The 71,640-nt window shown below is 36.3% G+C and overlaps 4 protein-coding genes, 1 long non-coding RNA gene and 1 pseudogene across 9 annotated transcripts; 4 read left to right on the top strand and 2 right to left on the bottom strand.

Moving 5' to 3' along the window:
- Window positions 1-844: 844 nt before the first annotated feature.
- Window positions 845-3,324, bottom strand: LOC103965665. Its single transcript, XR_007255515.1, has 4 exons — window positions 2,924-3,324; window positions 2,601-2,690; window positions 2,130-2,406; window positions 845-2,013 (listed from the first exon to the last, which is right to left on the bottom strand). It is a non-coding gene; the product is annotated as an uncharacterized LOC103965665 (long non-coding RNA).
- An 18,350-nt stretch (window positions 3,325-21,674) lies between these two features.
- Window positions 21,675-27,299, top strand: LOC103965651 (WD repeat-containing protein 26 homolog). 3 transcript variants are annotated; one of them, XM_009378729.3, is made up of 5 exons: window positions 21,675-21,828; window positions 23,099-23,980; window positions 24,783-24,884; window positions 25,671-26,300; window positions 26,921-27,299. In XM_009378729.3, exons 2-5 carry the CDS (start codon window positions 23,192-23,194, stop codon window positions 27,134-27,136), a joined length of 1,737 nt encoding a protein of 578 aa, XP_009377004.2. In that variant the 5' UTR covers window positions 21,675-21,828; window positions 23,099-23,191; the 3' UTR covers window positions 27,137-27,299. The 3 variants fall into 3 exon arrangements, with proteins under 3 accessions (XP_009377004.2, XP_048432846.1, XP_009377000.2); XM_048576889.1 differs by having other exon boundaries at window positions 21,707-21,835; XM_009378725.3 differs by having other exon boundaries at window positions 21,711-22,221.
- Window positions 27,300-27,846: 547 nt separating this feature from the next.
- On the bottom strand, window positions 27,847-29,136 carry LOC103965639 (oxygen-evolving enhancer protein 2, chloroplastic). Its single transcript, XM_009378713.2, has 4 exons — window positions 28,853-29,136; window positions 28,440-28,672; window positions 28,295-28,345; window positions 27,847-28,171 (listed from the first exon to the last, which is right to left on the bottom strand). The coding sequence occupies exons 1-4, from the start codon at window positions 29,112-29,114 to the stop codon at window positions 27,911-27,913; spliced, it is 807 nt and encodes a 268-aa protein (XP_009376988.2). The 5' UTR covers window positions 29,115-29,136; the 3' UTR covers window positions 27,847-27,910.
- Window positions 29,137-45,784: 16,648 nt separating this feature from the next.
- On the top strand, window positions 45,785-48,915 carry LOC103965606 (reticulon-like protein B8). The gene is made up of 6 exons (XM_009378685.3): window positions 45,785-45,942; window positions 46,874-47,069; window positions 47,185-47,365; window positions 47,475-47,616; window positions 47,854-47,923; window positions 48,548-48,915. The coding sequence occupies exons 2-6, from the start codon at window positions 46,886-46,888 to the stop codon at window positions 48,715-48,717; spliced, it is 747 nt and encodes a 248-aa protein (XP_009376960.2). The 5' UTR covers window positions 45,785-45,942; window positions 46,874-46,885; the 3' UTR covers window positions 48,718-48,915.
- A 1,721-nt stretch (window positions 48,916-50,636) lies between these two features.
- On the top strand, window positions 50,637-58,963 carry LOC103965629 (annotated as a pseudogene).
- Window positions 58,964-61,540: 2,577 nt separating this feature from the next.
- LOC103965596 (transcription factor PIF4) lies at window positions 61,541-65,543 on the top strand. 3 transcript variants are annotated; one of them, XM_048576931.1, is made up of 9 exons: window positions 61,541-62,042; window positions 62,215-62,307; window positions 62,454-63,345; window positions 63,434-63,538; window positions 63,624-63,689; window positions 63,781-63,846; window positions 63,929-64,222; window positions 64,336-64,462; window positions 65,110-65,543. In XM_048576931.1, the coding sequence occupies exons 2-9, from the start codon at window positions 62,237-62,239 to the stop codon at window positions 65,112-65,114; spliced, it is 1,626 nt and encodes a 541-aa protein (XP_048432888.1). In that variant the 5' UTR covers window positions 61,541-62,042; window positions 62,215-62,236; the 3' UTR covers window positions 65,115-65,543. The 3 variants fall into 3 exon arrangements, with proteins under 3 accessions (XP_048432888.1, XP_048432891.1, XP_048432889.1); XM_048576934.1 differs by having other exon boundaries at window positions 61,541-61,747; XM_048576932.1 differs by having other exon boundaries at window positions 61,541-61,721.
- Window positions 65,544-71,640: the final 6,097 nt, after the last annotated feature.

A 71,640-nucleotide genomic window follows, 5' to 3' on the forward strand; every position in this document is an offset into this window, starting at 1 on the left:
AAGTGTATTTTTCTTTCTAATTATAGAAAGTTTGGAGCGCCAAATGAGATTTTTGAAGTGCTAATAACAGTTCCCTATAATTTAGCCACAATATTAGAAGTGCGAGTTTAGAAGTATCTAGGTTGTAACATTAAAAGTGAGCCGTTTTAATCCTATGGTAAGCCTAACTAAATATAGCAAACTTTTGTCCTACTCAATTTAAGACCTTTAGACTACAAATCTCCCCATAGTTCTAACAAGCAACCCCTACTGGTTTACATTGTTCTGTCATCACTACGGCTCATCCAGAAAAACACCAAGAGATTTCTTTCTTATTTTATAGATTTTATTTTAGCCACTGAATAGAAGGCTCAGTGTCAATTAGCCAACATGTATCATTCATCAAGACTATATCAAACACGCAACAACCCTTGTATCGAAACATCAAGCTTTCCAAAGCAATAGGTTCAATACCCAATTAATGCTAGCTTGATACTCCATATTCATTTAACATATATTGAAAGTTCAGGAATTAACTTCCACATTAGTAGCCAACCACGTCATACAAGTAGTATCAACCCCATCCCCTTTAGCAGTCACTAATAAATGAGGCAATTCCCACATCACCAATAAAAGGACCAAAGTCTAGATTGTGTCATCCAAAGTTCAAAGTTCAATTCAATCATCCAAAATGAGTTATAGGACCAAAGTCTAGTGCAGAATCAGGTCAAACAATTAAATACGTGCCAGATTCAGGAACATTAAATATATATATTCGATGTAGCATACTGTACCATATATAGAAATTGAGGAGCTTGGATTTTAACCTATCATGCATCAGTGTCTGTTTTTTTTTCTTTTTTTCTTTTTGTGTGTCAGATATCATGCATGAGTGTCTAAGCATTCAACCCACAACTATGTGGTACGAGTATCTCATCACATATAAATTTACAAGTTCATAAGTATCCTGCTAACAGTGGTGTTCATGTTCCTCAAGTGCTCTAAACCAGATAAATCTGCCTCCAAATTCATGACTGAAGATAAATCCCACTATTATATGAGCAGCTTACCAACCAAATAGGGTTTTCTTGCAAGGGCAGTACATGCACTCCACAAATGCCTTAAGACAGTAAAACATCCTTAATTTTTTTTCTTTTTTTTTTCTTTTTTGAAACTAGTGTATCCGAGTCTTTAACCCAAATAATCACTTGGCCCTCTACCTCGCCCACAACATTTGGGGAGCGAGGAACTCTAGCATTTTCTAGGTGGGTACCGTGGGAGAGGGTCGATCCCCAGACCACTTGGGAGCAAAACCAAGGACCTGACTGCTAGACCAACAACTCTTAGGTAAAACATCCTTACTTATCAAGCTCTAAGTTGCTTTTCTTATCTATCAATTTTTTTCCAATCTTGCTACTCCCCGAGTGATTTCAACAGAAATCCTACTAAAAAGTAAATGAACAACTGCAGCTCTAAAACAACTATACACTTCATTGCATATCATTGCTAAGACGCAGAGAAATTTGTGAGAGTGGCCTAAATAGAAAGAAAAAGATATGAAATGAAATTCCTTTGAAACAAAGGTTCAGGACACATTGTGATAAATATACCATAACGAACACAAAGCAAAGAAATCGTAACCTGTGCTGTCTTTCCGCACCCAGTCTTACCAGATACAAGAATTACCTGTTTTCAAACATAGAACAAACATTAAGCCCCAAAAAGTTATGTACGAAATACATTCAAGTCAAATGAAGGTTAAATGCCGTAGGCAAAACAGAGATTCTAGTAAACAGTAACAGACCCAATCATTTTCAGGTAAGGTACTATCACATATTTAACTTAAAGTAGGGAATGTAAAAATAATGTCGTGCTTAATGTGATCATAGCTGTTAACTTTTATTTGTTACAAATAGCTAATAACTTTTAAAGCACCAAGTATGTAAATTTCAAATTATCCTGATGAGATTCAACCGTCGATGTAATGACATCCTTGTAGGATATAAGTGGAAGCTTGGACTTGTCTTAAAAAATCTGCATGCATAAAGCCACAAAAACCTTGTCATGCTGAGACTACTATTTTGAAAAATATGACTTCAAATTTGTGTAGAATGATAATATGGGTACAACATCGGTGAGATCAGAAGAACCTTTCACAAGTCAACGTTGTTCTTTATTTTAGAAGCAAGTGATGCCACTTCTTTGCAATTTCTTCCTTGTTCATCAAGGGCTTGCGAAACTTTGTGTCCCTCTTCCATCTGGGCGCTCTCATTCTTATCACTACTTTTCCCAGACACTTCTAAGTCCTCCACATGAGCACAGGGTGGGTAACGTATGAACAAGTCACTTAATACTTCTTTTGTGCCTTCGGAAAATGTCAAGCGAGTGACAGGGTGGGTAACGGAGATACACTGCTGTTCCCCTTTCCTATACAGAGTTCAGGTTCATTATCAGTAAAACAAGTAGAAAAGGGCCAAAAGGCTAGCTGTGCAGATAACAAAGGTGAAAATTTTCTCTTTTCTTTCAGTTCCTGAAAATATGTGAGCATGTAAGATTCTCTCAAATTGAAATAAACCACATTTTGGCACAATCACAGAGGGCATAGCTACAAGCACACTCACCCTCAATCTTGGATTTCATACTCCATCTCCTGCATTGTTCATGCACTTAATCTCGTTCAAAGCTCGAGAGACCGGCCTCGAATGTGTAAACTGCAAGCAGATTCCCATATTACTCAAAAATAAATAAAAAAAAGCATTCATACAAACATCAAAAGCACCCTAATTTCAAAAAATAAAACAAAATTAAAAACTGGGTATTTTTGAATCACAAAAACCCAGCAAGCAACAGAAGCGAACATGGTTTAAAACGCAATCGATCGCAAAAATTGATTAGCACGCAGATTAACCCAGGAACTTAATGTTAATAAAAAATAAAACTTTACCTTCATCAGTTGAAACGTTGAACCGCTGGAGTGCATTAAGTAATCGGTTCTTTGTGGGTTCATCAACCTGAGAATGTTTCTTCTTCTTCTTCGCCATCCCTCTTCTTTTTGCTTCCCTGTTCGTTAAATTCCGACTCTGGGTCTGAGTTTTGGCGCCCAGAGAAATGCAAAGGCTCGAGGAAGAAAAGAAGATTGACAGAGAGAGAGAGAGAGGGGGAGAGAGGGGGAGAGAGAGAAAGAGAGCGAGAGAGTCGGTGGTGTTATGAAAGGTTGGGGTATCAGCGTCTGGCTCTGCCCTGAATAGTTGGCGACTGCCGCTGTTTCCGAATGGTGGTGTTTTAAGTTGGGCTCTGTGTTTCGTCAAGTTAGTTGTGTTTTTGCCTTCCTCGGCATCTAACTTTTTTTTTTTATTATTTTTTATTTAGGGTTGGTTTGGTATTGTTGTGCTTTGAAAAAATGTTGTTGTGAGAATAAATGGATGTGGTCTAAGAATAAGCGGTTGTGAAATAAAGCTACAAGGTGTTTGGTAAACTTTTTTGTAAAAGTGCTTTTGGAAAAGAAAAAAAAAGGCAGTATGATAGTGTTTAGTAAACTTTTATGTAAAACAGCTGTGATTGTGTGAAATGATAAAAAATGATATAATACTAGATGTGCTATTAATTTAATTTTCTTAACAAATAAAAGTGAATTACTAAATATATTTTATTTTTAGAAGAAAAATATTTATAAACTTTATCTTAAATATTAATTAGTATGACAAACTACTTCAATTGAAATATTTTAAACTGAATAGCTGGGATTCATTAGTACAATATTGTTAATGTACTTGAAACTAGTCTAATTAGATGCATTCATCAAACTTGTTACTATTCTATTTCTTAATGTCTCTATCTCATGTGATCATTCAACTTGATAATTTTGATATTCATCATCATCATCATTACTACTATCATTTTCTTCACAAAAGTCCATGGGATCATCAAAATGGCAATCACATTCAGAATACCTCCATATGTAGTTATGAAGAACCATTGTAGCAATGACAATCTTCACTTGCTTATTGAACGGGTAATTAGGCATATCCCTTAAAATTGCCCATCTTTTCTTCCATACCCCAAAAGTTCTTTCAATGATGCTCCTAAGAGAAGAATGTTTATGGTTGAATACCTCTTTATGACCATTGGTTCAGCACCCCTATGAAAGTCCGGGAGATGATATCTTTCATCTTTATATGGTCCAAAATAACCTCTCATTTGTGGGTACCCCACATCTACCAAGTAATATTTTCCTGACAAATGAAAATTTTGTTTTGTATTGTAATAATTATGCAAAACAAGTATGTAAAATGTTATAATAAAAGTATGAAGATTACCATTTGGAGGCTTAGAAAAGTTTAAATTTGGATTCCGTAGCACGGATAGAAAAACCTTGTATCATGTGCAGTGCTTTCCCATCTGACACAAGCAAATGTGAATTGCATATCAAAATTACATGCATCCATAACATTTTGAGTTGGTATTCCTTTCCTACCAATGTATGAAACTTGATCCGGAGGTGGTATTAAGCCTCATCATGCACTCCATCTATGGCACCAATACAATCCTAAAAATAATAACATAGAAGAAAACCGTCAACCTACACTTATAGTTTGCAAATAAGTTAGAAGACGAGTCAAACTTTACCTTAAAATAAGGCATGTATCTTGTATCTCTCCTTATTTCTTGGGGAATGCAATGAAACTCCGAATTCATCGGTTTGATAATATATATTGCCATCTTACATACGATATCCAACATAGCACCAAAATATCTACTAACAGTCTCACTAGAATGTTGAAATCTCTCTTGAGCTAATCTATTTTTCACACCATGTCCCAACATATGCAAGAACATTCATAATATTTCAGTTGCATTCATTTTCCTTGAACTTTTCAATCCATAATTAGTTTGCAAGTCATTAGATACTCTATAAAAGACATCTTTGTTCATCCTAAACATTCAGCATCGCACATCATTTCATTGTAGTACTTCCATCAACCAAATATTAACTGTATGGGAAGAATTCATACATGGAGTTTTGTGGACATATTTTAAATAATATGTTTCAACAACTCTCGCTACAGCGCATATAATTAGACCATTATCCAACTCCTCAACATCATCATCAGAGGTGTTCATATTGAATATACATGTAACCTAACACATAATTCAACATTCCACAAGTCATAATCCGACATTCAAGAACAAGTCAATCCAATGTTTAACAAGAAATCATAATGCAACATTCAATAAACACAAAATACAAGCAACATTCAACACATAGTCTTAATGCAAAGTACAAACCACACAATGTCCTAATTCATAGTTATAGCTTCTTATTGTTCTTTGTTGAACATATATTTCAACCAAGTCAGCTAGACTTCAGGATCTTGTATAGTGGTAAACACATCTCGCTTCTCTGCAGAACAAAATAAACATGTAACAAACAACCATAACTCGCTAGGTGGCTCACAACCAAGTAATTGTGCAACAACCGCTAACACTTCCGGAATACTACTACCTATATGCAGCGACCTCATCAATAAGTTTGCAAAACTCCTAGTTTCATAAGCTTCAACAAAACGGTCAATTTGACCACAAAGTTTTGCAGCATCTCCAATTTTTTTCCCTTTCTTATCAACCTTTTTTTTTCGCAATTCTCCTTGGTTAGCTGCTTTTTTTTTTCCCTTCCTACTTGCTTGCCTTAGATCCTGCATAGTCTCAGTTTCTTCCTCATCATATGAATCAATTTGTCCTCCAGATTCCTCTCTTGACTCTGGTGGTAGTACTCCAGATGAAGGTGCCCAGACATGTTCACCGGTAGCAACTGTACTCGAAAACATCCTATCTAACTTGTCATCCATCTCAGGACTAATGCCTTTTTCTCGCAATTTTCCATATTCTTTGTTTATTTACAAGTAAGAAAGAATATGGTTAATACACATTGCATGATATCATAATACATATCAAAAGATAAATATACAAACCTAAATTTTATTATTCCACCACTACTCAGAGGCATCAATGATACCCTTGCTTGAATTCCACCCTAGGCCAGTTTCTTTACCAACTAGCACTTTCCACAACTTCCACTCATTTTTAAGTGCATCCCACTTGTTTTTCAATTGCTTTCTTTCATAATCATACCCTGTCTCTGCCTTGAAGTTAGCTCTAATATTTGCATATCCATCTTTGTCAAAGTGAGTGCCCAGACGATGTCCGACCTCAACCTCCTTGATGCAAACATCGCAAAATATAGATATATTGTGCACATTCCATGCAGCTACAGGATTTGACGAAGATGCCCCCTTCTTTGCCATCGATACCAACTACTGATTTGTGTATATACGTATATATATATATATATATATATATATATATATATATATATATTAAAACAAGAACAAACGATATTGTAATATAACCAAGAAATAACCAATAAACGATCCACATACAACTACAAAAGATTACTTCACAGTTTGTGTTCAAAAAGTTTGGCCTAGCCAATCTCAAGACAGAATTCTACCATCCACAATAGATCAGTTTCCAACCAAAGGTCATTATTAGTTTAAAACAAGTAGACCTATATAGCATAAAGAGCAAGATTTTGCAGCATAATTCGTGAGAAATAGCAGGTCTGTATGAGAATGGACAAGAACATTTTCTCCTTACTCAAAAGAAACTAGATCAAGCTAAAGGAAAGACAACACATTTTCTCCTACTAAACAAACAAAGAGATGATGATGATAAATGTTATGGTACATGATGAAATCGAAAATTACTAGTTAATGCTATTGAGAAATGACTTCTCTCTCTTTCTCTCTCTCTCTCTCTCTCAATTTTAGTCATTGCCATCTGTTACACATATGCACCATATTTGTTGAAAAAATATATTATGTATCATACCTTTAACATATACATTTTCCTAGCTACAACATCCACCACAATGTGTTGAGCTAGCTAGCTGCAAATTTATATGCGAAGCAAAGTGGGGAATTTGCATGAAACCATGACCAAGTCTTCAAAAATGTGATACCCGACAAGGTGTTGGTCCAGTTTTAATTTCCTTATCCAACAACATCACAAAGATCTTCATGCAAATGAATTGAATGGTTTCCAATTTTCCAGCTCACAAATATGAAAATGGTAGAGATGGATGTGAAAAGCACTTCAGAAATCTTTCATGTGGCCCATCACAATTTACATGAATTTATGGGCAGAGCTCCACTAGTTTTGAAGCAACCTTATGGACCAAATTGTAATTAAATACATAATCTTATATTTAACACAATATCCATTCACATTGAATATGGACAAGGATGAGCTTATCCTAGTTCAAGTTTTTTATACAAGAACAATGACATTGGAAATTGATGAATTGATTTTGGAGATTGACTTAAACTGGGTTCAGGTTCTATCCAGTACACAACTCATTAACATTGGAAACTGGGTTCAGGATAATGACATTGGAAATTGATGAATTGATAGCTAAACAGTACACAACTCATTAACATGACTTTACACTGGAAACTATGGTGTGCATCCATTTTCCAGGTACATTTATGTTTGTACCACAACCATATGCGTCTACATCGGTGTATCTATAGTAGCTACAACAATGACATATACTTACTGGGTGCTGGGGTTGAGGAAAAAGATGCAATCTAAGCTTGGCCATCACCATTTAAGATAGAGCTCGACTGCGGGAGTAACGCTAGTTTTGTTTGTGGTAAACCAACAACACACATAGACCATAATAGACACATTTGGCAAAAGTGTAATCCTCACTATAATGGTGATCTGTTAGACAACTACCAAACCAAGTTTGCGGGAGAATTCAGAAACTCTCCATAACCAAGTTTCTTGTAATGGTGGAATGAAGAATTCAGAAGAAAAAAAAATGACACATAGCATAAATGAAGAATTCAGAAAAAAATATATATATAAAACACGAAAACAGACTGAGAGAGAGATAAGATACGAGCACTGGCCTGGAGGTTGGAGTTTCAGAAGAGACTGCGAGAGCTTGAAAAAGACAATGAAACGGCGTCGTAAAGGGGTGAGCTAAATCACAAGAGACATATGACAAATCAGAAGCACAGTTCACATATCAGAAGCAGAGCAAAGCTTTATAAGAAATTATCCCTTACCTAAACCCAAATCAGAAGCAGACCTTCTAAAAATATGAATAGAGAAATAATCATTTCTCTCTCAATTTTTCTTATTTCCTCCACAAACCCTAATTTTTTCCACAAACCATATCATCTTCCCCAATTAATTTTTTCCCCACCTTCCACCCCCAATTGTTTTCCCCAACACCCTACCCTCATCCCTTTGCTCTTCCCACCCCTTTTTCCCTCTCAATCTCCCATCCCCAAATTGAAAAATCCAAACAAATAAATAACAAATTTTTACAAGAGAAGCTTACCAAAGGAACTTGGAGAAACCTAGAGAATGAGAGAGATCGCTGGTTTTTGGAACTAGAGAACGAGATAGTGGTTTTCCTGGTTCGGGTATGCGAGAGCGCTAAAGGCGAGAGCGCTGAAGGCGAGAGGGAAAGGAGGGCAATTTTGGGTTATTGAAAAATTCATTAAACGCACACTTTTCACCCGTGTTTTCGAAAATAAATTGTTTTTGGAAGCTGCTATTTGTAGCTTTAGGTCAGCTTTAGATTTTGGGCTTTTTTTCACCCCCAAACTTTGAAATAAAGCTGTTAGAAGATTGAGGTGATTAAAAAAAAAAAAAGTTGGTATGAAAAAAAGCTATGAGGATTTTTGGTGTTTGGGTAACTCTGAAAAGCAACTTTATTTCAAAGTTTGGGGTGAAAAGAAGCCCAAAACCTGAAACTGACTTGAAGCTGCAAATAGTAGCTTCCAAAAACAGCTACAGTGTGCGTTTAATGAACTTTTCAATAACCCAAAATTGCCCTCCTTTCCCTCTCGCCTTTAGCGCTTTTGCCTTCAGCACTCTCGCATACTCGAACCAGGAAAACAACTCTCTTGTTCTCTCATTCCAAAAGCCAGCGATCTCTCTCGTTCCAAAAACTAGCGATCTTTCTCGTTCTCTAGGTTTCTCCAGGTTCCTCTGGTAAGCTTCTCTTGTAAAAATTTGTTATTTATTTGTTTGGATTTTTCAATTTGGGGATGGGAGATTGAGAGGGAAAGAGGGGTGGGAAGAGCAAAGGGATGAGGGTATGGGTGTTGGGAAAAACAAATGGGGATGGAGGGTGGGGAAAAAATTAATTGGGGAAGGTGATATGGTTTGTGGAAAAAAATTAATTGGGGAAAAAAGTAGGGTTTGTGGAGTAAACAAGAAAAATTGAGAGAGAAGTTTGATTACTTCTCTATTCATATTTTTAGAAGGTATGCTTATGATTTGGGTTTAGGTAAGGATAATTTCTTATAAAGCTTTGCTCTACTTCTGATATGTGAACTATGTTTTTGATTTGTCATGCGTCTCTTATGATTCAACTCACCCCTCTACGACGCTGTTTCATTGTCTTCTTCAAGCTCTCGTAGTCTTTTCTGAAACTCCAACCTCCAGGTCAGTGCTCGTATCTTATCTCTCTCTTTGTCTGCTATCATGTTTTATATTTTTATTTTTATTTTCTAAATTCTTCATTTATGCTATATGTTTTTTTTTTCTTCTGAATTCTTCATTCCACCATTACATGAAACTTGGTTATGGAGAGTTTCTGAATTCTCCTGCAAACTTGGTTCGGTAGTTGTCTAACAAATCACCATTATAGTGAGGATTACACTTTTGCCAAATGTGTCTATTATGGTTTGTGTGTGTTGTTGGTTTACCGCGAACAAAACTAGCATTACTCCCGCAATCGAGCTCTATCTTAAATGGTGATGGCCAAGCTTAGATTGCATCTTTTTCCTCAACCCCAGCACAAAGTAAGTATATGTCACTATTGTAGCTACTAAAGATACACCGATGTAGACGCATATGGTTGTGGTACAAACATAAATGTACTCGGAAAATGGATGCACACCATAGTTTCCAGTGTAAAGTCATGTTAATGAGTTGTGTACTGTTTAGCTATCAATTCATCAATTTCCAATGTCATTGTCCTGAATCCAGTTTCCAATGTTAATGAGTTGTGTACTGGATAGAACTTGAACCCAATTTGAGTCAATCTCCAAAATCAATTCATCAATTTCCAATGTCATTGTCCTTGTATAAAAAACTTGAACTAGGATAAGCTCATCCTGGTCCATATTCAACGTGAATGGATATTGTGTTAAATATAAAATTATGTATTTAATTACAATTTGTTCCATGAGGTTACTTCAAAATTAGTGGAGCTCTACCCATAAATTCATGTAAATTGCGATGGGCCAAATGAAAGATTTCTGAAGTGCTTTTCACATCCATCTCTACCATTTTCATATTTGTGAGCTGGAAAATTGGAAACCATTCAATTCATTTGCATGAAGATCTTTGTGATGTTTTTGGATAAGGAAATTAAAACTGGACCAACACCTTGTCGGGTATCACATTTTTGAAGACTTGGTCATGATTTCTTTCAAATTCCCCACTTTGCTCCGCATATAAATTTGCAGCTAGCTAGCTCAACGCATTGTGGTGGATGTTGTAGCTAGGAAAATGTATATGTTAAAGGTATGGTACATAATATATTTTTTCAACAAATATGGTACATGTGTGTAATAGATGGCAATGACTAAAATTGAGAGAGAGAGAGAAAGAGAGAGAAAGAGAGAGAAGTCATTTCTCAATAGCATTAACTAGTAATTTTCGATTTCATCATGTACCATAGCATTTATCATCATCATCATCTCTTTGTTTGTTTAGTAGGAGAAAATGTGTTGTCTTTCCTTTAGCTTGATCCAGTTTCTTTTAAGTAAGGAGAAAATGTCCTTGCCCATTCTCATACAGACCTGTTATTTCTCACGAATTATGCTGCAAAATCTTGCTCTTTATGCTATATAGGTCTACTTGTTTTAACTAATAATGACCTTTGGTTGGAAACTGATCTATTGTGAACAGTAAAATTCCGTCTTGAGACTGGCTAGGCCAAACTTTTTGAACCCAAACTATGAAGTAATCTTTTGTAGTTGTATGTGGATCGTTTATTGGTTATTTCTTGGTTATATTACAATATCGTTTGTTCTTGTTTTAATATATATATATATATATATATATATATATATGTATATACACAAATCAGTAGTTGGTATCGATGGCAAAGAAGGGGGCATCTTCGTCAAATTCTATAGCTACATGGAATGCGCACAATATATCTATATTTTGTGATGTTTGCATCAAGGAGGTTGAGGTCGGACATCGTCCGGGCACTCACTTTGACAAAGATGGATATGCAAATATTAGAGCTAACTTCAAGGCAGAGGCATGGCATGATTATGAAAGCAATCAACTGAAAAACAAGTGGGATGCACTTAAAAATGAGTGGAAGTTGTGGAAAGAGCTAGTTGGTAAAGAAACTGGCCTAGGGTGGAATTCGAGTATAGGTACCATTGATGCCTCTGAGGACTGGTGGAATAATAAAATTCAGATTTATGTATTTATCTTTTAATATGTATTATGATATCATGCAATATGTATTAACCATATTCTTTGTTACTTGTAGATAAACAAATAATATGGAAAATTGCGAAAAAAAGGCATTAGTCCTGAGATGGAGGACAAGTTAGATAGGATGTTCTCGAGTACAGTTGCTACTGGTGAACATGCCTGAGCACCTTCATCTGGAGTATTACCACCAGAGTCAAGAGAGGAATCTATAGGACAAATTGATTCATATGATGAGGAAGAAACTGAGACTATGTAGGATCTAAGGCAAGCAAGTAGGAAGGGAAAAAAAAAAGCAACTAACCAAGGATAATTGCGAAAGAAGAAGGTTGATAAGAAAGGGAAAAAAATTGGAGGTGTTGCAAAACTTTGTGGTCAAATTGATCGTTTTGTTGAGCTTATGAAACTCGGAGTTCTACAAACTTATTGATGAGGTCGTTGCATATAGGTAGTAGTATTCCGGAAGTGTTAGCGGTTGTTGCATAATTGCCTGGTTGTTAGCCACCTAGCGAGTTATGGTTGTTTGCTACATGTTTATTTTGTTCTGCAGACAAGTGAGAGGTGTTTACCACAATGCAAGATCCTGAAGTCTAGCTAACTTGGTTGAAATATTTGTTCAACAAAGAACAATAAGAAGGTATAACTATGAATTTGGACATTGTGTGGTTTGTACTTTGCATTAAGACAATGTGTTGAATGTTGCTTGTATTTTGTGTTTATTGAATGTTGGATTATGATTTCTTGTTAAACGTTGGATTGACTTATTCTTGAATGTTGGATTATGACTTCTTAGTGATTGTTGGATTATGACTTGTGGAATGTTGAATTATGTGTTAGGTTCCAAGTATATTCAATATGAACACCTCTGATGATGATGTTGAGGAGTTGGAGGATGGTCTAATTATATGTGCTGTAGCGAGAGTTGTTGAAACATATTATTTAAAATATGTCCACAAAACTCTATGTATGAATTCTTCCCATACAGATAATATTTGGTTTATGGAAGTACTACGATGAAATGATGTGCGATGCTATAGAACGTTTAGGATGAACAAATATGTTTTTTATAGATTATCCAATGACTTGCAAACTAATTATGGATTGAAAGGTTCAAGGAAAATGAATGCAACTGAAATATTAGGAATGTTCTTGCATATGTTGGTACATGGTGTGAAAAATATATTAGCTCAAGAGAGATTTCAACATTCTAGTGAGACTGTTAGTAGATATTTTGGTGCTATGTTGGATATCGTATATAAGATGGCAATATATATTATCAAACCGATGGATTCGGAGTTTCCTGGCATTCCCCAAGAAACAAGGAGAGATACAAGATACATGCCTTATTTTAAGGCAAAGTTTGATTTGTCTTCTAACTTATTTGCAAACTATAAGTGTAGGTTGACGGTTTTCTTCTATGTTATTATTTTTAGGATTGTATTGGTGCTATAGATGGAGTGCATGTTGAGGCTTCAATACCACCTCCGGATCAAGTTCCACACATTGGTAGGAAAGGAATACCGACTCAAAATGTTATGGCTGCATGTAATTTTGACATGCAATTCACATTTGCTTGTGCCGGATGGGAAGGCATTGCACATGATACAAGGGTTTTTTCTATCCGTGCTACGGAATCCAAATTTAAACTTTTTTAAGCCTCCAAATGGTAATCTTCATACTTTTATTATAACATTTTACATACTTGCTTTGTATAATTATTACAATACAAAACAAAATTTTCAATTGTCAGGAAAATATTACTTGGTAGATGTGGGGTACCCACAATTGAGAGGTTATTTGGGACCATATAAAGGTGAAAGATATCATCTTCCGGACTTTCGTAGGGGTGTCGAACCAACGGATCATAAAGAGGTATTCAACCACAGACAAGCTTCTCTTAGGAGCATTATTGAATGAACTTTTGGGGTATGGAAGAAAATATGGGCAATTTTAAGGGATATGCCTAATTACCTGTTCAATAAGCAAGTGAAGATTGTCATTGCTACAATGGCTCTTCATAACTACATACGGAGGTATTCTGAACGTGATCGTCATTTTGATGACCCCTTGGACTTTTGTGAAGAAAGCGATAGTAGTGATGATGATGTTGAATACCAAAATTATCAAGTTGAAGGATCACATGAGATAGAGGCATTAAGAAATAGAATAACAACAAGTTTGATGAATGCATTTAATTAGACTACTTTCAAGTACATTAACAATATTATACTAATGAATCCTAGTTATTCAGTCTAAAATATTTCAATTGAAGTAGTTTGTCATACTAATTAATATTTAAGAAAAAGTTTATAAATATTTTTCTTCTAAAAATAAAATATATTTAGTAATTAACTTTTATTTGTTAAGAAAATTAAATTAATAGCATATCTAGTATTATACCCTTTTTGGTCATTTCACACAGTTACATCTGTTTTACATAAAAGTTTACCAAACACTATCATATTGTTTTTTTTTTCTTTCCAAAAGAACTTTTACAAAAAAGTTTCCTAAACACTTTGCTGCTTTATTTCACAGCCGCTTATTCTCACAGCACAGTCGCTTATTCTCATAGCAGTTTTTTTTCAAAGCACAACAATACCAAACCAGCCTTTACACTAACGGGGGGCGTGCTGCACTAACCCTTCATTTTGGCCATGACTGTAGCTTAGCCTGCATTGTACCTATCACTTAAGTTCAAATCTCATTATTTATAAGAGTATTGTTGACTAATTTATCCAAATGTATAATTTTATGTGCAAATATGTTTTTGACAACGTATAGATTGTGATTATGATGAATGAATCTCATCAAGCGTATAGTTGAAATCCATGACTCATATTGAGAAAGTCATATTGTGTTTTATTGTTGAAAGTTATTTAGTTATGTTTAATTAGTTTTTAATTAAATAAAGCTAACATGGCAACATAGAGTCCAAATCAAGCTGGAGTCCTAGATTGTAGGAGTTGTGGTTGAGTCTGTTCACCATGTTCAAATTTTCTTCTGTTGCTTAAGGTAGTTAAACTCCCCAAAATCTGCACATGTTGTGCTAGTGGTTATCGTGGAGATTGTTATTTTCTATTTAAGTTGTAAACATTGTTTTTAGATAGATGAGAAGAGAAAAGCTGCAGTTTCCATTATCTGGTATCAGAGCCCCTTCTAGGCCTGAACAAACTTGAGAAAAAGGGTGAAAGATTGTGTCTTGCAGTAGTAAAAAAACAATGGCAACTGACAAAGCCACTGAGAGTTTTGTTCAACCAACGATTCCAAGGTTTGATGGTCACTACGACTATTGGAGCATTCTGATAGAGAATTTCCTCAGGTCAAATGAGTACTGGAATCTTGTGGAATTAGGGATTGACGCCCCAGCAGAGGGAGTTGTGTTGACTGAACAACAACAAAAGTGGGTTGCTGAACAGAAGCTGAAGGACTTGAAGGTGAAAAACTACCTTTTTTCAGGCACTTGATTGATTTATCTTGGAGACTACTCGAGAGGGAGACCTCCAAACAAATATTGGATTCTTTGAAGAAGAAATATGAAGGGTCTGAGAGGGTGAAGCGTGCACTGCTTCAAACTTTTACAAGGGACTTTGAAACTTTACAAATGAAATCAGGTGAGTCCATCACTAATTTCTTTGATAGAACTCTGGGAATAGCAAGCAAGATGAGATCCAATGGTGGCACCATGGAAGAAGTCAAAGTTATGGAGAAAATTATGAGATCATTGACTCTAAAATTTGACTACATTGTTTGTTCAATTGAGGAGGCAAAGTATGTTGCTAAGTTACGAGTTGATGAACTACAAAGCTCTTTGTTAGTGCATGAACAAAAACTTAACTGCACCATTGCCAGTGAAGAACAAACAACGTTGAAAGCTTCCACTTTTTTCTAAGTCCTCAAGTTCTCGATGAGGAAGAGGTCGTGAAAGAGGTGGATGAAGTAGAAGAAGAGGTGGCCGAGGCCATCGAGGTGGTGGACGATCTGGATATCGAGACAATAGCAAGTCACCTCGTGTTTTCAAAAGAGATGATGACTCTGAAGAAAAAGGAGCATACCACTTTGATAAGTCAAAAGTGGAGTGCTATAGGTGTGGAAATTTTGGCCACTACAAGAATGAGTGCTACACTAAGTCACCAAAAGAAAAAGGAGAAAAGTCAAAACTTTGTGGAGAAAAAGGAGGAAGAGACATTTTTGATGGCTTTTCATGCACTTATAGAGACTCATCAGGGGACATGGTATGTGGACACAAATTGCAACAATTGCATGAGTGGATATAAGTCTTCCTTTATTAATTTGGATTTAAGCTTTCACACGGTGGTAAGTTTTGGTGACAAATCAACAATGAAAATGATGGGTAAGGGAGATATTCAAATCAAAACCAAAAATTACTTTATTGAAACTATTTCAAATGTTTTTTATATTCAGGATTTGACGACAAATTTGTTGAGTGCTGGGTCAATTACAAGATAAAGGTTACAAGATTATAATATATAAAAGAGTGTGTGAAGTGTACGATCCAAAAAGAGGCTTCATTGCTTTTGTAAAAATGTCTTCCAATAAATTGTTTCCTTTGAAAATCAAGATTGTGCAGGCTTGCTTGCTTGCCAAAGAAGATGACCCGTGGAGATGGCACTACAGATATGGCCATTTGAACTTTAATGGCTTGAGAACACTTCACCAGAAAGGGATGGTCACTGGCTTACCTGAGATAACTCTTCCATCAAGGGTGTGTGAAGAATGCATCACTAGGAAACATCAAAGAGATTTTTTTTCCAAGTGGCAAGGCAACAAGGGCTCAATCAATCTTGGAGATGGTTCACTTTGATCTATGTAGACCAATAAATCCCATCTCAAATGGTAACAAGAAATATTTCATCTCCTTTATTGATGATTTTAGTAGGAAGACATGGGTCTATTTCTTGCAGGAAAAATCAGAAGCATTTGAAGCATTCAAAAGCTTCAAAACTCTAGTTGAAAATGAATCAGACAAGAAGATTAAAACACTAAGAACTGACCATGGATGTGAGTACTGTTTAAAGGAGTTTGATGCATTTTGCAAAGGGAAAGGCATCAAGAGACAGTTGACCACTACTTATAAACCACAACAAAATGGTGTAAGTGAAATGAAGAATCACACCATTCTTAACATAGTTCAAAGTCTGCTAGTCAAAGGAAGCATTCCCAAGAAGTTTTGGCCTGAAACCATGCTATGGTCAATTCATATTTTAAACAGAAGTCCGATATTTTCTGTTAAGAATATAACTCATCAAGAAGCTTGGAGTGGATTAAAGCCTGCAGTTGATCACTTTAGGGTGTTTGGGTGCATAACATATACACACATCCCTGATGAGAAAAGAAAGAAGTTGGATGACAAAAGTGAAAAATGTGTTTTCTTTGGTGTAAGTGAAGTCTCAAAAGCTTATAAACTGTACAATCTAGTGACAAAGAAGATAGTGGTAAGCAGGGATGTAATATTTGATGAAGACACCATGTGGAATTAGTCTGAAAACAGATCAGTTCAACAAAAAATTCCAGTCGATGATGATTCAGACAAGGAAGATGTTGCAACTCCTAAAACTCAAGCCAAGCAGCCATCTCAACCTAAAGTTCAGTCATCTCAACAATTTGAAGAATAGGGATACAATCTGAGAAATGAGAACTCAAGGAAGAGGCCAACATAGATGATGGATTACGATGTAAGTTATTCAAGTTGTGATGATGAAAATGTTCACTTTGCATTATTTGTAGACAGTGATCCAATCACATATAATGAGGAGAAATGGAGGGAAGCAATGGACAATGAAATCAAGTCCACTAAGAAGAATCAAACCTAGGAGTTAACTGATCTTCCAAAGGGAAAGAAAACCATTGGTGTTAAATGGGTGTTTAGAACAAAGTTGAACGAAAAAGGTGAAGTTGACAAGCATAAAGCTCGTTTGGTAGACAATGAAATCAAGTCCATTGAGAAGAATCAAACCTGGGAGTTAACTGATCTTCCAAAGGGAAAGAAAACCATTGGTGTTAAATGGGTGTTTAGAACAAAGTTGAACGAAAAAGATAAAGTTGACAAGCACAAAGCTCATTTGGTAGCTAAAGGCTACAGGCAGAAACATGGCATTGATTACAAAAAGGTGTTTACCCTAGTTACAAGGTATGACACGATCAGGTTAGTGATCTCTCTCGCAACTCAAAATTCTTGGTCAATTTTTCAGTTAAACATAAAGTCAGCATTCTTGCATGGCAACCTGCAAGAGGAGGTGTACATTGATCAACCACCTAGCTATGAGAGAAAAAGAAGAAGAAAATGTGTTCAAATTGAAGAAAGCACTCTATGGACTGAAACAAGCACCTCGAGCTTGGTATAGTCGCATATATGCTCACTTTGCTAAGCTTGGATTTCACTATGTCCTTTCGAGCACTCTTTATGTCAAGATTAAGGAAGGAGGTAAACTACTCATGATGTGCTTGTATGTTGATGACTTGATATTCATTGAAAATGATGCTAAAATGTTTAATGAATTTAAGAAGTCTATGATGAAGGAGTTTGAAATGACTGATCTAGGATTAATGCACTATTATCTTCGATTGGAAGTCATTCAAACTACTGCTGGTAATTTCATCTACTAGAAAAAGTATGCGCATGACATTCTTAAAAGGTTTCAGATGGATGATTGCAAGCCATTTGGAACTCCAGTTGAAGTCGGTTTAAAGTTATGCAAAGACAAAGGTGGGAAGGAGGTTAACAGTACTTTCTACAAACAAATCATTAGCAGTCTCATGTACTTAACCTCCACGAGGCTCGACATCATGTATGCAGTACGTCTAGTAAGCCGATATATGTAAAAACAATTGAAATGCATCTCAATGCAGTGAAGAGAATTCTCAGGTATGTAAAAGGGACAACTGATTATGGTGTGTTTTATAAAAGGGAAGATGGTTATGGTTTTATTGGGTACACAGATAGTGATTATGCAGGTGATATAGATGATCGTAAAAGCACTTTTGGGCACACATTTCTGCTCAACTCTGGTGCAGTATCGTGGTACTAAAACGCAATAGATTGTGACACTTTCCTCAATAGAAGCAGCAGCAGCTTCGAGCTCCTGTTAAGCCATGTGGCTGAAAAAAATGCTTGAAGTGCTTAGTGATGTTCAAAATAGACCAACAACCATTTACTGCGAAAATATGTCAACTATCAAGCTATCAAGGAATCCAGTCATGCATGGGAGAAGTAAACACATTGATGTTCATTTTCATTTTCCACGTGATCTGTGTAGAGATGGGAAGATTGAACTAGAATATTGCAAGAGTGGGGAGCAGGTTGCAAACATCTTAACTAAGCCTTTTGAAGCAGCCTGCATTCGAGAAGCTGAGAAGCATGTTAGAAGTTTGTTCACTTCGAAGCATTGATCAGGAAGATGATTATGTGATGGTGGAGAAACCCTAAACTGTTTTTTTTTTTTTTCTGTAAAAATCAATCTAAGGGAGGGTGTTGAAAGTTATTTAGATATGTTTAATTAGTTTTTAATTAAATAAAGCTGACATACCAACGTAGAGTCCAAGTCAAGCTGGAATCTTAGATTGTAAGAGTTTGTGGTTGAGTGAAGGAAAAATTTTGTCCTAGCTAAGAACATGTAAGAACATTTGAATACATATGCAAACTAATAACACTTTAAAGTAGGCATGCATTAAAAAACAATTCATAAAACCCATGGCTTTCAAAGCCTAGTATATGGTGAACCATAAGACTCTTTAACAATATTAAAGAGAATAAGAATTTTAGAGATTCTTTACCCTTGAAGCTCATCCTTGATTGCACAAGGGATTCACCCAAGTGGAGGGCCTTCAAGTCACCTCCTTGCTCCTTGGATCTTCCTTGTGATTTTCTCCCTTTTAGTGCTCCTTTTCTTCTTTGAGGATTTGAGGATTTGTTCTCCAAAACACCAAAAGTTTGGTGTCTCTAAGTCTCCACACCAAAGATGTTGTGTGAAGATGAAATGGATGACTTAGGGAAGAAAGATTGCTAGATGTTCCTCACCTAAGGTGGCCGGCCTCTATGCAGAAAATGAGAGAATAGGTTTCACCCAAATTCAATTAGAAAACCCTAAGGATGAAATGGCTATAAAGATGTCTTTATACCACCTCACAATGGAGTGGCAAATTTGCAATTAAGCCAAGTTCACTACCCTCCACCCTTATGGCCGGCCATATGTTGTTATTGGGCTTAATTGCCCATTTTGTTTTTAGTTGTCATACAACTTAAACATAATGGGCCTTGTGGACCAAAACATTTTTGTGCCCTGAAGCCCAAAACTAACTTAAACGCCCAATACGAACGTTTCGTATAATTAATTAACTATTTAATTAATCTTGACCATTCTTTAATTAAACCATTTAATTGCTTATCCATTTCATATAATTTCTTCATATATATCTTTACTCGGTGTACGATCCATTAGGTTCCATTTAGCGAGGTAGTGGGCGATGTTACTCTTAACGATCGATTGTGAATTGAAACCACATTGCAATTCTCCCTTAAATTAGTGTTTGCTAATCTTTAGGGCTTCCACAAACCATGGGTGACGCCTAGCAGCATGTCATGGTTACCCAAGCTAAGTAGAAGTGGTTGGAGAACCTATCCAGTTACAACTACAATGCAATACGGTCCTTCTCTAATACAATACTCTTAATCACATTGTTTAAGTGATAGTTTGTTTCATGTCTACTATCCAATGTGATACTTCTCTATATGATTCAATTGAATAAGATTTGGAACATCTTCCTTAGTCATATTCATATGCTTTGGCCAAAGACTCTCGAATCATATCTTAGAGTATTCTCCTTCCATCATGGAAGGTTAGAGATCCCTTGTTGTGCATTCATATGCCTACATGACTAGATAGCTTGACCCCAACAATGCCGCGGACACTCCAATGGAATGCCGTTGACATAATCAAAGATCAAGGACCTAACCATTAGACATCAATGATGCCTCAGGTCAAAGGACTACTTTGCATATTGCAACTATTGAGTTCTCACATGACATGTATGTTCGAACTCTCGTTTGATCGTTGTTCAGTGTACTCGATTACTCTTTCGAGCACCTATGTGTTTGCCTTAGTGTCCAACACCAAATGACTTGAGACTAGTTCATACTCACGCTTGAGTCGACATAACACATACTAACCTTAGCGGATTGTCAATGCCCAATTGGCAATCCTATGGCTAGGAACGTTTTAGGAATGAACATAAGAGAAAGGTCTCGTTAATTTAACTAACTTAAATCACTTGTCTCTTAGATCAAATACATTCCTTGGATTCCCTTATTGCTTAAACACAAGATACTATAAATAGTGATTAACAATAAGCTTTGCCCTCTATTAAACATATAAAAGTTTAACACAATAAGTATTCCAAAAAGCTATTACATCAAATGAGTGGCTTTGTGGGCATACTTCCAACATTGAGTCTGTTCACCACGTTCAAATTTGCTTCCGTTGCTTAAGGTAGTTGAACTCCACAAAATCTGCACATGTTGTGCTAAGGGTTATCATGGAGATTGTTATTTTCTATTTAAGTTGTAAGCTTTGTTTTTAGATATATGAGAAGAGAAAAACTACAGTATTGAAGCACTATGAAATGCTTTTGTTCAAGTATCCTTTTACGTTTAAGATAATTCCAGTTTCCAACATTTATTACTTTAGTTTCTCATATTAAATTATTATCGTCCAATGATTCATTACTAATTAAGTTGAAATTTTGATGCAGGACTTTACATTCTTCAATAGAATAGGCATGAAAATTTTTGTCAATGTATATATAATGGGACAATCTTAATAGTAAAGTATTGAAGTTGTCATTCCTTGAGTCGAACTTAAAATCTCTTATTAGACTATGGTGTTTAGTTGTCTAGTAACTTCCGTATATCACCTTTTGATCTACGAAAAAAATATAATTGCGTTCAAATATGGTATAGTTTAGTGGAATTAATGTATCGATTCGTATTTAATAATTAATAAAGTAAGTTTGTCGTATGAAAATAAAAGATATGTTAACATGAAAGCCCAGCCCAACTTACAGCAAATCACAATGATATTGGCCCAAATTTGAACTGTGGTCAACAGCCAAGTCAGCAAATCTGCAGTTTAGGCCGAAAAGCCTCTAAATGTGAAGATTGTGAAGGCAGCACAAGTAGAACTTGCAAGGCTCATCTCTCTGATTCTCTCTCCTCTCTCTCTCTCTAAAATATAGCCCCATTGAGGTGGTTTCCTCCACGCAAAAGAGAAACTCTCAGTGTGTTATACGACAAAGGTACCTGGTATATCTAAATACTTTATTCATCCCTTCAAAATCCCCAAATCCCATAAACCCATTTGCCATTGATTATAATCTGCAATCTGCTCTTTCTTTTTTAACATAATTTTGGCATAATTATCGCCTTAATCTGCTGCTTTCTCGCCTATATTACTTTTAATCTGCCGACAGTTGGAGAAAAGCAAGTCTTGGTTTTGGATGCTTTGCTCTCCTGTTCTTCCTCATACCCATCATTGATTTCTTCAATTCTGAGGGCGTTTCTGTATTGGGTTTTTCTTCTTTTGATCGGAATCGGTTCCAAAACCCCGAATCGGTTTCTGGGTATCTTGGATTTTGCTTTGTTTGTGCTTCTTAATTGGGTTATTCTTGTGACGGCTTCTAATCCTCTTGGTTGGTTCTCATTTCTTGCTGAACTTAATGGGTTTTTGTTCTTATGTGTTCATATGTTTTTTCATATCCACAATTTTCGATGTCAGATTTCGTGTTTCGGTTTGTTTTGATTGCTAAGATAGCAGGATTCTGCTATTTTGATTGTATCTGATGTGGGTTTTGATCTATTATCACTAAGATGTCATTTTTTTTAGGTGTTGAAAACGTTGTCTTTACATTTCTTGGTAAATGTTAGCATTTCTTGAGCATATTATGGATTGTAATCGGATTGATTCTGTTTCCTTAAGTGGTATATCATCAGTTTAGTGTGTTGTTGTTAAGTTCTTCACGATTCGTGGTACCAATAGTTTGATTATTGATGTGCATTATCGATCTTAGAATGTGGATCAGTCAATTATGATTCCTTTGCTTTTATCTTTGACTCAACCTTGAAGTCATTGAATGGACTTGCTGAAATCGTAAATTTTTGGTCATTGGCGGTAAAAAAATTTGTGATTCTAGTTAGAATTCATCTTGTAAAGAGGCTTTTAATACTCTATGTAGAAGGGCATTTTCTTTCTCATAACTTAATCATTTACTATTTGATTTCTTTTTGTCTTTTTGTGTATGTACTGGATAATCAGAATAAATTTCTGTGGTGTAAACCGGAATTATTGATTTTCTTCATCCAGTCACGATTTAGTTGGGAAAGGCTGAAACTATACCATGAAGTTACATTTCAGAATTTAGCTTCAGTTTAATTATAATCTTACATGTCCTCTTGGTAGATTTTGTATGATTGGGTTCTTTCTTTTGTGTACTCATCTTAGAGATGTTGATGCTGTGAGTGATGGACTGAAGCTATTATATGTTCATTACCATTTTTTACTGTATGCAGGATTTTGTTTCTTGTCTTCAACTGGCTGTTTGAAAATACCTGCTTTTTGCTTCTCTACCGTCGTAATAATATATGGGCTGAGGTGCACATTTCATGGGAGGTGTGGGAGATGAAGAACCAGCAACAAAACGCATGAAGTTATCCGCTGGAGAATTGAAAGGACTTTCCAACGGTTCATCTTGTGCAGAGCCTGTGGCTGGCTCTTCAAGAGACTTGATGGCTCGGCCCCTACCATCTGAAGGGGACGAACAGGTTGTTGGTTCAAAAGGAGTTATTAAGAGGGTGGAATTTGTTCGACTAATAGCAAAGGCGCTGTATTCTCTTGGCTATAAGAAAAGTGGTGCTCATTTGGAAGAAGAGTCTGGGATACCGTTGCATTCTTCTGTGGTAAATCTCTTTATGCAGCAAATTCTGGATGGAAACTGGGATGGAAGTGTCGACACATTGCAAAAAATTGGTCTATCTGATGAAAACATTGCTAAATCAGCAACCTTTATGATATTGGAGCAGAAGTTCTTTGAACTTCTAGATGAAGAAAAAGACATGGATGCATTGAAGACATTGAGGACTGAGATTGTGCCTCTCTGCATCAATGGTAGTAGAGTTCGCGAGCTTTCTTCCTGCATAGTTTCTCCTTCATTTGGTGGGACTCCTGGTAAGAACATTGTGCGGGCCAAGTCTCGGTCAAAGTTACTGGAGGACTTGCAGAAACTGCTTCCCCCAACAGTTATGATACTTGACAGACGGTTGGAACATTTGGTTGAACAGGCCCTTGTCTTACAACGTGATGCTTGCAGTTTTCACAACACCTTGAACGAGGAAATGTCATTGTACACTGATCATCGGTGTGGGAAAGAGCAAATTCCTTCTCAAACATTACAGGTTGGAACAAGATTTGGTTGAAGCTTTATAATAGCTTTGTGTACTTATCAAGTTTACTGATTTGGTCATATAAAATAAGGTGTATGAAAATTTTGTTCTTCCTTTATTTTGATCTGAGTTATCTCATCTTAATATCTTGAAGTTAAGTAATATTAGTGAATGGATGACAATCTGGGGTAAGCTAAGATGATTTAATCAGTCTTGGTTTATCAGGGGTTTATCGACCGTGAGAAGCGACTAGCCTTTCTGTTTGATAAGTTAGAGGAATCTTCTCCAGTCTTGTTCTTTTAGTCCTTCCAATTAGTATGGCCTCAAAATAGTAAATGTAGGGGTCAGTAAAAAGTATGTGGTATTATCCTTAGCATTTCATAAACCGTGAATAAAATTGCTGTACAATACCAGAAGGTGTGTGTATTCTATCAGCACATGGGTAAAACTGTAAAGCCCAAGTTTCATTCTCCAACCTTTAAAGTTTACGAGAAAGTGCAACCCATGGTTTTTTTACAATGTATCAAGTGCTTCTGTAACTGGCACCACTTAATTGATGTTTGATTCCATCTTTATTGACTTGATTTTTTATTCTGTTGGCCTACATTTTTGCTATCTTCTGGTTCCATGACTTGTTATGTTAATGAAGATTAATCTCTCTCATGGTTGTGCTTTTGTTGTAGAGATGTTATTTACCTTGTCTAGAATCTAGATTACCCACTCGTACGTTTATACATGCTACTCTGAATTAGGCTGTACAAATTGGTCATTTTTATTTTATTCTATAACTTTCTTATCACTTTTGATTTTACAGATATTACAGGCACACAATGACGAAGTCTGGTTTCTGCAATTTTCACACAATGGGAAGTACTTAGCTTCATCATCAAGTGATCGATCAGCAATCATATGGGAGGTAACTTTAATATCATATGGAACTAACTCTTAATCTTGTGTCTGCGTGCATCTATAAATGCTGTCTTATATAGAAAATTGATCACTCTCTGCTGCTTCCTTCTTCACATGTAGTTTCCATGTTGACCTTCCATCTCTTTTCACACTGTTGCATGCTTGTTTTCTGTTTCATGAAATAATAAATGTATACTCATTATGTGGTGCCCTGACTTAAATTGTTTGCAACTGCATGAAACATAAGCGATATAATTGGTTTTCATTTCACCATTTCTTTCCTTTTTTCGAACATTGTTATTGTTTGTGTGTGTATCTGCAGCCTTAGAAGACACTTTTCCAACTAATGGCCGTAAGATAAGGATTTGTATGTTCAACTATTTCTGTTTATAACCTGCATAACCTCATCTTGGCTGGGAGAATCTTTGAGGTTGGAATATGTACATTTGGGATAAATACATGACGTATGATCCATAGATATGTTGAGTTGCATAAAGAAGAAAATAATACGTTACACACATTAGATATGGTCAAATTTCACCGTACTGTTGAATGGGCTGTACTTGGCTGAGCTTGGCATGCTCAATTTCTATCTGAACTCAAATCGTGGCTAACATATGCATGTTGTATATTGTTGCAACTTGCAATACAAAACATTTAAAAGAAAATGTCAATGAGGTTGGATAACTCAGCGCGTAATTCTTATTTAACGTTATACCGCTTTCTCTTCGTCATTTATTTTGATCCTATTATCTGAGAAGTTTTATACCCTAATCTTCTTGTTGGGGTATAGGTTGATGTGAATGGTGGGGTTACTTTAAAGCATAGACTATCTGGTCACCAGAAACCTGTTTCCTCAGTTTCATGGAGTCCTGATGACCATCAACTCCTCACCTGTGGAGTGGAGGAGGCTGTCCGGCGTTGGGATGTTTCTTTTGGTGAATGTCTCCATGTTTATGAAAAACCTGGTGTTGGTTTGGTGTCCTGTGGATGGTTTCCAGACGGGAAATGTATATTCTCTGGTGTCAGTGACAAGAGTATCTGCATGTGGGAGTTGGATGGGAAAGAGCTGGAGTGTTGGAAAGGCCAACGAACTTTAAGAATCTCTGATTTGGAAATAACTAGTGATGGCAAGCAGCTTATAAGCACTTGTAGAGATAATGCTATATTACTCCTTGACCGGGAAGCCAAAGTTGAGACATTAATTGAAGAAAATCAAACTATAACATCTTTTTCATTATCAAGAGATAATAGGTTCTTGTTGGTTACTCTTCTGAACCAAGAAATCCATCTCTGGAACATAGAAGGTGAAATCAAGCCTGTTGCTAAGTACAAAGGTCACAAACGCACCCGATTTGTAATCAGGTCTTGTTTTGGTGGACTTGAAGAAGCTTTTGTTGCTAGCGGTAGTGAGGATTCACAGGTAAAGAATTTTGTTACATCCTGAGCCCTCTTTGATTTTAGTTTAGACTTTATACGCAGAACTAGAAGAATGATGCTGAAGCATTATTTTTGCTTATGTTTTCTTTTGAATAACGTCAATGTCATATAATTAATCAGGTTCATGTTTGGACATATCACTTAAGAGCCATATACATGTTCAGGTTTAAATCCGTTATTAGTTATGTGTATTCTATCCTGCTGTTTTGTGGGTAAAAGATATGATCGTTAATGTAGTTTAGTTGATGCAGTTTCATTCATGACAGATGAGACTGGCTCCTCGTTTATTCTTTTAACTTTCGTGTGTATTGTTTACATTGAGGGTTGAACCACTTTACTTGCTCAGTGCCAGGGCATGTAGGCTAAGTTAAGGAAGCAGATGTTTATTTGTTAGTTTAATCCCTTTTTTTTGTTGTTGGATATCTGTTCATTCATGCCTTTGCTTACTCGGGATGTTGTGGATCATCTTGACTGTCACTGTATGGTGAGGTCAACATGATCAATGGCATTAAGAGGACATCACATGAGGAATTGTACATAAATGCTTTGAAGATTGCTCGTCATTCGCCTTTCAGAGTGCTAATCAATGGTTTCACTCTGCAGGTTTATGTATGGCGGAGAGGCTCAGGGGAGCTGATAGAGGCATTGCCGGGCCATTCTGGAGCTGTTAATTGTGTCAGCTGGAATCCAGCAAATCCGCACATGTTCGCCTCTGCCAGTGATGACCGCACAATTCGAATATGGGGCCTAGGCGAGCAAACAGTAAAACACAGGGGTGCACACAGCAATGGCATCCATTATTGCAATGGAGGAACATGAAAAAAAAAAACTTCGAAAAGCTAATCTCTGGTTATTATTTCTTTCTCTGACCATTGCTTTTATGTATATACCTTTATCATCGTCGAAAAATCAGACATTCACGTCAAACAAAGCATGAGGATTGTGCAGCAAGTATTAATAAATTAACTATTTCATTTTGTTATCTTGATTCGTTTTCTTTTAATCGATTTTTGAACTTCTGTGCATGAGAAATTGCCTTGGGCAAATTAGTTACTCGTTCTTCGGAAGCGTGCCCTGTAGTCAGGATTTTGATCAGATGTATACTGTGGAAAAACATTGGACTTCATAAGCTAGTTAGGACTTGCATTCATCATAAATCCAGTACTTTTGGCTGTAGAGGTAAACCCTAATTGATTGGGGCATTCTTGTGATGCAAGCTTCCTACTTAATGCATTCAGAGGGAAACGTATTGCTGTCTGGTTTATGAAGAACTGTTCTGAATCTCTTTAGATTCTTCTTCAATGGTATAAGTTTCCATATGGCAATTGGTGTTTAAATGCAATACCATTTATGAAGTTTCACAATGATACAAACGACAGAATCGAACAAATGTACTTTGATGTGCGAGGTAAACGCTCTTAACTGCTTGAGTTCGAGGTCGTGATCTCTGTAAATTAAGCAAGCAGAGAGAAAATTGGGCCTTCACTTGGTACCACGAAACAATTATATATGCTCAACCATTTCCTCGATTAACTTTGAAGCACTTACAATATTAAGGTAATATAAATTATACAAATCCTCTCAGATAAGTTCTTATGCAACACTGAAAGAAGATGCAGTGCTCTCCACAAACTTCCTTGCTCCCTTGAACCACCTCTTGTCTCCGGCTTGAGCCTTTAGAATGTAGAGGTTGCCGTCTTTCACGGTGGCTGTGATAAGCTGGTGCTTGCCTCCTTCATCTCCGTCTGCTGTCCTTGTCAACACAGATATATAGTAGTACTGCTTTCCGTCAACCACCTGGCTAGAACTCTCCAATATGTTGGCTGTGGCCACTGCGCCCGAGTCGAAGCCACCCTATACCATGTTCAAACTCGAATTCCATAAGAACTCACACAGTAGCCACCATTATGCTGTTCTATTGAGTTAATTTGGGAACAAATTTGGGAATGTGTGTGGGCGTGTTACCCAACGAATTACCTCGGACTCAGTCTTGCCAAAGTAAGCTTGTTTGCCTAGCAAATAGTCCACCTAGGAACAACCCGCATCAAAAAAAATGAATTGTAAGCAAATTGATAGGAACATGTTTCACACTGTCATCGGAAAGAAGGAGAAGCTAGCACACCTGATTGAGGAATTCCTCGGGGGGGCCATAGTCGCCGACGGACTTCTTCTCGGTTGGGGTGATTGTGACGGCCACGTTGGTCGTGGTGTCGAAGTTGTCCTCGTACCTAAGAACTTGACCGGGGTACTCAACCTCTTTGCTAGGGTTCCATTTTGAAGGAATGGATAGCTTGAATCCCTTTCCAAAGTATGGCAAGAAGTCTGTGTTCGACTTGGGCTTTCCAAAGACATTGGCTGCGTATGCATTTTGTCAATAATTATAAGTCACCTTGATCAAGAACGAACACATTATACACGGATCGGATTATGTTATTAGTATTGTTTGTGTTGGCAAGACTGTCTGATGAGAGAACATCTCGTATATTAACTAGATAGTCTGACAAGAGAACATTTCGTAAGTGAGTGCATGTGTACCTGATTCGCCATAAGCTGCATCAGCTGGGGAGACCTTGGAGCCAAGGGCTGCAGCACCAATGAGGACTGTGAGAGCCAACCGCCGCGAGACGATAGCACCGCTCTCTTCTTCCTGGTCGGCGGCCTGCTTCTGGGCCCGGCAGATCACAACCTGGTTGTACTTGTTGATGTTCACCACTTGGCGCTGCGACGACGATGAGGGCCGGGCAGAAGCGGCGGTAGTGAGTGCATGGTGGTGCAAAAAGCATGCAGTGGAGACCATTTCCTTCACTCTCTCTCCCCTTTGTGATTGTCTCAAAGTGTGGTGTAGAAATGTGAGCTGAGGAAAATTGGGCTTTTGGATATGTGAAGGGAAATGGTTGGTTAATTTTTGGATATAGGATCAGGGAATTGGATGACTTGGAAGATTAGATTTGATGTGGGATAAGGTTGTAGGGGTTTTCATTGGTGACACGTGGCATTGTTCTTATTTTGCTTTTGTACATGATTTTGTTTCCGAGTCGTGCATTTGCACTTTGGACATTTGTTATGTTTTCTGTTGGAGGCCCATCGGAGTAATGGGCCTATTTAGTTTTGGGTTTCCCTTGAAGGCCTTAATCTCTCCTCTAAACAGCAAGCCCGGTGGCCGGCCGAACTACACCGTTGAAGTTGGCTGATCAACATGATCGGTTTGGTTTGGTTTGGTTGCCGGGTGGTGTTGGCATAAAAATGGCTCAACCGAAGGCTTCGTTTCCAGCTTCGGCATCTCGGGCTCGATTAATGGCCTAGTTCAGCCCTAGTTAAAGGCGCTTCTTGATACGTTTAGCAAAACAACTTTAAAGCATTTTGCTAGTCGTATAAATGCTTTATGAATAAGCGCCTTAATTTTACGTGCATAAGCACTTCTTAAAAAAGTGTTTATGAGCACAAATACTTTCTCATAAGAAATGTCATATGAATCTTAATAAACTTGGTTAAGTTTTTTTTTTTTTTTCTTTTTTGTGTCAACAATAAACTTGGTTAAGTTCTTGAATCGCTAAATTATACAAGATAATAATAAAGACATTTATTAATTAGGACCCGGTAAGTCTTGAAAGCTAGAGGCAAGAGGCAAGCATAAGTACGCACGATTAGTGAACTTTATCTGAATAAGTTATATTGTGTTACGACTGTGTGGTTCCATACAAGTCGCTGATGTGGATGTAGTAGCAATGAATAAACTTAGTTTGAAAATGATGTAGATTTTATAGTTTATTCTCACAATGAACTCACTTCAATAAAATATTACAATAGTCTACAAGTTAAGTAAGTGACTCGTTCCTAATAACTCTAAACTTTTTGAGATAAAACTTCACCTAAAATTAGTATCGATCTAATTTCACTCAAAGTAATAAAGTTAGGAGGTTGAGTTAAAACGATTTGATGCTAGATCAGACCCACTTAAAGCATCTCCAATGGGGATGCTAAATGGAGTCTCTACAACCGTATTGTCCATAAATATAGGGACAAAAGGCTTCCAATGGGTTGGAATAGAAGACCTCAAAGTATCTCAATATATAGAAAATCGCTAGATACCTCAAATAATCCTCAAATGTGAAGCTGCTTATAGGGACTTAAAGAGTGAGCCTCACTGTTGATTTTGAGTGGGAAACAAACCTCACCCACGTGTGAATACTACACATCAGCTTCTCTTTTTTGTTTTTTTATCCACATGAATGCTCATAGCTGTTCCTACATCTTATTTTTTACTTTTTTTTATTTTTTGAGCCGTTGAGAAATCAATAGTCAAGATAGATTTTTAGTTTTCATCAATGGCCCCAATACTCTTATGAAAGGCACAATGATTTTTTTTTTTTTTTTAAATAGTTAGGCCCTACATTTAGGGATTATACTTTATTGACCTTCCATTGCATACAATATTTCTTTAGAGACCCAAATATTCTCTTAATGTCCCTAAATGAGTCCTCAAAATTAGTGGTGATAATCCCTAAATAAAAACTCACATTAGAGATGCTTTTAGTAGCAAAATCCACACTTGTCTATTGTACACCATCTAAAACCATTTTATTTATTTTCCACAATATATACACGTGGATCTCATGTTCCTTTAGTTAGTTCCATATGCCTGTGAACATCATTGTCATGGTTTCAAAATTCAATGATGATTCTGAGGTTACAATTTAGGGAGTTTTAACAAAATACTCCAAATATTGTTCACTTTTAATGAAAAATCACATTTTATCTTTTTTCTGATACTATTCACTACACATTTATTTGTTATTTTTCATTAAAACTAAAGGTTTTTTTAGACTTTTCATTAGTTATCCTTACAATTTAAGTGATAATAACCCTTTTTTTTTTTTTCTAAAAAAAGACTAACCGGTAGTTTCCTCATGGTAGTCTACCTATTCAGGAGCTAGGAAGATTTATAGAGGCATTTGAGTCTCCCCTGGCCACCATCCTGTAATTTACCAACGTCAGGAATAGAATCCAGGACGTGTTGTGTAAAATACAGATCTGGAATTCGTCACCATTGAACTACTTCTAGGTGATTAAGTGATAATAACCCTTGATTATGTAATTCATATTTGAAATTCCATTTCAATTGGGTGGTCTCACATGGTCATACATGTTTTTTAAAGTCACTAGCATATTTGACGTTTAATTGACCAAATTGTCCAAATCAAGAAACCAGCGGGACGATAAGGATGAATTTTCTGCCACATATAGATGCTACCTCAAGTCACGGTCCTCCCGCTTGCCCAATCAAATAACTTAAAAATGGATAACTAACCACTAGGCCATGCCTCAAATTAGGGTAGGTAGGGATTTAATGTGTTCTTTTATACATAGTTGCCCACCTGCCTTGAATATGCACATCTTTAACGAAACAATTAAAATTGGAATCCTACGAATTCCTAATGTAAACATTTGGTCGCTGATTCGTAAAATTTTATAATTATGATCAAAATTCTGTAAAAATATTATTTATGCAAAAAAAATTATCAAAATATAAAGTTGTTTGATTGTCAAACTGTTCGAAATTGGTCAATTGATGAATGTTAGGCCCAAAAATGTCACATGCAATCCTAATCAAGTTTTAAAGCTTAATTTATACAAGCCCCAAGCCAAGTCTAAACACATGCAAAGGTACAGAATCGAGAAAGGAAAATATCCACAACCATGCCATGCTACGTAATTAAACTGGACGTTTGCATAAATCACGGCATGCCTTATTATGCTAAAATAAGGTCAAGTCACATGTCCAAGGCTTGCCAAGTGAATTGTGGCGTGGATGGTTATGAAGTCAAGATTATGAAAGACTTTGGACTGCTAGGGGCCAAAGATCCAAGCTCATAATCTTTGAAGTCCACATGGGTGAGTTTGAAAGAGAACGAACCTAATTTCCTTCTTTCCCTAGCAAGCCAACTAATCTAGTTAGAAAGGAACCAAATCCTAAGCCTTAAGTTCACGTGAAAGCCAGCAAAGCATGCATTTAATGAAGATAGATGCTTATTTTCCTTCCTAGCTCACACAGAAGAACGTTGAATGAAAGTTAAGAGACACGTTATTGGAAGTAACACCTATGGAAGCTAGCCGGGGAAAGTAATGTCTAGGGAAAGCACAGACTTCACGAGAACAACGATGTTCAGCTGTCTTATACCGAAAGGGAAGGTTGCAGTTGTGCTAGGAGAAAGAGGATGGAAGACTTCGCCATAACTAGAGATTCTTTAGGAAGCCAGGAAATGAATCATTCATCTACAAAAGGGAGATCAGAAACCTAAAGGAGGGACGACTTCAAGGGAATCGAGAGAGACAATATAGAATGGTATGAGAAGATTAAAGATTGTGCCACATCAAGCTAGGAAACTCACTCCCTAACGGCAAAAATGCCTTAAACCTTGGGGAGGATCACCTCTGCAACCTTAGTGTTTTCCTTAACCTTCCTATGAGCATTCTAGCCATTAGAAGTCTTCTTATTGTGCTAGGAAGTCCATATTACCCAACCTAGAACATCATGTAACCATGCAAATTCTTTCTCTCTCTCTCTCTCTCTCTCTCTCTCTCTCTCTCTCTTTCTCTCTCTCTCTCTCTCTCATGCTAAACTGATAAACTTCTAGTTTCCACACCATGCCTTACTTGAGCAAGTCATTATTTACTTAATCATGCTATCGTTGAGTTATTGATCTAACCGGGATATTTTCTAAGATGTGCTAATTCTTTCAAGATATTCCAGGACTTGGTACGAAATCGAACAAGGGGAAGCAAAATGATACCCCTAAAGCCCAAGTCCACCTTGACCTAAAAGTCCCCAGACAATGACTAAACACAATAAAAAGCGCTCAAATAAATGAGTTGGCTCTGTTTTTAGTTTTAGCATCTCAGCCTCGGTTACTAGCCAAGTCCAACCCTAGTTAAAAGCACTTGTTGATACGTTTAGCAAAACAACTTGAAATTATATTTCACTGGACTTCGGACACCTTATGGTCTTTTCTCTCCAAGTGGGAGTTCTTCTCTCCTATTGAGAGTAGTTCTCACCTTCTGGTGTAAGTCTTCAAAAATCAAGAACATCTGGTGGCCCCGAACCTAGCCACGGTTGGGGTCGGTCGCCGTTTCCTTCATTCTTTTTGTCTCTTGTATGCTCTTTGCTTCTACTATTCTCTCCCCCTGTTTTTAACCTAGATTTATTCTATCCCTCTTGCTCAATTGATGTCCCTCTTCTTTGTTCATCTTTATTCCGGTTTTCAGCCATGAATATCGTGAAGATCGTGTGTAAAGCTCCGGCATCTTCACCGGCTCGGGTGTTTCCAACAGCACCACCTTCTCCTACTTCTCTGCCTTTACCGACAACGTTGTTCATGGGCTTCCACTGTTGGAAGTATGCTCACAAAGCCACTCATTTGATGTAATAGCTTTTTGGAATACTTATTGTGTTAAACTTTTATATGTTTAATAGAAGGGCAAAGCTTATTGTTAATCACTATTTATAGTATCTTGTGTTTAAGCAATAAGGGAATCCAAGGAATGTATTTGATCTAAGAGACAAGTGATTTAAGTTAGTTAAATTAACGAGACCTTTCTCTTATGTTCATTCCTAAAACGTTCCTAGCCATAGGATTGCCAATTGGGCATTGACAATCCGCTAAGGTTAGTATGTGTTATGTCGACTCAAAGCGTGAGTATGAACTAGTCTCAAGTCATTTAGTGTTGGACACTAAGGCAAACACATAGGTGCTCGAAAGAGTAATCGAGTACACTGAACTACGATCAAACAAGAGTTCGAACATACATGTCATGTGAGAACTCAATAGTTGCAATATGCAAAGTAGTCCTTTGACCTGAGGCATCATTGATGTCTAATGGTTAGGTCCTTGATCTTTGATTATGTCAACGGCATTCCATTGGAGTGTCCACGGCATTGTTGGGGTCAAGCTATCTAGTCATGTAGGCATATGAATGTACAACAAGGGATCTCTAACCTTCCATGATGGAAGGAGAATACTCTAAGATATGATTCGAGAGTCTTTGGCCAAAACATATGAATATGACTAAGGAAGATGTTCCAAATCTTATTCGATTGAATCATATAGAGAAGTATCACATTGGATAGTAGACATGAAACAAACTATCACTTAAACAATGTGATTAAGAGTATTGTATTAGAGAAGGACCGTATTGCATTGTAGTTGTAACTGGATAGGTTCTCCAACCACTTCTACTTAGCTTGGGTAACCATGACATGCTGCTAGGCGTCACCCATGGTTTGTGGAAGCCCTAAAGATTAGCAAACACTAATTTAAGGGAGAATTGAAATGTGGTTTCAATTCACAATCGATCGTTAAGAGTAACATCGCCCACTACCTCGCTAATTGGAACCTAATGGATCGTACACCGAGTAAAGATATAAGTGAAGAAATTATATGAAATGGATAAGCAATTAAATGGTTTAATTGAAGAATGGTCAAGATTAATTAAATAGTTAATTAATTATACGAAACGTTCGTATTGGGCGTTTAAGTTAGTTTTGGGCTTCGGGGCACAAAAACGTTTTGGCCCACAAGGCCCATTATGTTTAAGATTGTATGACAACTAAAACAAAATGGGCAATTAAGCCCAAAAACATTAAATGGTCGGCCATAACCTTAAGGGTAGTGAACTTGGCTTAATTGCAAGTTTGCCACTCCATTGTGAGGTGGTATAAATACATCTTTATAGCCATTTCACCTTAAGGGGTTTCTAATTGAATTTGGGTGAAACCTATTCTCTCATTACCTTAGGTGAGGAACATCTAGCAATCTTTCTTACCTAAGTCATCCATTTCATCTTCACACAATATCTTTGGTGTGGAGACTTAGAGACACCAAACTTTTGGTGTTTTGGAGAACAAATCCTCAAATCCTCAAAGAAGAAAAGGAGCACTAAAAGGGAGGAAATCACAAGGAAGATTCAAGGAGCAAGGAGGTGACTTGAAGGCCCTCCACTTGGGTGAATCCCTTGTGTAATCAAGGATGAGCTTCAAGGGTAAAGAATCTCTAAATTCTTATTCTCTTTAATTTTGTTAAAGAGTCTTATGGTTCACCATATACTAGGCTTTGAAAGTCATGGGTTTTATGAATTGTTTTTGAATGCATGCCTACTTTAAAGAGTTATTAGTTTGCATATGTATTCAAATGTTCTTACATGTTCTTAGCTAGGACAAAATTTTTCCTTCAAGTGGTATCAGAGCCTAGGCCTAGTTTATGGTGGATCCTTTTGGGTTTTGTGATTTTTCATATTTTGTGATTTAAGTGTTGTAAATGTTACAAGCTTTGTTCTTGCTTTGAATATAAATTTTACTTGAAAATTTAGCATCTCAAATGTTGTAGATGTATTTCATTAAAGCATGAATAATGGAACTAAAAGTTGGTGCCAAGTGTTTTGGGAATTTCGGCCAAATCCAAAGGGTGATTTTTTGGGTTCATGTTAGGCTTGTTAAAATGGTTTTAAAGTGCTTTTTGGAACCCCTAAGTACCCTAGGATATTAACCCTCTTTTGAGTTGTGAAAATTTGAGTTTTTGATGAAAGAAAACATCCATGGAGCTATTATGAGTTTTCATGTATGTTCTTCATATTTCTTGAAGTTCTTATCAAGAACAAAAAGTTTTGAAGTTTTGATTCAAAAGTTTTATGTTTTACATAAAGTTTTGATTATTAGTTGATGGGTGATGATTATGTCAAAGATATATTTTTGAATATTAGTTAATGGATGATGTTTGTTGGTAAGAAATGATTAAATGGTTTTAATTATATCAAAGGTATATTTTCTTTTCAAACCATCCCCACTATCTTTAATCTCACCCACCAAAATCCACTTACAAAATTTTATTGTATCAAAAAACTCAATGTTTTTATCCATGGCCGGCCACCCCTCTAGTGGGGTGCTTTTGTGCAATTAAATAAAGTTTTGATATTTTTGTGTATTTGTATTATGGCCCAAAAGTTTGTGTTTTTGCAAAATGGCCCAAATAGAATGAGAACAAAAATTGTTTTGTCTCTTTAATGAGAATTGGATTTTCATTATATTTAGTTCCATTTAAATCAATTCTATGGATCCAAAAACCAATTGTTTAAAGTTGCTTTCTTAGTTAATTTAGTTAATTAAGAAAAGGGTGATTATGAACCAAAGGCCTCGATAATTGAGCTATGTGATTGGCCGATTTACATTATGAATGCTTGGGTTTTAAGTAATGTAGATATGAATGTAATTTGATTAGTTCAAGTTGTTGTAAAAGGCATAAGCCCATTATTTGTGTTGTAAAAGGGCATAAGCCCTTCTTATTATTTCATGTATTCCTCTTTGATTATATGTATGCAAATTGGAATAGTTGGGTCCAACGCCCAATAGGAAATAACGGTTAAAATTGGATTAAACGCGTAACTAAAATCAACAACTATCTACCTTAAACCCAAGGTCCAACACAAGGCTCGTGTTGGATCAAATCAAACGGTTCATAATCATCCTAAAACCTAATATGACTATATAGTCCATATGAGGATGCAATGCGTTCGTTAGTAGTTCCATATAGTCTCGCTTGTTTCAACGAAACAGTGGGAGTATTATATGCTACTAAATCATATTAACTTGGACCAATAGTTATGATAGGGCCATGTTCTTTTAATATGATTAAAATGTTTTGATGTAGCCCAAAACTACTCCCTCAAACGAATATTAAGTTGATAAACGAGAGATGTTTTGAACATTTCTTCGTAGGCCTTCCACCGTGGTGGGCTCCAATCGTTTGTGACTCATGCACCGGCTTCACCCTATAATGGGGAGGTACAAAGTATGGGCTTACATTCAGGAGGAGTCCATAAACATATGATGAGGTGAGTGTAGACAACGAGTATGACCAACATGATATAATTCTGAGGTTGTGCTTAAACCTCTACATAAACTAAGCATGGTGGGAATAACTTAACTAAGTGCAATGGTGCCAACATGATATAATTCTGAGGCATTCATTCTCTAGAGGCTAAACTAGATGGGTAATTACAAACGTTGTAAATGAGTAAAGTGTTATTCTCTCATCATTATTTTTGCTAACCGATATCGTATAATCGTGAGGTGGGCTTGGTAATGGTGAGTCTCCCATAACCCGCTAAGAGTTCAAAATAACTCTCGAATTCCATTGAGGGATGTGGAGTTTGCCAAAAATAGTGGGTGATACTATTTGATTCAAGACCCAATCAAGTAGTTAATCAACAATCTAATACGATTTCTGTTATGTTATGTAGTTAACGACATGCCTAAAATACTACCCACCATTATACTTGACAAAATGGCCCAAGACTTTTTCCTTGCATATCTCTCGGATGATTTCACTAAGTTTATTGTAAACTATAAAGTGAATAGATTCGATCATACTTTTAACGAGATGATTGACATGTGCTGTAAATTTGAAAACGGTTTCAAAAAGGACAGTGGGAGTAAGAATGCAAAAACAAGGAAAAGGTTTCTTAAGAAGAAGGCAAAGAAATCCAAAGGAACATGCTTTCATTGTGGAAGGGATGAACGTTGGAAGAAGAAATACAGGGTGCGCATTGCGAGCCTTATGACACGAACTTTTGAAGAGACTATTTCGGTCATAGAAAGTGCTTTTACAGTGAGCTCCAATTCCTGGATATTTGATTCAGGCGCTAGTCAACATATCTGTAATACGATGCAGGGACTAGTAGGGAGCAAGACACTGCGCAATGGGGAGATAGTTGTGCGAGTTGGGAACGGCTCCAAAATCTCTGCAAAAGCAATAGGCACCTATATGCTTAACCTACCCTCTGGGGAAGTCCTGGAACTTAAAAATTGTTTATATTTTCCTTCATGTATAAAGAATTTGATTTCTATCTCTAAGCTTTTACGAGATGGGCACTCAGTATTGTTTGACAAAATGAGTTGCACTTTATACTTGAACGGTCGTATTATCTCTCATGGTAATATGATAGAGGGACTTTTTCACCTAGAGACGAATAGTGGGATGCACTATATTGAAAGCGGGAATACCTCAAAACCCAAAAGGGCTAGAGAAGAAGTTAACCAAGTTAGACTTTGGCATCTTAAACTTGGACATGTAAACCAGGATAAGATTCGCAAGATGTCGAAAGATGGATATCTTAGCCCATTAGGTAATGACCTTATGGGAACTTGTGAACCTTGTCTACTGGGGAAGATGACCAAATCTCCATTCACTGGGAAAGGAGAGTGTGCCACTGAAATTCTAGGGTTAATCCACACTGACGTATGTGGACCTATGTCTACTACGTCGAGAGGAGGCTTCTCCTACTATATCACATTCACCGACGATCACTCTCGGTTTGGCTATTTGTATCTTATGAAGTACAAGTCAGAGTCCTTTGAAAGGTTCAAAGAATTCAAGAATGAAGTTGAGAAGCAAACTGGGAAACAGATAAAGACCCTAAGATCGGATCGAGGGGGTGAATATCTGAGTGACGAATTCCTAGATTATCTCAAAGAGTGTGGAATTGTATCACAGTGGACTCCACCAGGAACTCCTCAACATAACGGAGTTTCTGATAGGAGAAACCGAACCTTGATGAACATGGTTCGTTCTATGATGAGTTCCGCTGATCTACCAATATCATTCTGGGGATATGCACTACACACAGCAACTTATTTGCTAAATGCAGTGCCTTCTAAATCTGTTCCACAAACACCATATGAGATATGGTATGGAAAGAAGCCAAGTCTTAAACATCTTAAGATTTGGGGTTGTCCAGCATACGTTAAGAAACAAGATGCTGGAAAGCTTGAAGCGAGATCCGTTAAATGCTATTTTGTGGGGTATCCTAAACAAACCTATGGATACGAATTCTATCACCCTGACGACCAGAAAGTCTTTGTCGCCAGAACTGCTATATTCATGGAGGATGAATTAGTTCTTAAAGGAACTAGCAAGATAGAATTGAAGGAAATTAATGAGATTAATGATGAACCACAAACAAGCACTCGACAAGTTGACAACCCTGTTCCTGAACCCCTAGCTCCACGTAGATCTGAACGGGTTAGTAAGCAACCTAGGAGGTATGGCTTAGACAATGACTTTGCGGAATTGCACCTTCTAGGTGACAATGACACAAAGGAGGACCCTAGAGACTACAATGAAGCAATGTTCGACATTGATTCAAAGAGATGGCATGAGGCCATGAAATCCGAGATGGATTCCATGTATCAAAATCAAGTCTGGACTCTTGTAGACCCTCCGGAAGGTATAGTACCTGTTGGAAATAAATGGGTATTCAAGAGGAAGATAGGCGTTGATGGGAACGTGGAAACTTATAAGGCTAGACTAGTAGCCAAGGGTTACAGGCAACGAGAAGGGATTGACTATGAAGAAACTTTCTCTCCTGTAGCCATGATTAAGTCCATTCGGATTTTGCTTGCTATAGCTGCGTACCATGATTATGAAATCTGGCAAATGGACGTGAAGACAGCCTTTCTGAACGGCTACCTAGAGGAAGAGCTTTATATGGCTCAACCCGAAGGTTTCGTGTCCAAGTCTGAAAAGACTAAGGTATGCAAGCTTCAGAGGTCCATTTATGGACTTAAGCAAGCCTCCAGGAGCTGGAACATTCGTTTTGATACTGAAATCAAATCGTTTGGTTTTACTCAAAACGAAGACGACAATTGTGTTTATCAAAAAGTCGTTGGGGAAGCAGTTGTATTCCTAGTGTTATATGTAGATGACATATTACTATTCGGGAATGACACTGCAGTACTTTCTTCTGTAAAAGTGTGGTTGTCCAAAACCTTCCACATGAAAGATTTAGGAGATGCATCTTATGTACTTGGGATAAAGCTCTATCGTGATAGATCCAGAAAATTAATTGGATTATCCCAATCTATGTACATTGATAAGGTGCTAAATAGGTTCCAGATGGAACAATCTAAGAAAGGTTTTCTTCCTGTGAGACATGGAATTCACCTTTCTAAGTCCATGGGACCTAAAACTCCTGAAGAGATACGGCAAATGAATATTATTCCTTATGCTTCCGCCATAGGAAGTCTCATGTATGCCATGATATGCACAAGGCCTGATATCGCATATGCTGTGAGCATTACTAGTCGATATCAATCTAACCCAGGATCAGAACACTGGGCAGCTGTCAAGACGGTCCTTAAGTACTTAAGAAGAACTAAGGACATGTTCCTTGTTTATGGAGGAGCATCAGAGTTGCGAGTGGAAGGTTATACAGACGCAGATTTCCAATCTGACGTCGATGATAGAAGTTCCAACTCCGGATATGTATTCACTCTGAATGGTGGGGCTGTCAGCTGGAAAAGCAAGAAACAAAGTGTAATTGCTGATTCCACGACAGAGGCTGAATATGTCGCTGCAGCTGAAGCCGGCAAAGAAGCGTTCTGGATGCAGAAGTTCATCACTGAACTTGGAGTGGTTCCAACCATTACGTCACCAGTAACTTTGTACTGTGATAATAATGGGGCGATAGCTCAAGCCAAGGAACCCAGGGCACATCAAAAGAACAAGCATTTTGATAGGCGCTTCAATATCATTAGAAGATATGCTGCCGAGGGGAAAGTCAACATCCTCAAAGTTGCTTCGGCCGATAACGTAGCAGATCCACTAACGAAGCTAATGTCTCAAATCCAACTTGACCGCCATATGGAAAAGATGGGTATTAGATACATGGGAGGATGGCTTTGAGTGCAAGTGGGAGATTGTTGGAAGTATGCTCACAAAGCCACTCATTTGATGTAATAGCTTTTTGGAATACTTATTGTGTTAAACTTTTATATGTTTAATAGAAGGGCAAAGCTTATTGTTAATCACTATTTATAGTATCTTGTGTTTAAGCAATAAGGGAATCCAAGGAATGTATTTGATCTAAGAGACAAGTGATTTAAGTTAGTTAAATTAACGAGACCTTTCTCTTATGTTCATTCCTAAAACGTTCCTAGCCATAGGATTGCCAATTGGGCATTGACAATCCGCTAAGGTTAGTATGTGTTATGTCGACTCAAAGCGTGAGTATGAACTAGTCTCAAGTCATTTAGTGTTGGACACTAAGGCAAACACATAGGTGCTCGAAAGAGTAATCGAGTACACTGAACTACGATCAAACAAGAGTTCGAACATACATGTCATGTGAGAACTCAATAGTTGCAATATGCAAAGTAGTCCTTTGACCTGAGGCATCATTGATGTCTAATGGTTAGGTCCTTGATCTTTGATTATGTCAACGGCATTCCATTGGAGTGTCCACGGCATTGTTGGGGTCAAGCTATCTAGTCATGTAGGCATATGAATGTACAACAAGGGATCTCTAACCTTCCATGATGGAAGGAGAATACTCTAAGATATGATTCGAGAGTCTTTGGCCAAAGCATATGAATATGACTAAGGAAGATGTTCCAAATCTTATTCGATTGAATCATATAGAGAAGTATCACATTGGATAGGAGACATGAAACAAACTATCACTTAAACAATGTGATTAAGAGTATTGTATTAGAGAAGGACCGTATTGCATTGTAGTTGTAACTGGATAGGTTCTCCAACCACTTCTACTTAGCTTGGGTAACCATGACATGCTGCTAGGCGTCACCCATGGTTTGTGGAAGCCCTAAAGATTAGCAAACACTAATTTAAGGGAGAATTGAAATGTGGTTTCAATTCACAATCGTTCGTTAAGAGTAACATCGCCCACTACCTCGCTAATTGGAACCTAATGGATCGTACACCGAGTAAAGATATAAGTGAAGAAATTATATGAAATGGATAAGCAATTAAATGGTTTAATTGAAGAATGGTCAAGATTAATTAAATAGTTAATTAATTATACGAAACGTTCGTATTGGGCGTTTAAGTTAGTTTTGGGCTTCGGGGCACAAAAACGTTTTGGCCCACAAGGCCCATTATGTTTAAGATTGTATGACAACTAAAACAAAATGGGCAATTAAGCCCAAAAACATTAAATGGCCGGCCATAACCTTAAGGGTAGTGAACTTGGCTTAATTGCAAGTTTGCCACTCCATTGTGAGGTGGTATAAATACATCTTTATAGCCATTTCACCTTAAGGGGTTTCTAATTGAATTTGGGTGAAACCTATTCTCTCATTACCTTAGGTGAGGAACATCTAGCAATCTTTCTTACCTAAGTCATCCATTTCATCTTCACACAATATCTTTGGTGTGGAGACTTAGAGACACCAAACTTTTGGTGTTTTGGAGAACAAATCCTCAAATCCTCAAAGAAGAAAATGAGCACTAAAAGGGAGGAAATCACAAGGAAGATTCAAGGAGCAAGGAGGTGACTTGAAGGCCCTCCACTTGGGTGAATCCCTTGTGTAATCAAGGATGAGCTTCAAGGGTAAAGAATCTCTAAATTCTTATTCTCTTTAATTTTGTTAAAGAGTCTTATGGTTCACCATATACTAGGCTTTGAAAGTCATGGGTTTTATGAATTGTTTTTGAATGCATGCCTACTTTAAAGAGTTATTAGTTTGCATATGTATTCAAATGTTCTTACATGTTCTTAGCTAGGACAAAATTTTTCCTTCATCCACGGACTTCATCCCAATAGCTGGCTTCCATTGTGGTGTTGCTGGCTATCCGTACTTTGTGGCTGTGCTCATGAAGCTGATCGGGGTAGGATGCTATGTCTGAAGAGGAGATACTCGACTATGGAGGAGGAATTGGATGGATCGAGATTGCTGCGACGGAGACGGTTGCAATGGTTGCTTCTAGAGTTTGTAAATCCGTCTATATATTTGGGCTACAACGGTTGGTTGGCCCTGTTGTACTTTGTGTTGACTTGGCCCACTTTTTGCTTGTCCATGTGTTTGCATTGGGCTTTTGTTGTATCTTTGTTTGCTTTTGGTTTGTAATAAAAATTGCACTTTGACCTAAAAAAAAAAAAAAAAAAAAAAACCCTTAAAATCATTTTGCAAATCGTATAAATGCTTCATGAATAAGTGCCTAAAAATTTATAATAATTTGACGACTTTTTAATATAAGCACTTCTTGCAACAGTGTTCATGGGCACAAATGCTTTCTAATAAGCAATGTCATATAAACCTTAACAAACTTAAACTAAGTTCTTGAATTGTTAGGTTGTACAAGATAATATAGACATTGATTAATTAGGACCTGGTAAGTCTTGTAAGTTATAGACAAGCGTATGTACATACGGTTAGTGAATTTTATCTGAATAAGTTATATTGTGTGGCTGGATACAAGTCGCTGATGTCAATGCATTAGCAATGAATAAACTCGGTTTGAAAACAACGTAGATTTTTATGCGGATATTTTATTCTCACGATAGACTCACTTCAAAAAAGTAACACAATAGTCTACTGACTTCAAAACAAATAATAAAGTTAGGAGGAAACAATTCGCTGTTGGGTAGTACTCAATCCTGTCCATTGTACACCATACAAAATCATTTTATTAATTTTTCACAAATGTTCACGTGAACCTCATGTACTTAATTAAGTTCCACATGCATGTTGTGAACATCTTTGTCATGGTTTCAATAATGCTTCTGAGGTTACAATTCAAGTGAGTGATCATGTACTTAATATTTCATATTTGCAATTCCATTTCAATTGACTAGTCTCATAATTTTGAGACCGGCTATTTCATTGTCATATATGCTTTTTGAATGTTATTATAGCATATTTGACGTATAATTACCCGTCAAATGAAGATAATATTAAGTACTTATAAATATTGTAATCAAATTCACGAGGGATTCAATTTCGGTTACAAAATACAATACAGGAAGAATGGGGGAAGATATGAGAGGTGTCCAAATTGTCCAATAAGGATGCATTTTGTGCCATATATAAATGCTACCTCCTCATCCTCAAGTCACAGTCCTCGTGCTTGCACAATCAAATAACTTATAAATGGATAACTAACAACCACTAGGCCCTGCCTCAGCCTAGGGTAGGTATGGGAATTTAATGTGTTCTTTTATATATAGTTGCCCACCTGCCTTGAAAATGCACATCTTTAACGAAACAATTAAAATTAGAATTTAATGAATTCTAACGAAATATTTCGTGACTGATCACGTTAGAAAGATTAAATTTTAAAATTAAATTTACAAATTAAATGATGTGTCATCAATAAGATATAAACACGTTAACCGACATTTAATTAATAATCAGATCACCTATAACCACATCATTTGGTTTGCAAATTTAATTTAAATTTTTTTATTTCTTTAATATTATTCTTAGTTTAATCGTTAAATTGTTCGAAATTGGTAAAATTGATGACCAAACAAAATACAACAGAAATGGAAAGTTTGCCAAGACAAGTATAATATTAATTTCCTTTGATAAAATGGTATATATAAACTAAATTCTGCATGATAGAAACACATGCTACCGGACCCAAAATATATTTTGCATGAAAATGTTGAAAAGCGTTGGGTTTTAAGCTCCACCCATTTTATTTTTGTTGGAGAAATATAATATTCTTTTTGTTTTCTTTGTCCCGTCAAGATAGTAGTAGTCATTTTGTATAGGAGTGTGTTATCCACATACCCCATTTTACTTCTTACACTTTCTTTGATAATTTATGTTCATTGATCTTCTTCAATTCATTCGATTCAACGGTTGAAAATTAAAAAAATATATGAGAAGTAAAATATGGTGTGTGAATATTACACTCCTTTTGTATATCTTTGGCAAGTAATTGAATACTATTACTCTACTTGCTGTCCTTTTAGAGGTCAGCCAGGGTCTCATAAAAACAGGCAACCACCGCTGACAGCGGTTATACACGAATTTTATACGATATGTTTTGTATTTAATTTCTGATGCTGAGCAAACTATCATGATAAAACTATCAACTGATCATCTTTTTGAGAAAAATAAAATAAAACAGTTGTGGTAGCTTCATAAGTGAAAAGAATAACATTTAACTGATTTTTTTATTATTATTAATATTAGTACTTAAAAAATGAACTTTAAGCAAATCTACAAAATGCGTAAGTCAAAACAACTTAACTTGAAAGTTTTTGAATTTCAAAAATGACGAATTCGATGAAAATTATTTCTCCTTTACATAATACATCTTTGAGGTATTGATAAAACAACAGCGCTAAGCTGCATTAATATTACAATCTTTTAAATTCTTTTTTATTAAATGTTATATTCTACACGAATCTATATTAAAAGATAGAAAATAGTTCAACTTGCAGCAAATTGACAAAAAAAAAAAAAAAAAAACTCCAAATATTATGACAATTCACCAATCCACCAGGAATTTTTTTATTTGCACCAATCGAATGATTTAAATATAACTTTTTTTCACCAAAAAGAAAAAAGAATACAGTTTACGGTTTACCAACTGCAAGTCTTCAAGGTTGAAATGCATGTGGCGGCTGTTTGACTGCGTCTGGTCTTGTTTTATTTTTATTTTTTTTATACATATTCGAGTCCTGCACGCCATTCAGTGTTAATTTTTGGACTTGTCCTCTGCAACTTCAGTGCTCTGCACGCATATGCCATAACAATTCATAATCCACCAGCAAAACCCATCATCCTCTGCTTCTTCTCTCTTGCTCTAATCTCATCTGGTCAGGTAAAACCCATCTGCCATTTTCCCAGTTCTTTTCTTCTCAACTACTCTTTCTTGCTTCTTTATTTTTGGCTGAAATTCTGCAAATTATTGTATTTTATTTTATTTTATGAAATTTGATGCTTTGAATTGTAGAAATGGGGTTGAATTGATTGTGGCTTCTTTGTTTGGTTTCGCTTTTCAAGAAGTGATTTTGTTAGAGGGCAGTTGATTTTAGTTCATACGTGAAATTGGATTTCTGGGTCAATAGATTTTGGGATCTTTGGTGGAGTTGTTTGAATTCGAACTTGTTTATATGTTTCGTTATGATTTCCATTTTCCAAAACTACATCTTGGTAGTGGTGGACCGTTGGGTTGATTATTCACAGCATATATATAGCTTCTTTGATCATGAGATTCAAACTGGATTATGATTGTGGGTCTTGTGGTAAAGAGGCTTTTTAATGCAAATTTTGGTCGTGTGATCTTCCAAATTTGCTTTTGCAAGATATTTTTCTGAATTTTTTCCTTTTGGTGGTCTACAATTTTTGGATGCTGAGAGAATCTGGTTAGCTTAGAGCAATTTCTATGACGTCTGTTCATGTGACTGACCCGATGGTCCCGTTGAGAATCTGGGTAGCTTAGAGAATTTTGTGCTTTTTGTATGGGTATATAAAGGTTGAATGATGCATAAGCACAAATCTTTTTTTCTGCTGATCATGTATAAAGAGAATATATCATATGGATAGCAGTTTCCTTGTATAAAATATAAATCTGTTTTTTTAGGCGGTGTCGGGCTGGGGAGGATGGGGATGGGGTTCAGGCCGAGGAAAAATTTTGTTTCTTTGTTCTTGCTTTTAAATAATTACGAATACATAAAAAAAAAAAAAAATTGTATTGATACAAGTTTTCAGAGTAGTAAAGTTTCTCTCTTGACTAGAGTTTGTTTTCTTAGTGTGTAGCAGCAATGTCTGAGAAAATAAATGCCGAGGATATTTTGAACAACATTGTGGGCACACTTGCTGATAAAAAACAGAAACCTGGTTCTTTTTTTGGGGAAGACACATCAAGCTCAGTCACTACTCAGTTCAACTTCAACCGGCTGTTTGGACGCCAGAAACCTGTCCACCACATTCTGGGTGGAGGAAAATGTAGGATAATTCTGTTTCGTTACGTGCAATGACCGTGATCTATGCAATTAGAAGTTGTTCCTTCCACCAAGTCTCCTTATATTTAATTTTCCTCTTTTGTGGTCGAATTATGTAGCTGCTGATGTCTTGTTGTGGAGGAACAAAAAAATTTCGGCTAGTTTTTTAACTGCTGCGACTGTTGTGTGGGTGCTCTTCGAATGGCTCAATTATCATTTCTTGACTCTTGTGGGGTTTGCTTTGGTTCTTGGCATGATTGCTCAGTTTCTGTGGTCAAATTTTTCGGGCATGATTAACAGGTTACTTTGCAATGTTCAGTTTTGAGCTTCTTCGTTTTGCTTGATTCTGTTTTTTGTGTACAGTAGAGATGAATATTGTGATATCAGTATTGTTTCTCCTTGGTGGCAGGTCCCCATCTAAAGTACCTCGACTTGTTCTGCCTAAGGACTTATTTGTCAATATTGCCGTCTCAATTGGTGCTGAAATTAATCGAGGGTTGGCATTTGTTCAAGATGTGGCATGTGAAGGAAATGTGAAGCAATTTCTTGTGGTATGTTTGAACTATTATTGTTCTTTCTATATTTATTATACGGAAATGATCTAAGTTGAGAATGTTACTGAAGGGTTGCACTTCAGCTGTTATATTAGATATGATTAAAATACATCTCATCCACCCTTCACTCACTATGCATCTCAACCATCTATGGTGGATCTGATAACTGCTATGCAAGTCCTCAAATGTCTTAGTCTTTGAAGTTTGTGCTGAACTGTTGAGATATCCTCTCAGGTTGTAGTAAGCTTGTGGATTGCTGCTGTGATAGGAAGCTGGTGCAATTTTCTGACCGTTGTGTACATTGGTGAGAGCTCCAACGACTATTGATAACAAGTCTCTCTTATTGCCATATGATCTGATATAGCACATGTTCTGTCGATAGGATGCTTGAACTTTGGGATAACCATGAAGATGGTTGGGAGAAAAAGTATTTGATTGTCATCCGAAGTTTGCATTTGCAAATTCTGCATAACAAAACTTAGTTTTGTTTCACTATTTTGTAGTTGATCCATCACTCTCTGCATGGAAATGAAAACTAAGTGTTAGTATTAAGTAGTATCTTTAGCTACAGCGGCTGAAAATTAAGGACCCGTTTGGTAACCTTTCCGTTTTTGGTCTCTAATTTTCATTTTTTGGTTAGAGACAACAAGGAAATATATCATAGAACAAGAGGAATGAAGAAGGGTCAAGGAAGGGCGGTGGGAGGTGGAAGAATTTTGTATGGAAATGCTATGTGAAATGAAAACAAAAATCTAAAAGCAATTGAAAGTGTTTTTTGCATTTGCAATTTTTTCTTTGTGTGGTCATTTTCAAGCTTATAGGAGTTACCTAACCACTTAATCATAATCCGTAAGTTTTTATGGTGCATACTGCATACTACGGTTTTGTGGTATATATGCAAGAGAACTGATCTGTCGTTCTTTATTAGGTTTTGTTGCTGCTCACACATTGCCGGTTCTGTACGAGAGATATGAGGATCAGGTTGACAACTTTGTATATCAGGTCCTCGGGCAGCTTCAACACAATTACCGGAAGTTGGATACTGGCGTCCTCAGCAAGATCCCTAGTGCAAAGCTGAACTGGAAGAAGTACGAATAGTTTCATTTAGCAACGCAAATGATATGTCCCCGATATCTCTGGAGTTGAGTGGATTATCATGTTCCAAAAGAGGTAAATGTAGGGGTAAGAAAAACTGAATATTACTGTTGTAGGGACAGAAACCAGACAGTCGTTTGATTATTACTGAAGCATGTATATTGTTCTTGAGAAGTTCCAAATGCAACTGCCATTTAATCAGTTCTCGTTTTGGGATTGTAATCCGTAAAACTTAAGTGCACTCATTGTTAGTCTAGCGGTTAATCCAATTTTGGAAGATGTCTGAAAGTTCGAATCTTGAGAGAGGCGGAAGAATGGAAGATTTGTAGCGGTTGGTTAAGGCATGTGTGCAAGGATGGATCCAAATTCACTCTATCAGGGATTAAGGTTTTGAGGTTTTCGACCAAATTTAGATTACTTGTGGCAAAAATTTAGCAGCTAAAAGTAAAGTTGGCAATTTAGTTAACAAAAGCTAGCTGACCAAGTAAATGGTTAATTAACCGGATATTATCTTGGTGTATAACAACTTGTCTGTCAATGCCAATCCATCAATAATGTCGACAAGTTGTTGGTTTGTTGGTTGTCAACCTCTAGTACAATGAAATGAATGAAAGCTGCAAGCAGTCGCCGAACCAATATGGGGTCATTAGTTGCTGATGATCCAAATAGCAGCATAATTTCAATGTATATTTGTAGATGATTTATGTACACATGCGACAAACTGAAAGAACGAGTCAAAAACACTAAATTACAACCTGCCTCTTTTTTCTTTTCTATTTTTTGCGCAATCTTGCCGTACGTCGTAGATTTTCTTCTTTCTTTTATCTTTCTTCTCATATTATTTTTTTTGTGCGACCCTGTACTTTGCATCTAATTCCAATATGATCGGTTAGATTATTTCTCACAAAAAACAAGGATGACAATAATCAGATTGGGAATTTCAGGAAGATTTTTGGGCAGGCATAGAATTTCACTGATCTGCTTCCATTCCCTTCTGCAAGACTGGGCCTAACATAATACACAGCTTCCTAGTTTTTTTCCATCTTCTAGTGGAGTTGGCCCATTATTCTTTGGGCTATAAGCTGAAGGGCCCAATTATATTTCGTAATGAGGAATTTGAAATGCAATTCGAACTAATGCATTTCGAAACATTGGAACCCTCTACCAATTGTTCTGCTTTTCTAACCAAAGACATGTTTGAGATTGCATATGAAAAGGCTAAAGCACTAACCGTTTGAAAATGCTTCTTTAAAAATTAATTTTGTTAGACAAAGTTGAACCACATTATCAATAACATATTGTGAGACTAAGTCTATCTCTCTCACCTTAGTATAGATGATATCGATTTTTCAAAAAAAAAAAAAAAAAAAAAAAAAAAACTTTTGTTCATAAGCGCTTTAAATAAAAACTCTGAGCTGGTTTGAAAGTACTTTTAAAATGACTGAAAGTACTTTTGGTGAAATTGATTTTGAATTCCAAAAGCAACTAAAGTGCTTCTTGCAGGAATTTTTTTTTTTTTTCAGGATCCACTTAGATTTTTACCTATGATTGGTTTTAAAAATATTTTAAATAAAATCGATTTCAATTATTTTAAAAATAATTCCCAATGAGCTCGAACTATTAAAAATACATCAAAACTTATAATAAAAATGTACATGCTTTTAGGGAAAAAAAAAAACTTAGTGCTTGACAAAAAAACATGTAATAATCATTTCTTGTAGAAACCACTTCAAGGTTTTAATCACTTTCAAACAGCTTCGGATTTCTCGTCCACAGTCCAAGCGCACTATAAAGGGATGTTGCAGTAGCATCGCAACTGAATCTAACCGTTGAGTATAGCTTGCTTGTGGATCAAACAATCATCCTGTTCCTGAATTGTCCTGCAATGTTCTCCTAGAGCATCCATCCCCCAAGTTGTCTTCTTTTGGTCGGGCAGTGCGAACTTGGTAAAAGTTTCGTCACTTGATACCCATGGCTCATGCAATTCCAGCCGTCCATATTTCATGGAACCTGAAAAATGCAGACGAACATGTACACTCCGTGGACCATGTCTCTCTTCACTCCAAAGTCATCGGTCCCAGCTCTTCAATCTTCAATTCTTCACCCAACCATCACAAACTACTTCTTTCATTCCTCATTAATTTCCCGCAAATCTTTATCTCCGCCCCTCCAGGTATCTTTGGAGTTTGGAGTTCTAAAACTTTAGAAACCTCACTTTCAGAAAAGTACTTTCCGACTTCTGGAAAATTGACTTGGTTTTTGTCAAACTTTTTCGACTTCGAAAACCCATTTGCTATTTTGGATTGGTTTTATGTTTCTTGAATTGGTTTGGTTCCTAGGAACCATGGCTATGTATGTCAGCAGTGCATGTTTTTCTGCTTTGAGTGAAAGGAGAGTTCCTAGGGTTAGAGCTGTTGGTTCTGAGAATGTGACCGCAGAGGATGATAAGGTGAAATTGGGTGGCTCTAATTTGAAGGTGACAAGGCTTGGGATTGGAGCTTGGTCATGGGGTGACACCAGTTATTGGAATAACTTCCAGTGGGATGGTAAGACCATCTCTAACCGAAGGTTGGCCAGATGGCTCGTTTTAGCCTTTAGCCTTCCAAGAAATTAATATTTTAATGAATAGTATAAAGCCATATATGCTTTCATCTCCAACCGAGGGCCAAAGGACCATAGGGTTCGTTTTAGCCCTGTCACAAAAAACCGTCTCCAATCGAGGACTATAGGGCCAAACATAATATATTATTTAAAAACTACAACTTAAATTCAAATCCAATGGCTAAGTGACGTCAGCTAGCCGTTGGATTTGAAATTTTTTTTGCTATAAATAGGGTGGATATTGGACTATAATTCACACAACTTTGAATTTAATCTATTTCAATTCAAGTTTGCAATGAATTCTAACTTTGGATCCTCTTCGGATTCCAATTGGGGGTCCTCATCCAATTCAAAATTGGAAGAAAAATGGGTGCAAATGAGACAAGAAGATGAGGAGTCTGATGAAGAAGTTCAAGTAAGGCGCAACAAACAAAATAGAACAGTAGCCATGGCTGTGGCCATGGTGTGTCAGCCAACTGAGGAACAACCTCAACGGGGTGGCTCTGTTACTGGTTGCTCTTACAAACCACGAGACAGAGCGATGATGCATGCCAATTTGATGAACAACTACTTCAACCCAACTCGGTGTACACAAAAGAGGATTTCAAACATCATTTTCGGATGAGGTGTCATGTCTTCGAGCGTTTACTTTGTGATATCCAGCAGGTCAATCCATTCTTTCATGTTGTTAAATGTTTTTTTTTATGTTGTATAATTTATATGTTCGTTAATGTTATTTAATGTTGTTTCATGTTACTTAATTTAATTTAATGTTGTATAATGGCTTAGGAAGTTATAGGAAAAAAATGAATTTCAAAAAAATATGAAACAAATTTTGTAAAATAGAAGTTATAGGAAAAAAATGGAATTTAAAAAAAATATGAAACAAATTTTGTAAAATAGAAGTTATAGAAAAAAATAGAAGTTATAGGAAAAAAATTTTGTGAATAAAAAAAAAAAATAAAACTATAAAAAAAATTAAAAAAAATTCAAAAGTAACGGTTAGATTCAAAAATTTGTTTAAGAATTCCTGTCGGATATAACCGACAGGATTAATAACAATGTGTCGATTATATCCAACAACAATTCTTAAATTTTTGGCTAGGCCGGAGCTGGCTAGATTGGGCCAACCCTTTGGCCCTTTGCCCTTTTCAGATTCCGTGGGGCCCACGAACCCTCTGTTGGAGACAGTTTCTGGGCTATTTTCGGCCCTCTGGCTCTCTGGACCCTTTGGTTGGAGATAGCCTAAGTTGCTGAATTTTCACTTAAACTTTACTGAAATGATTAAATAACTAAGAATTTGTTTTCAAATTGGAGAAATTTTGAGCCTTTATTATGTCTTTGTAGATTAACTTATATCATAACAGACCTCGATATAATCACATTGGCCAGAGTAAATATGCTCCCCCCCTATGCACTCGAGTTTAGATTAGATTAAAGTAGAATATCGCTTGGATCAAAAGACAAACTTTTAGCATATAAAGGACTGTTTTTTTAATTTTGCCTCACCTGTTGCACCTTCAATAACAATGTGAACCCATCACTGGCTTCAGATTGAACATAAGAAGTGAGTTGCATTTGTATTATTCATCTTTATGCTAAATTACTCAATTGTGTTTGTGATGGCATTATGTTTGGTAATAACTGCAGACAGGAAGATGAAAGCGGCTAAAGCTGCTTTCGATGTCAGTGTTGATGGTGGAATAACCTTCTTTGATACTGCTGAAGTGTACGGCTCCAGGATGAGAAAAGCGTCTTATAGTTCTTCCATAAAATTTGTTGCAGTCAAAACAAATTCATCGTTATCTACACTTGCAGGTTTCTTTTGGTGCTGTAAATTATGAAACTCTACTAGGAATGTACATTGTAGGAATTTTTTGTGCTGCATCATTCTTGTTTCAAGTCAACAGAGTACAGCAAATTGTCGTCAGTTTCTGCATTTTGAGAATATTAGTAGACTACTCTGGATTTCGCACAGATTTATCAGGGAAAGGAAACAGAAGGATCCAGGAGTAGAGGTTGCTGTCGCAACCAAATTCGCAGCTTTGTCGTGAAGGCTGGGCCGTCAAAGTGTCATAGCTGCCCTCAAGGATTCCCTCAATCGCCTTGAACTTTCTTCGGTGGAACTGTATCAACTCCATTGGTATGTCCCTTATGAGCCCTTGCTCTTTGTATAAATACTTGTTTCTGCTAAGGTAACTACAAAATCTTATCAAGTATTTGTGTTATTTTTCAGGCCTGGAATATGGGGAAATGAAGGTTGTTCATAACTTCATATGTAACACCATTTTTTCATTGAATAAATTTGTCCATCTAATATAATTAGGAGGTTACATATAATATTTACATTTTGTTTCTGAAGAGGTGTATTTGGGAAATCAATTTTCAGGGTATCTCGGTCTCGGTGGTCTTGGAGATTCTGTTGAGCAAGGCCTTGTGACGGCTGTTGGTGTTTCCAACTACAGCAGTATAATTCAATGTTTTATCTATATATTGTTGGTTAAAATTAGCAGTTCAAATCATGGAAAAAAGAGAGGTATCCCACATGACGTATAAAGTTTGTTATTTCAGAAAAGCGATTGCGTAAGGCACACGCAAAACTTCAAAAGAGAGGTATCCCACCAGCATCAAATCAAGTGAATTACAGCCTCATATACAGGGCACCAGAGGAGAATGGAGTGAAGTCTACCTGTGATGAACTTGGGATCACTTTGATTGCCTATTCACCTATTGCTCAAGGTGAAGTTGGAACCTCGTGTTTTCTTACCATATTCTTATCATCACTCGATATGTTAGCTTAAGAGATATAATGTCTTCTTATTTTATAGTATTTGAGACCTCTCCGTTCGATCTTAAACATTGCCAAGTTAGGACTTGGGAGAAAGCATACTTGCTTACTTTTCTCAGTCAGCCTTTGTGAAATTTCAATTTTTCGAGCATTCCTTGTCAAGCAGTTCTTAACTTCACTTTATGATCTTATTTATTTTATGTTTCATGATAGATATGGACTTTGGTTGTGCACATAAAGACTCACCTTTCAGGCTATCACATTCCAACCATATGCCTAGATGAGACAGTGAAGAAAGTAAAATTCTGTACATCTGCATTCATGTGCTTTATCTTTTTAGCATCTTGCTTGTATTTTTCTTTTGTTGAATTCAACCACGCTGGGTAGTTGGCGAATGGCGATCTTGCATGGTAAAGCTTTAATGTGAATTCAACTATCGCTGGATAGTTGGCTAATGGCTGTAATACCTTACAAAAAATTCCAAACATCTGGTTTCCGAGAAAAATATATAGAGTTTTTAACAAAACGAAGGGGATGTAGTTATTCTAAAACATAATAAATAAATAAATAAAAAAGTGGATTCTTGATAAAAGATGTCTGTTTGGATCTTATGTTATTACTTGAATCTCTGCACAACCCTGCTTACAACGATTACGGCCTTTAATTTCAGATCTTACTAGATTGGTTTCCACAGCAGTCAAGTTTGTCTGTGATCCAGGGGTGAAAGAGATTGGGAAGATTGACATTTCTACTATTTTTGCATATGCAGGTGCTCTTACAGGAAAGCATACACCTGAAAATCCCCCAACTGGCCCTCGAAGACAGATTTATACTCCTGAATTTCTTTCAAAGGTAAATCATAGTCAATACTTTGAAAGCCCGCTACAGATTAAGTTCCAAATTGTTTTGCTAAAATATTGCTTTTATCTGCAGCTCCAACCTCTGCTGAACCGGATCAAGAAAATAGGAGAAAAGTACAGTAAAACAAACACACAGGTTTGTTGATGCTCTTTTGACTTTAACTAGCTTTTATCTTTTCCATATTAGAAGCCCTAAAGTTTTCATTTATGTAGAAGCATGGCTGAAAATATCCCTAAAAGTACAGTATTTTAATAGTTAATCCATTTTGGACCCTTTACGAGTATGAAACGCTTCATCGATGCCGTTGCAACTTCCAGTTCATGCTGAAAGAAACTCTTTGTTTCACCGTATTTTATACATGTAGTCCAACTCTTGGTGGTTCCATGTTTTCTATATAAGATCATTAAACTACATATTGATATATCAGGCAAGAATTCTGAAATGCAGAAACAGGTGTTGGGGTATCAAAATGTGTAAATATAGTTTGTTCCCTTTGCTGGGTTTTAATGCGAGTTGGGTTACTGTTGTGAAATCCTGTTCTTGGATTTCATTGTTATAATCTTACGTATTTATATTATTGAGATTTTATATTATTTTTCAGGAATTTATATTAATTTATTTGAATTTGGGTTTTAGTTAAACTAGTTATGAGGGTAGAAGTTTCGAAATTAATTATTTAAATTCCGTAGACCTTTCGAGGTCATAATTTATATTTTTGAATAGTGCTCAATCTCATGAACGCGTAGGTGAAAACCGTACGTGAAATAGAGTACCAACAAAGAAATTAGAGACGTTTTAGTTGTTGGGAAATAAATGTTTAGAAGCTGTCAAGTGGCAGCAAGGGAGAGGGGAGAAAGGAGAGAGTGCAGGAGAGAAAAGGAGAGGAGCAGCCTAATCAGAGGAGAGAGCAAGGAGGGGAAAGGAGAGAGACCGGAGTTGGGTCATTTTTGACCCGCGAATGATCATTTTTGACCCGGCCACATCTCCTTCATCTTGTTTTTGATAATCTTGGTTTCCATGGAAAGCTCTTGACGAGTCCTACATCCGTATAGTGTTAGATTTCCATTTTTCTTTTCCATTTTCTAGGTCGAAGCCACAAAGTGCCGAGGGTTTTCCGGCGAGTTTTCTCATGTTACAGTGATTCCTACAACGCTTGCCGTCGATCACCACCACCAATAGACTCCATTCAACCCCTGGAGTAAGGCTCAAGCATTGGATGAGGTGTTAGAGTTCATTTTGGCGATGAATCGAGAAACACCCATTTCTAGATCTTCCTGCGGGTTCGAGGACAATTGGAGCTTTTCCCGACCTAATTGGACTTGCCACAGGTATAAAACTTGCTCCACTCACTGAGATCTATTTGCTTGTAAAATTTGGTAATTTTTGGAAATAGTTGAATTTTCCAACGAGTCGGAGCAGCAGATCGCCACTCATGGCGACGCGTGGCCAGTGGGCCGACGATGTCTTTCTAAGTCCAATTAGATGCCCTGAATTCATAATTATTATCCGTATGAAGTGGTTTGATTGTTTGAATTTAGTTTCATTACGACACATCACTTGATCAAAATTTGAATTGACAATCCGACTGTTGGATCGTCACCAAACTCGAATGCATTATAGAATGTAATATTTGAGGATGGCTAGAACTGATAGATCGGGAATCCGGTGTATGGATCTTCCTGAACTGGATTTCAAAGTTAGTTAAATTAATTGTTAACCATCACCTAATTCTAGCAATTGGTAGATATCCGACCGTCGGATCGTGATGAGATTTTAGTATATTATTCTTTGAGCATAATGTGGACTTTAGGAAGTTACAGATCTAGATTATGATGTGCGGATCTTCCAGATTAAATTGCTAGGGTGTGGACCCCACCATTGATTTTTGTCAATAGGTCTTGAACCATTTGCATTACTAATATTAGTATTCCTAGAGACTCAGTGAAGCTTTGCGGACTTGTCTCGGTGTATTAATATCCTTTGTGGATATGACATGGTTTTATAAATGAGTTTTCTGTTAAAATGTGATTCTTTTATAATTGGTCATCGATCTATTTTTATTAAATGTGATTTGATTCATGGATTTGTCATATTTGTGAAAAGTGATTCGAATTGCATATTCAAATGTTTTGTAAATTAAGGGCTAGTAGGGGACTATGACCCTGCTTGGTTAATCCGCATTGGGGGGTCACTAGTGGTCCTGCTTGGTTAATTCGCATTGGGGGACCATACTATGGATCGTGCTTGGTTAATCTGTGTTGGGTGATCATTGCCTAATAGTTCTGTAGGTGTGACTCTGCTTGGTTAATTCGTGTTGGGAGGTCACTACCTACCTGATTATCTTGACCATGCTTGGTTAATCCGCATTGGGGGCTCATTAGTGGTCCTACTTGGTTAATCTGCATTGGGGGACCATACTATATATGGATACCACTTGGTTAATCTGCGTTAGGCGATCCTTATGGCCATGTATGCTTAGGAGTGATCATGCTTGGTTAATTTGCATTGGGTGATCACTTCCTAATAGCTTTAGGAGTGACTCTGCTTGGTTAATCTGCATTGTGGGGTCACTACCTGCTTGGTTACTTTCTTAGGGGTGGCTCTGCTTGGTTAATCCGCTTTTATGGGGGGGGGGGGGGGCGCCGGCCACTTCCTGTTTGGTTACTTATGTAGGCTTCAGCTGAACTGCATCCTTCTAGCCCTAGTTTTTAATGTACATATGAACGATGGTTTTTGAGAATCTTGGTGGTTTGAATAGGAAAAGCCTTTGGATGTATGAGTGACTCCTTCGGAGTTGTTAGAGACTTGACTATGTTTTCATATTTACGAACTTATATTTGAGGTTTATAAATGGTGATCGATGGTCGTTCTTTTATTGAATATCACATACTTGTATACTTGTCACTCACCCATGCTTTGCAGTTTATCCGAGTTCTAGTTGGCCAGTGCACCATTCCCCTGATGTAGGCATTGATTATACATGTGATAGATTTGGGTAGACTACTAGAAACGCTAGATATTTTGGATTCCGTTGACTGGTTTGGAATCCTTGCTCTTGTTCATTTCCATAAAGTTAGTTCGACCCTAGATTCGAGTGAGTAAGAATTGCTCACAGTAGACGTTATGTCTATAAATTAGAATTACCACGTTATTACTTGGAATCTAGGCAGGGAATTATGTAGAATTCCTTTATTAAATTTCGTGCATTAATATGTGATCTTGTTGACTGATTAACGTAATTAAATGTGAATATCGTGCCTCCTTGATTCATGAAATTGGTTACTTGAAGTGATTGTGGAATGACGCTGGATATTAGTGTTGTTATTATGATTATTTTAGTTGATCAAAGTTCTAGAGAATAATATTGTGCATTGTTAATTCTTTAAGATGTTACATGCTATGAATTGTGATTTTATGTGGGAAATATGATGATTTATGTGATGGATGAAGTGGAAATGTTAATCGTCATGTGGGATTGTTATGTTGGATATCATTGTTATTGTTATGATTAGACTTATTGATAAATATGGCTGGAGAATATGATCGTGCTTCGTCGTTTGTTCTTTGAAATATTGCATGATATGCATTGTGGTATATTGTTGGGATATAACAATTTATGTGATGAATATTCAAGTGTAGTGAAATAATGAACTACGAATGACTTGATCCCTATTTAAGGTACGTAGATAGTCTAACTTAGGCAGTCTAACAGGTAGTCCTAAACTGGTTGATAGCCCAAGGCAACGTTGTGCCAATCCAGGAGCCAAAAATGCAGAACACGCTGCAGAATTTGCAGGTGCACTTGGATGGCGGATCAACGGTGAAGAAGTAGCCGAATTGCGTGCTTTGGCTACAGAGATAAAGCCTCTTACCGGTTTCCCTGTTGAAAAATTATAAATTCTTACAGAAGCATCGGGGCTGTAAATTCTTCTATACAAAAATATGTACACGCTTCACATCTAATGCAAATTTGACATATCTAATTTAAGAGTGATTGCAGGCTAACCATTGATGTAGCAAATTTGACATATTTCAAATCTATAGCCACACTATAACTAGTAAGCTCAGTCACACTGTCATTGTGGTCTTAGAACAAGTTCATAAGTGTTTCTTCAGATGAAAACGATACGGTCGGAGAACTAACATCAAACGACAGTTCTCTGTTTCCGTCTTCCGATACGAGTAGTTATGACTTACAAGGAAAAAAATAATGTTCGACTTAAAAATAAATTGAAATGCTCATATAAATACTTAGATAAAGAAGTTTTGTTTGTGAATGGGAAAATAAATCCAAGATTTCAAACATACAACTTGGAAGATGAGGGAAAAAAAGCATATAGGTACCTTGCTGCTGGTACGCATTAACTAACCTTCTAACTTGATATTAAAGTAACAGCTAAATGGTAGGCCTGGCTACGCCTGTACTGATAACAACATTAACTCTGTTAACTCGTAGGCTGGGCAATCGTTGAGCTGGTAAGAATCGTTTTCTTTGCTAAATCAAAGTGTAAGTTTGAGTCCTGTTGCAGATAATCTCTCTTGGTGGGTGGTCTGTAAAACCCTAAAATTGAGAAAATAATTGGCTTCTTACAAGTCATTCCTCGTTACTCGTAAGGAAGCACTACTTCTTGCATATAAGTCATAGTTTTACGTATGTCTAAGTACTTTCTCTTCGTGAACTGAAGGAGTTGTTTTTTCATACTTGTCTAACTGTGATTTGTAGGTAAAAATAAATAACTCCTTATATATAAGAAGTTAAATTCTATTTCCTTACTTGCATGTTTGTTACTTGCTTGAAAATGTTACCAACTAGTTCCTCTAGTTGATCTGATTCCGAAGATTTTAAGTAAAAGATTACAGATGATAGTCAATATTCAAAATTATTTCAGTTTTTGTTTTCCATAGCTAAAATGACATATGTCTACCCTCTTTATGAGCTAGTACTTAATAGCCTTGTGCATGTACTTGCACAAAATTCTAGCCCCTCTAGCCAACAAACACTACCTACAAATGAAAGCTAACAATAGCTACAAGATTTTGCTCCAAAATTCAACAGTGTTCTCAATTAGACTTGGGCCTTGCCTGTTCAAGATATTGATCATGATTCACTTTTGTCCTTACGTTGATTCCCATGAAAATATAAAACATGATCTGCTAGCAAATTCAACAGGCCACCATCCTCCATAAAATTCTAGCTTGGATCAATAGGTCTGCTACCTCCATTATTTATGACAAGTGTTGACTTCCAAGATAGAAAAACTTTGGTGCAACCGTTAATATATTTCTGATTCTTCATCACTTTATATCACTATCATGTATGTACTTATGACAAGTCACGTGATGAGTGGTTTAGAAAATAACTAACGAATTTAAATTCTTGATTACATGTATGAAACTCGTGTTTCAACGGGAGATGATTATTCCTTCCAAGTGAACAAATGGATTAAACATGGTCCATACTTCTTTTATGTAGTTCTACTTTTGTATTTGCCAAAATGCATACCAAGTCTAATGCTTGTATGGACAAACTTCAAGGTATACCATCTTTAATTCTATTCTTCTAAGTATATATTCCCTCATCTTCTAGAGAAATTCTGTTATACAAATATCATATCTTTATGTATTCTTCGTCACGTGATTATATTCAAGAGTTAGCTCTCTACCAAACTTAATATTTATCTGACTAATTCATTTTCCAACTCTTAGACATAACTCAAATCAGAAACTGAAAAGAAAGAAAAAAGTTGACTTTATAGCCTTTCATTTTTCCTTGCATCTAACTTTCATGGAGATAAGAATAGGATAAGTGCAGATTTGCAATTGCATCATCCAGCAACTTAAAAAATTGCCAACCATGCCAAGCTGTCAACAAAAACTTTACCTCTGACAATCTTGTCCCTCATCATTGCCCAATAAACTATTTCCTGCCATGCACACGTGGCACCATCCCTACAAATTATCAGATCACAGATTGATTGCCCGTAAGTTCTAGAATTGGCTGTCTTAAAATTAGAAATTTTAACGAAAAATCTTCGGTATTGTTCATTTTATCAAAAAATTATATTTTTACATTAAAAAATTAATTTTGGTATTATTCACTTTACGCTTTATTTTATCTTTATCATTAAAACTCAAAGTTTTTAAATCATTTTCATTAGTTTTTCTTTTAAAATAACCAATCACAATCATCCATTTTCCAAACCATTCCGCATTCTACCAGGGACTGAGAGCACTAAAAAATTAGAGAAATTTTTCAGTATGACCGTCACACAAGACGGTACAGCACGTATCCTTATATAAATCATAGGATATATGTGTTAAAATGTTAATAACTTAAAAATTAAAATTTTTCACTACTCACATAAAAACACATAGTGTACCATCCGTGTTTCTGTCATAATTAAAAATTTCTCTAAAAACTGGGTAACTGACCCATCCACACGTTTTCAGCATACCACAACCGGACAACTGCCACGTGGCGTGATGGCATGGGTTTCTGTAGAAATATGTAGCTCTCTGTGTTACTAGCCAATCCCTGCTCTCCGTGACAAAGTCCCCGTCTTAATTCTAACTGTTGTTAAACGTCTCTTAATGTGGCCGGTTTCCCAGTTTCTTGTTGCCCTCCGAGCTCACCTCACAACCTCACACACACAAAGAGAGGGGGTGAGAGAAAGAGAAGTGCTTTTCACAACAGCAGTTTAGAGCTTATACTGTAAGCCTTCGGTTTCCAGTTCAAGAGAAGTGCTTTGGACCAGGGTTGCTTTTCTATTCCATTTTCTGCTTGTGGGTTTTCTTTTATTTCTCATTTCCCTTCTGGGTTTCCAATTTTCTATGCGCTAAAAGAAATTTTCTTTTTTGGTCTTTTGGGTTTTTCTTCGTGTCATTATCTTCTTTATTCTTTCTTATCTATTTTCAACTGCAATTTCCGAGTTGAAATTCCTCCATTGCTCCCTATTTATTTTATTCTCAATTTTTTATTCTTTTTTTTTTTGTTAATCAATACTTTAATGATGAAGATTGAAGATTCTATGTTGGTGCTTCCTTCTCATCCCATTTCTTAGGATTGTTTCCACTTCTGGTATGCAGCAATTTTTTAATGTTTATTGTTTTGGTTGATGAATTATTTGGTCAGTTGACCATCTAAATCACCAAGTATATTTTTTAAGTTGTTAAGATATCACCACTTCTAATTATAGTAGTTCTGAATCATTTGCAATCATCTAAATCTGTCTTCTTTCTTTGTGTTGCAGCAATTTCTGTCTTCTCAGAGACATGAATTCTTGCATTCCTGAGGGGAGCTTTGAGGCTGATCTCCCCTTGACCAACCCAAAGAAATCAATGGGGTCTGTATCTCTTTCTCTCTTCTCAAGTTATCGCCTCCCTGCATATTTTGTTTGAGATTGCAAAATATTTTCGATATTTGAGGTCAAACAATGTTTTCGATATCATACATGTTGAGCTATGTTGATTGGGGGGAAATATTGTACAGGCCAGACCATGAACTAGTCGAGCTCTTGTGGAGAGATGGGCAAGTAGTTTTGAACAGCCAAACGCATCGAAAACCAAGTCTTAATCCGAACGATCAACCGAGACAGGTTCAGAAACATGATCAGCAATCAATAAGGTCTGGTGGGTCGTTTGGGAATTCAAGTAATCCGATTCTAGATGATGACACAGTTTCGCTTATCCACTATCCGCTTGAGAATTCTTTCGACAAAGAGTTTTGCTCCCATTTTTTCTCTGAATTGCATTCCTGTGGTCCAATTGAGCTTGACAAGCCAATCAAACAGTTTGAGGGAGAGAAGTTTGATGCTTCTGACACCGGGCGTCTTGTTTCCAATTCACCGCAGCCTAATGTTGAGTCCTCTGCTGGTGTGGAATACCCTGCAAATCCAATGCCTCCTCCAAGATACCACTACATTAATTCAACTGATCAGCAGAACCAAAATAGAGGCTCGGGGAAAATAGTTAATTTTTCGCAATTCGCAACCCCGGGAAAGCTTTCTGCAGGATCTTCCAGAGGACAGTTAGGAGGGAAAGAGGCCGGAAATTTAGCTCAAGCGGAGATTAGAGAGTGTTCTGTGATGACGGTTGGTTCGAGTTATGCTGGTAGCAACCAAGTTCTAAATGACCTTGATGTCAGCAGGGCTTCAAGCAATTGTGATGGAACCACTGGTTTATCGGCTGGACATTTCTACGACAATGTTCATAAGATAATGCCTCAGAGCGAGACGGGGAAAACAGATACGCTTGATCCAACGCTTACTTCGTCTTCTGGCGGTTCTGGAAGTAGTTTTGGCAGAGGAGGAAAGCAGTCTAATGTTGTCAACAGCAACAAGAGAAAGGTTAGAGATGCAGAGGACTCGGAGTGCCAAAGTGAGGTAAAAACTTAAAACCCTCTTTCCAGCACATGATTTGTAATATCTATGATTTTTCGCCCTGATTAATAAGATTTTACTTATGTTTTAGGCTGCTGAACTTGAGTCAGCTTCAGCTGCAGGAAGTAAGTCAGCGCATCGATCAGGATCGACCAGGAGGAGTCGTGCTGCTGAGGTCCACAACCTCTCAGAAAGGGTAGGATTTTTTAAGTTTCCTAGCGTTACAAAATTTTGGAAATTTTCGCTTCTTTTTCTTTCTAATAACTTGTTCATTCGTGCAGAGACGGAGAGATCGGATTAACGAGAAAATGAGAGCATTGCAAGAGCTTATACCTCAGTCTAACAAGGTGAATTTACTTTCTTACAGCCCCTTTAATAGTTTCTTAATTCTCATCTAATTATAAATATATTTGACTGATTTGGTTCTTAATTTTTCAGACAGATAAAGCATCAATGTTAGATGAGGCAATTGAATACTTGAAGTCACTTCAGATGCAACTTCAGGTACAACGTCCCCTCAAAAAACCGAAACTGGTCCTATATTGTTTGTAGCTCAAGCTACTAACAGTTTTTCTTGTTGATTCAGGTAATGTGGATGGGAAGCGGGATGGCACCAATGATGTATCCGGGCGTGCAGCACTATATTTCCCAAATGGGAATGGGACCGCCAGCCTTGCCTGCTATGCACAATCCGGTGCATTTGCCTAGGCACCCGCTCGTTGATCAGTGCATGAATGTGGCTCCAGCTGCAAACCAGACTGTAATGTGCCAACCACCGGTCTTGAATCCCGTTGATTACCACAACCAGATGCAAAATCCCTCTTTTCAGGAGCAATACGCGCGTCTCATGAACTTCCATCACATGCAGACTATGTCTCAGGTTTGTGTTCTTAGTCTTGAGTAAATTATTTGCCATAGGCACAAATATTTGTTGTCGTTAATTATCTTAACTCAAACGATTTTCATTTCTGTCATATCGAAATTTTCGTGTAGCCGATGAATATGTTCAGATTTGGCTCCCAACCTGTACAACAGAATCAGATGATGGCACCAAATGGTCTCAGCAGTAGACCTTTCGGTGTAGGAGCTGCAACTAATGACCCTTTAAGTGGAAAAATGAGTAAGTCACTTAAAAGCACTTTATCTCATAATAATCATTTTTTTTTTTTTTTTTTAACAAGAAGCATGCATAATACCTTTACCTTTTTAAAACTTAAAAGGAATAATTTATTTAAACAAGTTCTGTGAACCCTAGTAAGTGGATTCCTATATGTTTAAATGGCTGTCAAAATCAGGGGCTGTGGGATGAATTTGGGTTGAATTCTTTGAGTTCATTTCCCACCTTATCTTTATTACAATCTCTCAAGAAAATGAATGGTCACAAACTTCTTACTTCTCTCTAAAGGGTCTTGTTGTGCAGTACAGAGGCTCATATCCGTTCAAGAATGTAAGAATCTCACGCCGGACAATTGACAACATAAAATACAATATATAATTAATGGTTCCATCACTCGTTGTACCAAGACCTTATATAAAAAAATTTACACCTGTTGGCTCGTCTATCTGAAATTTTGACAGTATCATTTGCTAGATATAGACCATTAGTTCTTCTTTCCACATCTTACACTAATTTGAATTCTTCTTCTGGCTCTTCTTTTTTACTGATAATATGTTAAAAACAGTTTTGTTTGGTTGAATCATTGATGCTATAAGTGTCACTTTCATACTAATTTCAATCGACACACTTCTTTTTTCTGATGTTAACAGGTTAACGAGAGAGGATGCATATGCTTATATCATCTCTATATATGGTCCCCCTAGCTGGCGTATTTAACAAGATCGTATAATTGAAGGTGGCAAAAGTTGTTGAATAATTGGACATTTTTTTTCGCTTACGCTGATCGCATGATCTTACCGCGTAGATGATTTGAAGTCACTTCTCGTACTTATGTACCGACGAACAACTACTGCAAGAGTTCAAACATCTCAATCTGGCGTTGAACTGGTTCCAAAACCCAACAAGCGGACACAAGACTAGTTGTGTAGCTTTCTGAATTGAGTTTACTCTGGGAAAAAAGCAAGATAGTATTTCATGCCTCATAAAAATGTATAAAACACAGGCATAATATTGCTGTTCATTGATGTTCCTTTTGTAAAAGGATGCCGTAATTTTTTAATGGAAACTGAAATATGTTTCCTCAGGTGTTGTCTTTGTTTGCACCTTTATGCTTATGTTTGCCGTGAGGAGCTTATGTCTGTCGCTACAGATATATGGAGGAACTGGAAAACACAAATGAATAAAAAAATAAAGTTGAATCACATAAGCTTTTCTTTTCTTACCTTTAAAATAAATAATTTTTTTGGTAAATTTAGTTTCTAATGTTGTATTTACAGTTCAAAACGTGTTATGATATGTTTCAAAAGACTTGCTGCTCAGTTGATAAAGAGCATTGAACATGCATTCTACATTTGCACCCGAAATTCCAAGTTCGATTAGCACTAACGAAATTATTGCCTGTTGTTTTCAACATTGAGCATCAATAGTCCTCTCAAGCTTTATATATCTTGTTCTCTAAGTCAAGCTGAAATTCATTGAAAGTAAGTAGTGGTTTTGGAATCAAAATAAAGGCAAAGTCAACTACTTCCTGCTGATATGGGATACCCTTTTATCTGTAAACTTCCATGTTACGTAGTCATAAAACTCCAGGTTCATGCACATGGCTTGCAGGACTTATCCTTTTATTGCATAATTTGACTTGGGGTCCAAGTTAATTGCTTTAACGTTTGAGAGATTTGAATTGAACACTTGTCATAGAGCTTGTGCTTTTGCATTTTTAGCATTTTGGTTTCAAGTCAACAACTACCACAAAGTTAGGCAACTTCTAGCTAGTTGTTGATGTAACGTGAGTTCTACATGCATCAACAACTAGCCATTCAATATGCGACTAATCTAGACTCAACTCTATATTGGTTTCTAATCAAATACATTATGTATCCAAATATCGTTAGGTGGTAGTCGAGGGCATAGGATTTTTTTATTGGAATAGTTTAGTTGCGATCCCTGGTTTTTCTAATTATTATAGACTTAAATCTTATGCTTTTTAGGTTTTTGATTGAAGTCATTCTCCTGCGTAGATAAATGACATAATAATAAAAGTGATGCAATAATACTAATAAATACTCAACTGTTTTTTTGCTTTCATTTACACTACCAATTCAATTATTCAAAATTTCTCATGGGTTTTGAAAAAAAAAAAAAAAAAGGATAGTTTATTTGCGATCCCTGGTTTCTAACTATTATAGACTCAAACCTTATGCATTTTAGGTTTTTGATTGAAGTCCCTCTCCTGCTACATAAATGACATAATAATAAAAAAGATGCAATAATATTAATAAATACTCAACTGTTTTTTTGCTTTCATTTACACTACCAATTCAATTATTCAAAATTGATATGGGTTTTGATAAAATAAAATAAAATAATTGCTTATGGGTGCATTCTATATTATAAAAAGAGGTTTTTCTAACTTTAATCCTTCAATAAGATTGAAATTTAATAAACCTAGTATTAGATTACATATTGATAATAATCCCTTGACGTGTCCTTAATTCAAAAGAATTAATGTGCATTTTATTTAATGTCTGTTGTCACATTCCGACCCAGGGCGAATCATTTTCCGGGCCCGCTCTACCACCGTAGCACAATATTGTCTGCTTTGGGCTTACCATTCCCTCACGGTTTTGTTTTTGGGAACTCACGAGCAACTTCCCAGTGGGTCACCCATCATGGGATTGCACTAGCCCCCTTCTCGCTTAACTTCGGAGTTCCCAGGGAACCCGAAGCTAGTGAGCTCCCAAAAGGTCTCGTGCTAGGTAGAGATGGGAATATACATATAAGGATCACTCCCCTAGGCGATGTAGGATGTCACATCTGTCATTAAATATTTAAATTTATTAACATACAAATTTTATTAGTACCAAAATGTATTATATTGAACTAATGTATTTAAATGTTAGTACCAAAATGTATGTACCGAAATATATGCATAGAAATGTTTATATTAAATTAATGTACCTAAATGTGTGTACCGAAATATATGCACCTAAATGTTAGTACCGAAATGTATGTATCGAAATATATGCACTGAAATGTATTATATTAAATTAATGTACCTAAATGTGTATACCGAAATGTATGCACCAAAATGTTAGTACTGAAATGTATTATATTAAATCAATGTACCTAAATGTTTGCATCGAAATGTATTTACCGAAATGTGTGTACCTAAATGTATGTACCGAAATGTATTATAATGAATTTAATGTACCTAAATGAAGGACAAAGTACATCGAAATGCATTGTATAACAAAAATTAGTTTATCTAAATGTTTACAACAAAATATATTACGATAAATGAAATGAAAATGAAAATTATAATGAAATAAAATTAATACATTAAAAATTAGGAAGAAAAAAATAAATAATTAAAAAAATCAAAATATAATTAATAAATGAGGTTATTAATGTATCAAGGGACTAAAATTAGATTTTGATCTTACTCATGATTTTAATCTAAAAGTCATCTTTGCCAAGGATTAAAATGAAGTGGGATTTTATAAAATATGAGTACATGTATATAATAAAATTTGGCTACATTTTACATAATAAAAAATTGGTACATTTATATAAAAATGTGGGTACATTTTACATACCAAATTGATACATTTAATACAAAAAAAGGAAACATTTTATATAACAAAAAATGGGTACGTTTTATATAAAAAACAGTGGGTACATTTTATATATAAAAAAATCAATGGTACATTTTAGATTAAAAAAAATAAATAGATTTTACATTAAAAAATGGTACTTACAAAAAAAAAAAAAAGGATACATTTTGCATATAAGAAAGTGGTACATTTGTAAAGAAAAATGGGTACATTATAAATAAATTATGGGTACAAATAAAAGGTTGAAAAAAATATGAGTACAAATAAAAGTTTAAAAAATAAGGGACAAAAAGAAATTAATATATGGGTACAAATTAAAATTTAAAAGAAAATTGGTACAATTTAAAAAAAGAGTTGCAAATTAAAAATGGGTACAAACTAGAAATAGAAATATATGATAAACATTTTAGCCATAAATTTAAATATACCAAATGAAACGGTTCTAACACTAAATGAATATATTTTAAAATAAAATTTAATTATCTTGACATGTAAATATTTTATTTTTAAATAATTAATGACGTTTATTAAAACCCAAAGATTTTGATAAAAAATTGAAAATGAATAAGGTATTAATTAATGAAGTAGAAAAAATAAGGATGAGAACCTAATTTCTCCTAATTATATTTATAATATGACATGTAAATAAGTGCCCTGCTTATACTTAAAAGGATTCCTAGGCATTTCTATATCAACAATTTTGTGCCTTCTCGCAATCGAAGATTCTAGATGGCTGTGGAGAAGGTGAGGAAAAAACTGGAGAGAGAAACTAAGAAAATTCTAAACCGTCACCTAAAAAAAATTAAAAAATAAAAATAAAAATAAAAAATAAAATAAAAAACTCATCAAACCGTCCAGCCTACCTAGGGCCTAATAGAGGCAGATGGTCACCGCCTAATGTCTAGCAATTTCTTAAGTCGATTTTTAGAACATTAATACAAAGATAGTATATGTTTAGTATTTTCATATGTTAAGAGAAATTGCCTACTTAAGTGAATAACAACTATCAAATTATTTATACTATGTGGGCCTCATGACATGCATCGATGGCCGATAAACTTACGTTTTGATACCCCTAGTATCTTATATGTGGTGGGTTCACTTTGCTTCATTCGTTGCCATCTGCCCCTTGCACTCAGCAATGGAACGCACATCTGCAGCGTAAATGCCTAGTAGGATTTCAGGATTAGGGTTTAGATACTTGAACTAACTAGTGCAGTTCTAGTTGCATGTGGACGTGCATGATTGACGTTTGTCTCCCATCATCATTCTAAACTATAAAATAATTGATCAAATTCTCATTGCCCTTTCCAGCAAGAAGGATTTCTGCTTTCTCTGACATGCATGAGATATCATTATATTCTACCGAGTGGGTGGGGTTCATTGTCATCTTTCCAAGTTCCTAAAAAACTCACTAGGAGGAATAGGAAAATGAGAACTAACGCACACTAATCATGGTAAAACTATATACGCAATACATTCATTGATCGCATCTTGTGTAAAAAATAAACTTGAGTAAAAGTTGCTTATATGAGTCAGTTTTATCTTCACAAAAAATGTAATTAGTAATATAATTAATAAATGCAGTACATGTAAACGTTAACTACTATAGTTTTAAGATTTTTATAGTATGCAAAGGTATATAATGTCATTTGTGACCTTTATATTTTTTACTGCACATCTAATTACATCATCGTGTTCATTTCATATTTGACAAAAAAAAAAAAAAATCATGAATGTTCATGTCATACACCAGAATGTAGTACGATATTTTCAATAGAGAAATTTTGTTCTCACTTCCCCAAGTTGTACCTTATTTTATGTCTTTTGGGATGAGGGGTTTGGGGTGGTCCTGTGACCATGTCAGATTCCCATTGTTGTACTTCAAATGCAAATAGCAATGCCCTCACCACCACCACAACCACCGTCATCATATCATGACTACTTTTGCCTCCCAACTGTTACATATTGCCGATGGGGGCCCTGCCAGAAGATCTAGCCATATAAACAGATAACCAAAAGGGATGATGATCCAGGAACAATTTGAAGAAGTAGTGGCAAAGGGCAGCTCTCTTTTTTTTTACTAATATGTCTTTAGCTCAGTCGTCCCCACTCCATATCTTTTTCTTGATGTTGGAAAGGTGTACGAAGACTGATCGGCATCGCTAAATGGTCCCATTTCTAGCCCGGCCAACTTTCATGAACATCTTCTTTTTCTCAGCTTCTGTCTTGTCCACAAGTTGGATCGACAGAAAAATTGATATCCAGTCATGTTCATGGCATTAATCATCCCCATCGTTGTACAACACTTTAAAGATTTTAACAACCAGGTTTAGATCGTTATGAATCAATTTTTCTCCTCTCAATCATTGGTGTCCTTTACCACCTAATCTTTGGTTGATGACAAATGAAGTTTTCCGTTTGTTTAATTAATTAAGATTACTATTTCAGTATATTTGAATAGTTATATGTGTAGACATCTATTTTTTTACCTACGATCTATGATATAATTTATATAATCACATAAAGTAATGTCATGGAATCCATTGCTCAAATAGCAGGTCAGTAAGTTTTATTTATGACATACAACAAATGACTGAAAGGACTGAAGAGAAGCTTGTGAGGCGGAAGCTTGGAAACACAAAATGCAACATTTGCATAGTTGGAATCCAAACTCTAACTTGGGCAAGATAATACACTGTTTCAAATAGAATGGCAAGAAGAGTCAAACTAAATGTTTTGTTGTGACGGACTTTATATCATTCACTACGTCAAAACTTTAATTTAAGTTTTGAGGATAATTTTTGAAATTTGTTATTTTTCGTATTTTGTTTTCAATTTTTCTTGTCAAAGGTAATGAAACATTCATAAAACAAAGTCCCAATGGATAGATTAAAAGGGTTTCAATACATAAAAAAAATATAAAAAAATCCTCCATAGGGGGCTTAAACAGTAGAGGCTCAAAGGTAGCTAGTAGAGAAAACCCTAAAAGCCTAGGTGAAGGATGACTTGTCGCAATTACTTGAAACCAGAAGCGGCCAACAATCCACACAGCTAATTCCGCACCACAAACTAACAATTGTTCACCTCTACATCATACCATATACAGACCTTCAAAAGTCCCAAATAATAAACGATCTAAACCACCTAACAACAACATCAAAATACCCAAAACAAAATTGAAATTTTTCACCAATAGCGATGCTAGGGTTTGAAGTAGTTGTAGAAGCAACTTTAGTTTTGCAAGGAATGTTATCTTAGTATAATCAATCAAGTAATCTTAATGTTCCTCTTATATTTCCTAGTGGATTTCAGAACTTTTATTATTAACAAGTATTGAAAGTCAAGAGTGGGTATCCGGAGCTATTGGTTAAGTTGATGATTAAGGTGTATTTGTCACCTTACTTCTAGTTATATCTTGTAAGGATCTTGTATCTTCTTTCCCATACTTCTAGGGTGGTTATAGCTTTTTAGCTTTTTCCCTTACCTTACTTTCTGCTCCTTGTTTTATAGAGTTGTCGTGTAGGAGTGATTCAAGGGTGATCTGTGTATTGATCAGTCATTGCC

Source organism: the organism of the source record quoted next, unplaced genomic scaffold (genome assembly GCF_019419815.1).
Source record: "Pyrus x bretschneideri cultivar Hongxiangsu unplaced genomic scaffold, Pyrus_bretschneideri_v1 Contig93, whole genome shotgun sequence".
NCBI lineage: Eukaryota > Viridiplantae > Streptophyta > Magnoliopsida > Rosales > Rosaceae > Pyrus > Pyrus x bretschneideri.

What these genes read in the sequence shown, in the direction of transcription:
- LOC103965639 (XM_009378713.2), bottom strand. Translation starts at nt 29,114, where the DNA reads ATGGTCTCCACTGCATGCTTTTTGCACCACCATGCACTCACTACCGCC. An exon ending in CCGAGGAATTCCTCAATCAG is followed by an intron (nt 28,346 to 28,439) that starts GTGTGCTAGCTT and finishes GGTTGTTCCTAG; the next exon opens with GTGGACTATTTGCTAGGCAA. An exon ending in TTGGCAAGACTGAGTCCGAG is followed by an intron (nt 28,172 to 28,294) that starts GTAATTCGTTGG and finishes AACATGGTATAG; the next exon opens with GGTGGCTTCGACTCGGGCGC.
- LOC103965596 (XM_048576931.1), top strand. Translation starts at nt 62,237, where the DNA reads ATGAATTCTTGCATTCCTGAGGGGAGCTTTGAGGCTGATCTCCCCTTG. An exon ending in AACCCAAAGAAATCAATGGG is followed by an intron (nt 62,308 to 62,453) that starts GTCTGTATCTCT and finishes AATATTGTACAG; the next exon opens with GCCAGACCATGAACTAGTCG. An exon ending in ACATGCAGACTATGTCTCAG is followed by an intron (nt 64,223 to 64,335) that starts GTTTGTGTTCTT and finishes ATTTTCGTGTAG; the next exon opens with CCGATGAATATGTTCAGATT.
- LOC103965606 (XM_009378685.3), top strand. Translation starts at nt 46,886, where the DNA reads ATGTCTGAGAAAATAAATGCCGAGGATATTTTGAACAACATTGTGGGC. An exon ending in CATTCTGGGTGGAGGAAAAT is followed by an intron (nt 47,070 to 47,184) that starts GTAGGATAATTC and finishes CGAATTATGTAG; the next exon opens with CTGCTGATGTCTTGTTGTGG. An exon ending in ATGTGAAGCAATTTCTTGTG is followed by an intron (nt 47,617 to 47,853) that starts GTATGTTTGAAC and finishes ATATCCTCTCAG; the next exon opens with GTTGTAGTAAGCTTGTGGAT.
- LOC103965651 (XM_009378729.3), top strand. Translation starts at nt 23,192, where the DNA reads ATGGGAGGTGTGGGAGATGAAGAACCAGCAACAAAACGCATGAAGTTA. An exon ending in TTCCTTCTCAAACATTACAG is followed by an intron (nt 23,981 to 24,782) that starts GTTGGAACAAGA and finishes TTGATTTTACAG; the next exon opens with ATATTACAGGCACACAATGA. An exon ending in GATCAGCAATCATATGGGAG is followed by an intron (nt 24,885 to 25,670) that starts GTAACTTTAATA and finishes GTTGGGGTATAG; the next exon opens with GTTGATGTGAATGGTGGGGT.